Raw genomic sequence first — 72,089 nt, forward strand, 5'->3', positions numbered from 1 at the left:
CTCTTTTAATTGCTGGATGTCACACTGTTTACACTTGTTATTCTTAATAAATGACTTATCTTAGCTTTATATTTGTTGTCAGAGACACGTGATCTTTTGATATATCATTGATCGTGCGCTTTTTAAGAGTCATTATCTTTTGATATATAATTGATCTCATGTGTCTAGTTTCTGCCTTTTGGTGCTTTTTAAGAGTCATTCGTTGCCTTTAGCAACTCTCGTGTGATATTAGTTATGGGAAAATTCCTTCAAATTGTTCAGTCTTAATAGCAGTAATTTGATAGATACAACAAATATACGCTCATAACTATTTTTCTCCAGATTCTTAGTAGGGTATAATTTGGATAACTTAGGTTATACAGAATGTTTGGCTTGGAGCCAGTCTCCCCTTCATTGCATTTAATATTGCTTTGTCTCTTGAGATAAACTTTCCTACGTCCTCGTCCTTGCACGGAAAACATAATTTCCTGCAGAAATTTTCTCTGCGCAAAAGGTCTACGTAAGACATACTTTGTATTTTTGTACCTCTCTAATTCGATCGATTAATTTAACTTCGTATCATATGTTTGCCCGTTTTCAATTTGGTTGTGTAATACCGATGCCAAGAGGAAGTGTTCACGTAACATGCATTTAATTTTTATTTTTATGTGACCTCTCAAATCAACAAATTCCAGCTCTGTTCCAGTTCACTGTAGTAAGTTTAGCGTTTCTGCTCTGCCTTGGAGAAAGGGGCCAGAAATGTTCCTTCAGCTTTCGTGGCCCAATAGCGGGACGGACACGCTAAATGAAGCTGTTAGAGTGCCGAACGGCACATTCCAGTACGAATTAAGTGAATCGGTCGGCATGCACCGATGCATAAACGGAGGTACCCGCCAAATTTTTAGGAGAGACGATTTAGATGCCTCGGGTAGGCCTCTAGAAGCATCTAGTAGCTTGTTCTCGACACAAAGGCGCCAATTAATGTGTATTTCTAAGCACTCTTCTAGGAGTCTGATCGGTCTGTACCATTACGTAGGAAAGCATGACAGTGAATTGGTCTGTGAGAACGGAGAAAAAAGGCAGGCAAGGTGTGGTCTTCGTCGATGGAGTAAGGGCATGTAGCTTTGGAGACGCGAGATGAACAGTCGTGTTAGCTTTTGGGGCGCGAAGGGTAGAGTCGGGACGGCTTTGGGGTTGCTGAAGATGCAGTCAGTTATTCGTGTCATTGTATAAGTTAAATGAGATAGCGTTGGTAAGTTATAGAGAGTATGAAGAATAATCTCGATGCCAGGCGTGGTCAGGTAACAGATGGGAGCAACTGGGAGTAAATTTAAGGCTGAGGTTCCCAGATAAACTTCGATCGATGCCCAAGTCAAAGTCTCGTCAGGTGGAAGTGATGGATGAATGCAGTAGCTGCTCCCGTACAGAGCCGCTTCAGGCTGCACGCTGAAATGGTAAGAAACATGGAATTGTAAGCGAAGTTAGCGATGAGTTGTTGACCCCGGAGTTATTGATAGCTTCATCAGTATTACATCTTGCCTGTTTCGATGAAATGTGAAATACTGAAACAATTTAGAACCATTGTTTCAGTTGGCGTGAATTTCCGGTACAATCTTTCAGAAAGACTTGGTTCCGCAGTGGTAAATCCTGTTACAAAAAACTATCGTTGCTTTAATTAGTGGATCTCTAACTTGCCTCCCTCAGTTTGCGTCGTGCATGCTCTAGCATTCTTTGCTAAAGTGCCAGTGGTCGCTTCCGATTACCACAGTTCCTTCAATGGAGCCTCTCTCACGCTTGCATGACTGTCGTCCCCTCCAACACAGTATTCGTTTTATCAGTGCACGGAGCACGCCCCACTCTGGTCTTTCTCCCATTTAGTTTTCATTCAGTTGTCAATGCGAACCGGACAATTAGACGAAGTAAGTACGTTAGTAAATGTTGTAGTTTGCAATGCATCTTTAAATTTAGCAATTCCCCTCCCCCCTCCCCTTCCCCCCTCCGCCATACCCCTTCCCCCTCCTCCCCGGTGTAGCTATAATAGGTAGTAGAAATCAGGAAGGTACCAACTGAATGCAAAGATCTTGTAATCGTAATTCTAACACTGTACCCAACTAGAGTAGATCCTTCTTTTAAATTCAGGTTTTAATTATTCATTTTTGTGCGAACGGAACCCGGTACGGCCATTGCAGCAAACAATGCTATAAAAGTTCGATAAAATTTCGGGCGTGCAGCAGCATAAATTTCAATTCTTTTAATATTTCAGCTGTTTACCGAGGCGAGGCAACTGACGCTCGAGCACTTACTCCTTTAAACCCGCGGAACGCGCCACTGCGCACGAAGGCACAGATACCCAAGGCGCCAGAGACGTTGATCGGCGGCGAACAGGTACAACATATGCATGAAATTAGATGTATGGCTGCATGGTCGATCCACTCGGTGAAATCGATGTATCACTACGAGCTGAAACATGGCGACGTCTGAGAGCTGGGTTCTCAGTATGGGGCAGGATAAGATTACGATTGTGGACGGGGCCGTAATCAGTTGCTCCCGATTGCACAACAAATACGTAAACTTTATTTAAAGAAATTGAAATTTTAAAACAATCTCAAAAAAGAATCACAATCGACTGTATGACGGCTGAAAGCCTTATCGCAGGGAAGAAAAAAATTCCACAATTTTGAGGCCGAAGGCAACGAACAGTACCTTAAACAACAAACAGTTGAAACGCCTGAATTAGAAGTCAGAAGAACAATTGGAAATAGCACATATTAAGATAAATCGTTGTACAGCAAACTTGAACACTGCTGAAAGCCTCATTATAAAAGTGAAATTATTACTCGGCTGAAGGCCACAAACAATTTCAAATAACAAACAGCTGAAGGCCTGAATTAGAAGTCAGGAAAACAATTCCAACTGCACTTTTTAAAATAATACCTTCCCTTTAAAACAAGTTTGCTTAAAAAAACTTACTGTAACACGGCTGAAGTCCTTATCATGAATGAAGCGAAATTATTGCTCAGCTGAAGGCCACACCAACAATAATTAGAAAACTACAAATATCCGTAAAACATACATCACAATCTAAGAAATTCGGACAAGCGGTTCTCAGCAAATCTTCTAAGGATCGGCCTGGGAAGGTAACTCAAGCATAATGTGAGGTGAGACAGGCAGCCAGGAGTTGTACTCGCGTAACTGGATGGCGACTCATACTATTGGCCGCTTAAGCGCCGACCGACCTACTAACCAATGCGCCTAACGTCCTATCACCGGTACAACGATGGAATATTTTTAGGCAAGGGCGAAGAAACAGATAGCACTACGTCTTCAGAAAACACCAAGCCGAAAGAATCACTAGAACCAAGGTAGACCTCCCAATATATATGCACAGTACAATACAAGAGGCTGTCGAACTATATGCCGTGTCGGACAGCATCAACACGATAAGGAAAGGTACATGTTGGAAGAGTACGTTAACCTCCATGGCAGGTAACTTGGGCGTTAGTGGCCACAAGGCAGAAAATACCAAGGAAAGGTACATGTTGGAAGAGTACGCTAACCTCCATGGCAGGTAACTTGGGCGTTAGTGGCCACAAGGCAGAAAATACCGCTGGTTTGCACTTCACTAATGAGAATAATACTAAATTCAATGATGAATAACAGATAGAGAAACGGCTGCAATATTTCACCGCCGCGAAACACTTCACTCGTTGCTGCCAGGCTCAGCTGCCCTGGCAGCAACAACCCGCCGACAAAAGGCGAGATCTCAGAAGAGTCGAGGTTGCATTAGCAGTTAACTCTTCACCCAGCTTAAACGTCCAGGATTCTGTGTGCAATGAAGTCGCCCTCACAGATAGCTCTCTTCGATCCAGCAGTGGCAGCACTCCGCCAGTGGCCCCGGATTGCCCGCGTGCTGCCGCGCGGGATTAGCCGAGAGGTCTTAGGCGCTGCAGTCATGCACTGTGCGGATGGTCCCGGCGGAAGTTCGAGTCCTCCCTCGGTCATGGGTGTGCGTGTTTGTCCTTAGGGATTTAGGTTAAGTAGTGTGTAAGCTTAGGGACTGATGACCTTAACAGTTAAGTCCCATAAGATTTCACACACATTTGATTTTTTGCCCTCGTGCTGCACTGACCTGCTCGCTGCGGGGCCCCAAGTCCGTTAGCAACTCCCTGCTCCACACAACGAGACCCAGAAATAACAGCGGTCGCTCCAAAGATAGTACAACAGTAACGTATCGGTAAGCGCTGCTGCAGCCACTCACAGGCAGGCAAGCCACCAACTTCGTGACGCCAGTAAATCGAATAAGAAACGAGATGCTGTAACCGCAATGACAAGATGCCAAGCAGTAAACGGCATGAACACGAGCCGTGCATGGCTCAAAGTCTTTGTGATTTTGTTACAGAATGTGCCGGATTCCATGATTTCCAAACTAAAGCGGCTGACTCTGTTACTTAAATTCGTCGCCAACCCAATTTCAATTGCTTCTTTCACTACCGAGTCCCAGAAATATGAAGTCGAGGTTAAAATTCCGAAGTTATGACACACCATAGGGTGCCCAGTGTCAATATAGTGCTCTTCCACCGACGATTTATTAAGTTGTAAGAGCTGAGTGGACATGCCGTTCTCTATGCATGTCATGGACTATAGGTGTCGTCTGTCCGATATTAGACGAATAAGTGAAATGTATGCTGCTACACGCCCGAAATTTTGTGGAACAATCATTGCTCTGCTAAAATATGAGGATGCACAGTAATATAAAAGTTTGGGTTGTCTGATGAGCGAAGATGCTAATATATAGGCCAGGAGCGACCAGCTGTTAACTATTCACAAGTCCGGTCAATGAGAACACCCAAACATCTTCAACGACTTGTACTCCGTCTACAAGCCTTGGCTGGACCATCGTTACTGACCGATCGGCGTCTCGCCCTCTGTCAATGGCGTCATCGGATGCGGTACGGAGGGGTGTGGCGATAGCACACTCTTGTTCTGGCCGCTTCCGGCTTTCTGCTCGGTCGAGTAGCTCCTCAGTTTCCATATTGGAGCTGAGTGTGCCCCGTTCCAGTCCTCCCACCAACGAAATACGCTGGACAGCTCCAGGAACCGAACCCGGGTCCTTCACATGGCAGTAAACCACACTGGCCACTTAGCTTTCTTATCCTCTCCCTTACCCTGGAACCATCCTTTCACTCGATAAGATCAGCTTCTTTGCTGTGGTTTCTCCGTGATTGGTATGGAAAATGCTGGGTGCTTGTAATTAAATCACAGCTACTTACAGAGGTCCAGTGAGGGCTATATTTATCGGATCACAGCGCTACTTGGTAAAGATTCTAATGTGATAATGTGGAAGCGATTTACGCTGGAAAAATTAGTTCCAATTTTTGCCTCGAGGAGCAGATCTGACACTGTGAATGCAAGAAAGACGAATAGAAATATGTGTCCATATGCAATGTGTTAGGAATATCTGGGAAGAAAAGATCAGACAAGTGAGAGAGGTGTAATGTTGATTTCATTCTTAACTACCGTTTGTTCAGTATGAGCATCGGATACATCGACGAGATACTGCATGAGTAAAGCGACGTGACGAACAGTTGCTGGCAGAAGTACCGGCGGTAGCTGAGCAACGTGCTCCTGTATAGTGGCCTTCAGATCACGTAGAGACCGAAACTGATCCTAGTAAATGCCTTCTGTTAGATATCCCCAAAGCCAGAGATCTTGCAGGCTATACATCTGGAAAACCTCTAGAGGTGACACGTTCGTGTAAATTTACATTATGCAGATCTTTCACGGATTATGCAGTGTCGCCAAATTTTGCATGAAAACAGTGCTCCCCACACAGTTGCTCTCTTCCAAAGCTGGAATCACGTTCTGTACAAGGAGGAATCGCTGAAGCGCAGGCATCACGGTACACCTGACACTGCCTCTGTGTGTATTCTCTTCGAAGAATTACACACCAAGAATAAAAGTTCTTGTGAAACCACACATTCGGCGAATACAGTGGCTCTTCGTGCACAAACGCGGTAGCAACACTCCAGATTCGGCAGTTCTGTGTATTCATTGTGCACTGTAGTGTAAAATGTGATTAATCACATCATAGGATGCAAGGAGGGCCACAATTCATCATCTTCGATCAGTGCTAGAAAAAACAAGAAACTCAGAACGTCGCTGCGGATCATGTGCTTTCAGTCGCTGCACCATCTAGACCAATATGCCACTGTGCCAGGGTACCAGAGTAAAACGAACCGCAAAACTTTCCGTAATGTTGATCGTAGGTTAAATTCTCGAGACACTGCATGAGAACTAGCACTTCCCATCAACCTCGTCAGTAACGTGAACCGGATGGGACGCCTTCATATTCTAGGTGCCATACCAAGCTCAATTCTGTTTTCGAATTCATTATGATCTTCTTTAAACCATTTAATGACCTTGGACCTCTTTTCCGGCCTTTCAGTCACCTATACTCCATTGCTGCCAACCACATAAAACAGCGTAGGGTCTCTCTTCTCGAGAGTCGTACTGTTCACTCTCGTTACAACGTGTCAAATGACAGCTCGAAAGTCACACAGCTATATAAAGAGTGTATAGCGCCAGATTTCATCCTGGTGGCCAAAATTCGAACTAATTTTTTTCAGTATGAATCGGTTAAACTTTAACGCATAAGCGTATCTACCAAGTTTCACAGTCACACTAAAATTGTAGCCCACATTGGACCTCTACAAGTAGCTGCAGTTTAATTACGACCACCCAATTCTAGTCTTGTTATAAGCGTTGACAGTGAAACAAATGCTTATTTCTGCATAAAAATCCTTTGTCAAATAAAATCGTTCAACTTCTTATGAAGTCCCCTTCAGGACCAACTTAATGTTTAGATCTAAATTATAGAGAAACAGTATTTTTCTGCAACTTAAAAAAAAGGAAAACTTTGGCACTCACTGTTATTCAGGAAACTATAACAATTATCAGTTTTGTTGGAGACTGTCTTCCTGGAATAAAGAGAAAAACGAAAAAAAAAAGAAACCAATCACACTGGGAACAAAGTGTCTTGTCATCAAAGTGAATAAAATAAAGCACACTTTGTAAGTAAATAAATAAAAAAAACTTCCTAATTTTCCCAGCATGAGAAAGATTCTCCTGAGAATGAGATTTGTTGAAATGCTGCAATTGAGTCGTCTTTCATTCCATGCTGGCCTCAGACGATTTCATGAGTAAGATCCAGCACATATTTTGCCTTAGCTCCTCCACTCTTAATTTGGCATGTTATACTCCGAAGTAGATTGTGTGGTATGACATAGAACCACCTTGCCACACTAAAGTTAACAATACGAATCAATACCGCAATGATTACCGAGAGTTCAATGCAATCTACGGTGACATGTGGGAGGGGATGTTCCAAGACCACGCCACCCCTGTAAACTCTACAGCTCCCTCACACTGAGGTAAATATATTCTTGAGCACGTAATAGCTCAGCCCCAGTTTGTGACATCATCTAAAGGAGTCAGCATCATAGTACAAGATTAACGTGGTTGTTAAAGTTTTGAAGGACTTGTTTATTTAAATGTGGAACATTGTACTGCAGGAGAACAGTTTGTTAATCTGTCAATCAAGTGATTTTTTTTTTAATAACCAGTAACATGTGTAGCTTACCATGCAATGCACTGGAAAAGATCTGTGTCAAGGTAAGTAAATTTTTTATTCCGTTATGTAATAAAGTGAACTAATATTTCACTTATTCTGGTTTCATGTGCCACCACACCAAGCAGTCGAAGAACTCACAGTTGTTGCCTGACTGTGGTAGTTTCGTCGGGACACGTCAGATTGTGCGCTTCACGAAACTTTAATGACGGAGGTTTTTGCCGAGGCGATCCCGTATGCACTCTCTGCGTGTGGAATTTGATGTAGCTTCCAACATTCGGTGATTAAAAATTGCTTCTAGTTCAAGTAAGAGGGAGGTTTATTTTCTAGTATCTAAAGCACGAAGTGTCCTAGCAACCAGGCCACTGGCCATTGAGCGCTGGTATCAGTCCGGTTTGGTGATATTATCTGTTGTAATTATAGAGAGATTCGTTCCGATGATGCTGGATACCTTTTCTCTGATCCATTTTCATGATTAGAGTTGTTCCTTGCGTACAGATCTGTGGGATTCGGAGTCAATGATTTAGCATTCGTCGCATAAAGCTGTTTTCGAGTGGCCATGGAGGCTGACTGCGTATTGTAGCACAATATAAAAAGGTACAGGATGAGCCGGCCGGTGTGGCCGTGCGGTTCTAGACGCTTCAGTCTCGAACCGCGTGACCGCTACGGTCGCAGGTTCGAATCCTGCCTCGGGCATGGATGTGTGTGATGTCCTTAGGTTAGTTAGGTTTAATTAGTTCTAAGTTCTAGGTGACTGATGACCTCAGAAGTTAAGTCGCATAGTGCTCAGAGCCATTGAACCATTGGTACTGAGTGGTGCACGGAAAACGGGCCCCGAGTACTTCACTGCTCGTTGTTGCGCACCTATTGTCATCTACTGTTTCAAAGCAGTTGCGACTAAATTTGTATTGTCAACGCGAGAGCAGTTGCGACTGGGTTAAGGCGTTTGAAGAAAAATGTAATCTCTTCAACAATGAGTCTCAATAGCGGAGGCTTATGTGTCTACCGTTTCGTTTAAGGAAACTTGGGACATTTTTGCAAAGAAATTTCCTGGTGTTTCCATACCAAAAGAAAACAATACAATATACACGTTTTGGTGACAAAGTGGTGTTGGAGAACTACAGGGTCAGTTGGAAACGGCTCGAAAACGAAACGAAACCCGTCCATTCTTATACTTGCTGGACTCGAGGATATTCGAGCTCGAATGATTCAGAGACGTAGATTGTCACAACAAGTGAACGTTTCGTGCAGGTCTTGTCAACCTGTGTTACACCATACATGGATGAAACCGCTATATGAAAAGAGAGAAAGGGACAATGCAGACAATTTTAGACCTGTTTCTATGCGATCAGTGTATTATAAAGTTATTGAAAAGGCTCTGTGTGTAAGAGCAATTGATCATTTTATATCACATAATTTGCTATCAAGTGTACAGTTCGGCCTTGGAAGTGGTTTAAGTACTGAAAATGCTATATTCAATTTTCTCAGTGAGGTATGGATAGATTAAACAAAAGTTTTCGAACGCTAGGCATCGTTTTTATTTAACTATGGCGTTTGAATGTGTTAATCACAAAATATCCAGAAGTTGGATCATTATGTAATACGGGGAGTACTTCACAATTGCTTCTCCTCTTACTTTAACAACAGACAGCAAAAGGTCATTATTCACAGCGTTAACAATGGCTGTGAACGTGGGGCTGAGTGGGGCACAACAAATGGGTGGTACCCCAGGGGTCAGTGCTGGGGCCACTTCTGTTACTTATATATACAAATGATATGTCCTCTAGCATTATAGGTAATTCTAAAATATTTCTCTTTCCTGGTGACACTAGCTTGGTAGTAAAGGATGTTGTGCACAACACTGGCTCTGTTTCAAATAATGGTGTCCATGACATAAGCTCATGGCTTGTAGAAAATAAACTAACGCAAAATCACAGTAAGGCTCGTTTTTTACACTTTCTAACACACAATTAAACAATTCCACATAATAGACACACCATTAATGAAACTGAACAGTTCAAATTTATGGGTGTTCAGACAGACAGTAAACTGTCGTGGAAATCCCACGTTCAGGATCTTGTTCAAGGACTTAAGCTGCCATTTTTGCTGTTCGAACGGTATCTATTTCGCGTATTTTCATTCGCTTATGTCCTATGGTATTATAATTTGGGGTAACCCTTCCCATTCTCAAAGGAAATTTTTGGCTCAGAAATGGGGTACTGGGCAATAAGTGGTGTAATTTCGCGAACCTCTTGTCAACTGCTGTTTACTAGTCTGGGTATTCTGACAATGGTCTCTCAATATTATAATACCATAGGACATAAGCGAATGAAAATACGCGAAATAGATACCGTTCGAACAGCAAAAATATATTCTTTACTGTCGTTTCTTGTTAGAAATATGAGCTCATTCCCAAGAATTAGCAGCTTTCATTGAGTTAAAACTTGGCAGAACCCGCATTTGGATCGCACTTCTTTGACTCTTGTGCAGAAGGTGTGCAGTATACTGCTGCATCCATTTTCAGTAAGCTACCATAAGAACTCAAAAATCTTAACAGTAATCCATGTGCTTTCAAAACGAAGCTGAAGAGTTTCCTCATGGATCACTCCTTGTATTCTGTGGAAGGAGTTGGTTGAAAAATTAAGTTGATTCCTGTGTTATATTGTTGACTGCGTTTACTTAAACTTATAGCTGGTCTCTTTTTGGGTTCGTTAACATTTAATTATGTCTGTTGTTCCATTTATGCTGTAATTTCGTGTACTGACACGTTCCATGACCATGGAGATTTGCTCCTCGATTTGGTCCTACAGATCTAGACGTGTAAAATAAAAGAAAACATGACATGTGTGCAAGAACTCAAAAGGGGAAGATAATTCTAATAGTGTGAATTACTGTGTGTGGCTGTGTCAAACAGCTGAGAGTGGAATGTTGGATCCGCTCCCGTTTTTGATGAGTGATTAACTCGGAACACCCGAAGCAGGTCAACAAAAAATTCCTTTAGGATTAATGGGGAACCTCTTCGGGGTTGACCGAGCGAGGTGGCGCACTGGTTAGCGCAATTGACTCGCGTTCTGGAGGATGATTTCCTTCCCCGTCCTTGGCACGGAGTTACTACTGCGTCTCGAACAACTTATCTGCCAACGGGACGTTAAACACGATCTTCCTTTCTTCTTTCCTTCACGGTGAAAACATCACAGTGTGTTGTAGCGCGTCAGCATGTCGGATTTTGGGTCCAGTTATCTTTTAACACAACCGTAAATACTGCTATGTATATATGAATCTTTGATGAATTTTACCCGAACTTGACCATCCCCCCCCCCCGCCCCCCCGCCCCGCACCCTCAATAACGTACGTATGCTGTCCTGGTTGGGGCGACGTACTATACTTCCTGCGGGTCAGTCTCCCGAATTCATGAAAAATCATAGTCAGGAAAAGACTGTGGCCACCACGTTCGCGGGACCTATCACTTACGAGCTTTATGGGAGAGTGCGGATGGGGCGGAGAGTGGCACTCTAAAAGTAAAAGTGTACGCAGGTAACTCAATAATATTAGAAGACTCGAGGGGCAATATTCGCAACAAAATTTTGGCAGCGTTGCGCAAAGTATATATTGACATGTTTGGGAGCGTACAAAAGTGCATTGAAGCACAAAGGTATCATTTTTAGCAACAGGTGTAAAATAAAGGACGAGATATATTCAGTAAATATGGAATTTTTCATTGACTTACGTTGTATTTCTTTATTACCTAAATATTACATGTTTATCTATTTGTTGTGGTATCTGCTTGTGGCCGGCCACAATTCGTACTTAAATGGTTACTAACCAATACTCGAGTCGGGTTTCGTACACCCCCTGTATTGAAGTATTAGTTTCCTGAGAAGTTGGCTAGGACATGCACTGAAGAGCCAAAGAAACTGGTTCACCTGTGTAATATCGTGTAGGGTCCCCGCGAGCAAGCAGAAGTGAAGCAAAGCGACGTGGTGTGGACTCGACTAATGTCTGAAGTAGTGCTGAAGGGAACTGACACCCTGAATCCTTCAGGGTTGTCCATAAATCTGTAAAAGTACGAGGGGTGGAGATCTCTTCTGAACAGCACATTGCAAGACATCCCAGATATGTTCATGTGTGGGGAATTTGGTGTTTAAACTCCGAAGAATGTTTCTAGCGCCACTCTGTAGTAATTCTAGACATGTGGGGTGTCACATTATCCTGCTGAAATTGCCCCAAGTCCGTCGGACTGCACAATAGACGTGAATGGATGCAGGTGATGAGACACGACGCTTAGGTATGTGTCACCTGTCAGAGTCGTATCTAGATGTATCGCGGGTTCTATAGCATTCCAACTGCACACACCCCATCACCATTACCGACTCTCCCACCAGCTTTCGCAGTCCCCTTCTGACACGCAGGGTCCACGGATTCCATATGCATACACGTATAGCCGCTCGATACGATTTGGAACGAGACTCGTCCGTACAGGCAACATGTTTCCAGTCATCACAGTTCAATTTTGGTGTTGACTGGAACAGGCGAGGCGTAACGCTTTGTGTCGTGCAGTCATCAAAGGTACACGAGTGGGGCTATGGCTCCGAAAGCCCTAACAATGATGTTCCATTGAATGATTTGTGCGCTGACACTTGTTGATGGCCCAGCATTGTAATCTGCAGCAATTTGCGGAACCCTTCATTTCGGTCACGTTGAACGATTGTCTTCAGTCGTCGTTGCTCTGGGTTCTCATAGGAACTTTTTTTCTCGTAGGATCTTTTTCCGGCCGCGGTGATGTCGGAAATTTGATGTCTTACCGCATTCCTGATATTCACGGCAAACTCATGAAATGGCTGTACGGGAAAATTCCCACTTCATCGTTACTTCGTAGATCCTGTGTCCCATCACTCGTACGCCTACTGTAACACTACGTTCAAACTCACTTAAATCTTTATAACCTGCCATTGTAGCAGCAGTAACCAATGTAACAACCGCGCCAGACACTTGTTGTTCTACATAGGCGTTGCCGACACCAGCGCCGTATTCTGACTGTTTACTTGTGTCTATGTTTGATTTCGCATGCCTCGTTCTTATATCTGCCCGTGGCGGCAACAATTCGCGGTAAGTTCGCGAGCATCCTGTAATCGAGCCGCTTTTTCGTGTGCCCCTGCATTAGATGATACTGTGAAGAAAGAGTTTCTGAGCGATTGGCTAGGACATAATTTGAAAATATACAGGAAAATTAGTACACTAGTGGCCATAAAAATTGCTACACCACGAAGATGACGTGCTACAGACGCGAAATTTAACCGACAGGAAGAAGATGCTGTGATATGCAAATGATTAGCTTTTCAGAGCATTCAAACAAAGTTGTCGCCAGTGGCGACACCTACAACGTGCTGACATGAGGAAAGTTTCCAACCGATTTCTCAAACACAAACAGCAGTTGACCGACGTTGCCTGCAGAAACGTTGTTTTGATGCCTCGTGTGAGGAGGAGAAATGCGTACCATCACGTTTCCGACTTTGATAAATGTCGGATTGTAGCCTATCGCGACTGCGGTTTATCTTATCGCGACATTGCTGCTCGCGTTGGTCGAGATCCAATGACAGTTAGCAGAATATGAAATCGGTGGGTTCAGGAGGGTAATACGGAACGTCGTGCTGGATCCCAATGGCTTCGTATCACTAGCAGCCGACATGACAGGCATCTTATCCGCGTGGCTGTAACGGATCGTGCAGCCACGTCTTGATCCCTGAGTCAACAGATTGGTACGTTTGCAAGACAACAACCATCTGCACGAACAGTTCGACGACGTTTGCAGCAGCATGGACTCTCGGCTCGGAGATCATGGATGCAGTTACCCTTGACGCTGCATCACACACTCGAGCGCCTGCGGTTGTGTACTCAACGACGAACCTGGGTGCACGAATGGCAAAACGTCATTATTTCGGATGAATCCATGTTCTGTTAACAGCATCATGATGGTCGCATCCGTGTTTGGCGACATCGCGGTGAACGCACATTAGAAGCGTGTATTCGTCATCGCCATACTGGCGTATCACCCGGCGTGATGGTATGGGGTGCCACTGGTTACACGTCTCGGTTACCTCTTGTTCGCATTGGCGGCACTTTGAACAGTGGACGCTACATTTCAGATATGTTACGACCTGTGGCTCTACCCTTCATTCGATCCTCGCGAAACCCTACATTTCAACAGGATCATGCACGACCGCATGTTGCAGGTCCTGTACAGAAAATGTTGGACTGCTGCCCTAGCCCGCACATTCTCCAGATCTCTCACCAATTGAAAACGTCTGGTCAGTGGTGGCCGAGCAATTGCCTCCTCACAATACGCCAGTCACTACTCTTGATGAACTGTGGTATCGTGTTGAAGCTTCATGGGCAGCTGTACCTGTACACACCATCCTAGCTCTGTTTGACTCAATGTCAAGGCTGTTATTACGGTCAGAGGTGGTTGTTCTGGGTACTGATTTCTCAGGATCTAGGTACCCAAATTGTGTGAATATGTAATCACATGTCAGTTCTAGTATAATATATTTGTCCAATGACTACCCGATTATCATCTGCATTTCATCTTGGTGTAGCAATTTTAATGGCCAGTAGTGTAGTATTATTGTTGGAATGGTAAGTAACATGTTGAAGCAATATTATTTTATTGAAAGTATACAATAATTTTATGAGTAACTCTATTCTCTTGTACTGATGAATTGGCAGATATTAGCTCACTTTGATGAACCATCAGCGTCCTTCTCATGTTCCTGGAAATAAGAGCATTTATCTTGGGTGGAAATCAACTCAGACCTTGACAACCGCCTTGCCTAGATTCTCCCCTCTGAGCATGCCAATGAAAGCTTGCGGCGTGTTCTGGAAGCCGTCAGTGACGGTCTCCTTGTACTTGAGTTTCCTCTCCCTGATCCACTGCGCCATCTCCGTGAAAGCTTCGTCCCAACGGCCCCACCAGCGCCCCACCATGAAGCCCTCCATCTTGAGTTCCTTGCCGACCATGTGCATCTGCAAGACGGGCGCCATCGGTACTTTGGTGGCGTTGTAGGTGGAGATGCAGCCGCAGACGGAGATACGGCCGCGGTGCCTCATGTTGGCGATCACTTGGCCGCTCTGCTCCCCTCCCACGTTGTCGAAGTAGACGTCGACACCCTGAGGAGCCGCCTCCTTCAGCGCCTTGTCCACGTTCACCGTCTTGTAGTTGAAGGCGTAGTCGAACCCTAACTCTTCCTTCAGCCACTTAACCTGTGAACACACAGAGATGAATTGACTATAGATATAACTGATGATGGTCGAAGTTGCTGTCCATGCATCAGCACAGGTTTAGAAAGCATCGCTCCTGCGAAACGCAACTCGCCCTTTTTTCACATGATATCTTGCGAACCATGCATGAAGGGTATCAGACGGATGTCATATTCCTTGACTTCCGGAAAGCGTTTGACTCGGTGCCCTACTGCAGACTCCTAACTAAGGTACGAGCATATGGGGTTGGTTCCCAAATATGTGAGTGGCTCGAAGACTTCTTAAGAAATAGAACCCAGTACGTTGTCCTCGATGGTGAGTGTTCATCAGAGGTGAGGGTATCATCTGGAGTGCCCCAGCGAAGTGTGGTAGGTCCGCTGTTGTTTTCTATCTACATGAATGATCTTTTGGATAGGGTGGATAGCAATGTGCGGCTGTTTACTGATGATGCTGTGGTGTACGGAAAGGTGTCGTCGTTGAGTGACTGTAGTAGGATACAAGATGACTTGGGCAGGATTTGTGATTGGTGGAAAGAATGGCAGCTAGCTCTAAATACAGATAAATGTAAATTAATGCATATGAATACGAAAAAGAATCCCTTAATGTTTGAATACTCCATTAGTAGTGTAGCGCTTGACACAGTCACGTCGATTAAATATTTGGGCGTAACACTTCAGAGCCATATGCAGTGGGACAAGCATGTAATGGAAGTTGTGGGGAAGGCGGATAGTCGTCTTCGGTTCATTGGTAGAATTTTGGGAAGATGTGGTTCATCTGTAAAGGAGACCGCTTATAAAACACTAATACGACCTATTCCTGAGTACTGCTCGAGCGTTTGGGATCCCTATCAGGTCGGATTGAGGGAGGACATAGAAGAAATTCAGAGGCGGGCTGCTAGATTTGTTACTGGTAAATTTGATCATCACGCTAGTGTTACGGATATGCGTCAGGAACTCGGCTGGGTGTCTGTAGAGGAAAGGAGGCTTTCTTTTCGTGAATCGCTACTGAGGAAATTTGGAGAACCAGAATTTGAGGCTGACTGCACTACTGTTTTACTGCCGCCAACTTATATTTCGCGGAAAGACCACAAAGATAAGATAAGAGAGATTAGGGCTCGTACAGAGGCATATAGGCAGTCATTTTTCCCTCGTTCTGTTTAGTAGTGGAACAGGGAGAGAAGATGCTAGTTGTGGTACGAGGTACCCTCCGCAACGCACCGTATGGTGGATCGCGGAGTATGTATGTAGATGTAGAAGTAAGGAGGATATAAAATGTAAGCTGGCAAGGCCTGAAGAAGAGAAATGTGTTAACATCGAGTATAGATTTAAGTGTCAGGAAGTCCTTTCTGAAAGTATTTGTATGGAAGTGAAACATGGACGATAAAAACCTTAGACAAGAAGAGAGTAGGAGCTTTTGAGATGTGCTGTTACAAAAGAATGCTGAAGATTAGACGGGTAGATCACATAACTAATGAGGAGGTACTGAATAGAACTGGGGACAAGAGAAATTTGTCGTTGAGCCTGACTAGAAGAAGGGATCGGTTGGTAGGACACATTCCGAGGCATCAAGGGATCACCAGTTTAGTACTGGAGGGCAGCATGGAGAGTAAAAATCGTAGAGGGAGACTAAGAGATGAGTACAGTAAGCAGATTCAGAAGTGTGCAGGTTGCAGTAGTTACTCGAAGATGAAGAGTCTTGCACAAGATAGAGTAGCATGGAGAGCTGCATCAGACCAGTCTTTGGACTGAAGACCACAACAACATTCTCTGACACGTTCACCCACCAAATATTAAGAGCCTGAAATAATAAAAGATCACCAGTTGGTCTCTTTTGTGATCTTTCCAAGGCATTTGATTGTGTAGATCATGTTACGCTCTTGGGATAAAATAAAGTTTTATCTAATTGAAGGCTTTGCGAGAAAGTGGTTAGAGTCACACCTGACAAAAGAGATTGCAAAAATTTTTATGAATAAATCAGACAAAATTTGGAAGAAGTAGACAGATTTAAGATAAGTTTAGTGACTAAGTACAGATCACGAGTAGTGTTGTGTAGGGTTCAGTTTTGATTCCACTCTTGTTCCTTATACCTGAGGATGACCTTCCACTAAACATTCAAAAAACAGCATTGCACTGTCCTTCAGACGATACTACAGTATATCCCATTGCAAGAGGATGTTAACGACGTTTTACAAAGAATTATTAAGTGGTTCGCCGATAGTGGTCTATGTTTACATTATGATAAAACAAATTCTTTTGAATTCTCTTCAACAAATAGTGTCACACCAACAGCAGATGTAGCATGTGGGGAGGACTCAGTAAATAGGGTAGAATGTTGCAAATTTTTAAGTGTACATATTGATGAAAATTTGCACTGGTAAAATCATACTACTCAGTTCAGCTGCTTTTGCTCTTCGTATAACTGTTAGACTTGGAACGAAATTAATAAGCATTCTGAAATATTTAGCAAATTTCCACTCAATATTGTCTTATGAAGTAATTTTCTGTCGTTACTCATCACTTAGAAATCCATTGCATAAAAGCAAGCAGACATAGTAATAAGTGGTGATCAACCACGATCATCACATGGGTTCCTCTTCGAGACGTTAGGGTTTTTAGCTGCATAATCTTAATATATTTTCGCTAGTGAGCTTCGTCATAATTAAACCATCACAATTTGTGTGAACTGTAATGTCTGTACTAGCAACGCTAGAAGAAAAAGGACCTTTGTTACTCATTATTAAATCTGTCAGTCGCTCAAAAAGGTATTCAAAGTGCAATAACAGAAATTTTACATCATTTGGCCAATGACATGATATGTCAGACAAGCTGCAAAGGTATTTTTAAATCTAAACTAAAATCATTTCTCCTGGAAAACTGCAGCTATTCCTTGAACGAGTTTCTATTTAAATATTAATGTTGTTGTTATGGTCTTCAGTCCAGAGACTGGTTTGACGCAGCTCTCCATGGTGCTCTATCCTGTGCAAGCTTCTTCATCTCCCAGTACCTACTACAGCATACATCCTTCTGAATCTGCTTAGTGTATTCATCTCTTGGTCTCCCCTCTCGATTTTACCCTCCACCAATATTACCGATATTGATTGTTTGTTAAAAAGAGAAAAATGGAGGTTTCATTTTTAGTGGAAGTAGGATTAAAAAACACTGTCGTACCACATGATTTTGATACAAGTATCAATCAAATGATGTATGCAGTTTTGAACCAAGTAACTAATTAACCATCAATTAATCTATGTTGAACGCTGAGACCAGTGACAAGAGGGGAGAACCTGCTTATGAGCAGAACTGTCCACTGGTTGTCTGCAGTGTACTGTGATTCACATCGAGAAATGTGTGGTTCAGAAACCAATGTGGGATTTGGCGCAAAATAACAGTTCCAAACGAGGGAACACTTCAAAAAGGTGCAAGCAGATGGTACTCCTTATGGTTGTTAAAATAGTATCTAATATACCAAAACGAATTGTGTTTCTTTTATTCAAAAAACAAAATACGTTTGGTGAAATAAAATGCACATTTTCTTACACTTGCAGACACAGATTTAAAAGACTCAATATAATCTTATGACAGAATAATGTAGACAATGATAATGAACTGAACCATGCTGGCAACAGCTTACAGCCCTAACCATACTTTGCCCATACAGTTAGAAATTGAAAATATTGTTTAATGCAAATTCTTGTTACAGCGAATTGGAGAGGGAATCATGAGATTGTACACTAAGGAATTGCATTTCACATGATCTCTGTTAACGCCCCAACGTCAATGACATCGGAACATTGATCTGAAAAACAGAAACCTTTCTGAGCGGAGAAGCCAGACACAGAAACGGAAGCACAGAGAGTCAGACTAAGAAAAATGTGAATGCCCAAAGGATAGATGTACTGAATAAAAGAGTGCACTTTACGCGGAGGGACCATGATCTGCGGTGTTGAGATACTTTTCTCATGGTCGATTTAGAATTCAGAGACGCTGTGTGGGTTATCTACTGGGCTTTTTCAGTTTTAAAAACTTAATATATATTGGTGTAGTCCAACAATATTTACGTGGAGCAATATTTATTTGAAGGAGCAACTTAAACAGTAGCAAGAACGTAGGCCAAAATCATACTTCTGCTTTTCCAGTACTTCAGTGTTTCATTTCCTGGGTAGTTTGGCTATAGTTTGTACAAATTTTAAACCACTAAATCAACTTGGGACTGACTTGTCCTAGCTGGGACAGTACAAAATTTTAGTCAGTGGGAAGAAATCGCAATAGGAGTCCACAGGTTTAATTTGGAAATGGTACTAATATTATTATAAATCTCAGTACAGTGTAAACAACAATAGAGATAAAAGTCGTAGGAAGAACTGATGTAGTACAGGAACAGGAGTCAGTCATCAAATACTACTTAGCAATTTTAACGGTACAATCGCAATATGAAGTGAGCGGCCGAGTTTAAACGTGGCCGTGGAAGTGCCCAAGACGATCCATGTGAAGGACGTCGAGAAAGTACAAGCATGAGCGAAATTATCGTTAAAGTGCATGATATGATTTTGAAAGATCGATGTATACAGGTACGTGAAATTGCTAACACTCTAAGGCTATCAAAGGAACGCGTTTTTCACATCTTGGACCAGGAATTCAACATGAGAAAGCTTTGTGCAAGATGGGTGCCACACATGCTCACTGCGAACCTCAAACGCTTTCGCACGATACTTTCCGAAAAGTGCTTGATGCGTTTTAAGAAAAAAAAGAAAAAGAAGTGACTTCTTGCGTCGATATGTGACAGTTGATGAAACGTGGATTCCCAGCAACACACTCGAATCTAAAAAAACAGTCTACACAGAGGCTGTAAGTAAGCTGTTTAGGTTTTTATGTTGGTAACGCCACGTAGCGCTCTATATGAAAATCACTGACTGTGCTGTGTGAAGGCTGTGGTTGCTTTGCATTGTTGGAGTATATGCTATTGTAGTGTTGGGCAATTGGCTGTTAACAGCGCATAGCGTTGCGCAGTTGGAGGTGAGTCGCAAGCAGTTGTGGATGTGGGGAGAGAAACGGCGGAGTTTTGAGAGCGGATGATTTGGACGTTTGTCCATCAGAGACAGTAAATTTGTAAGACTGGATGTCATGAAATGCTATATATATACATATATTATGACTTTTGAACATTATAAATGTAAATACATTGTTTGTCCTGTATAAAAATCTTTCATTTGCTAACTATGCCTATCAGTAGTTAGTGCCTTCAGTAGTTTGAATCTTTTATTTAGCTGGCAGTAGTGGCGCTCGCTGTATTGCAGTAGTTCGAGTAATGAATATTTTTGTGAGGTAAGTGATTTGTGAAAGGTATAGGTTAATGTTAGTAGGGATTCTTGAAAGTCAGATTGCGTTGCGCTAAAAATATTGTGTGTCAGTTTAGTGTTGATCAGAACAGATAAAGAGCGAAATGTCTGAGTACGTTCAGTTTTGCTCAGCCGTTTGAAAATAAAATAATGTAAGAGGTTTATTAGCACAGTAATTCATTAATTTTTCTAAGGGGACGTTCCAAGGTGGGTTCCTCATCTCGAAAGTACGGTGCCATTGGCGAGAAAGATCGTGTCGTCGGTGCTTTGGGGGTGCGAATGTAATTTTGTTGACCGGCTACCTTGAAAAAGATACGCTGAAGAGTCAAATAAACTGATACGCCTGCCTAATATCGTGCAGGGTCCCAGCGAGCACGCAGAACTGCCGCAACACGACGCGGCATGGAACACGACGTGGCATGGGCTCGACTAACGTCTGAAGTAGGACTGGAGCGAATTGACACCATGAATCCTGCGGGTCTGACCATAAATCCGTACGAGGGGGTGGAGATCACTTCTGAACAGCACGTTGCAAGGCGTCCCAGACATGCTCAATAATGATCATGTCTGGGGACTGTGCTGGCCAGCGGAAGTGTTTAAGCTCAGAAGAGTGTCTCTGTAGCAATTGTGGACGTGTTGGGTGTCTCATTGTCCTGGTGAAATTGCCCAAATCCGTCGGAATGCACAATGGACATGAATGTATGCAGGGGATCAGACAGTATGCTTACATATGTATCACCTGTCAGAGTCGTATCATAACACTCCAATTACAGAGCCTCCACCAGCTTGAACAGTCCGCTGCCGACATGCATGGTCCATGGAAATATGACATTGCCTCCATACCCGTACATATCCAACCGCTCGATACAATCTGAAACGAGACTCGTCCGACCAGGCAACATGTTTCCAGTCATCATCAATAAAATGTCGGTGTTGTTGGGCCCACGCGAGGTATAAAGCTTCGTGTTGAATCATCAATGGTACACGAGTGGGCCTTCGGGTCCGAAAACTCCTATCGAGGATGTTTCATTAACTGGTTTGCGCGCTAACACTTGCTGATGGCCCAGCATTGAAATCTGCAGCAGTTTGCGGAAAAGTTGCGCTTACGTCACGTTGAACGATTCTCTTCAGCCGTCTTCGGTCCCCTTCTTGCAGGATTTTTTTTCCGGCCGCAGTGATGTCGGAGAGTTGATGTTTTACCGGGTTCTTGATATTCACATTAGACTCGTGAAATGGTCATGTGGGAAAATCCCCACTTCATAGCTACCACGGAGATGCTGTGACCCATCGCTCCTGCGCCGGCTACAACACCATGTTCAAACTCACTTAAATCTTGATAACCTGCCATTGTTGCCGCAGTAATCGATGTAACAACTGCGCCAGACACTTGTTGTCCTATGTAGGCGCTGCCGGCCCCAGCGTCGTATTCTACCTGTTTAGATATCTCTGCATGTGAAAACGCGTGCCTATGCAAGTTACTTTGGTGCATGAGTGTATAACAATAACTGGAGATTACTACTCTAATAAAACTGGACGAAAGTATTCGTGAATACAGACCAGGCTAAGAAAAGAAAAAAAATATAATTTTTCACAGGGACAAAGCATCTTCCCACAAAAAGTCTTGACAGTGAGGAGATTGAAGGCTTTTCACTACTAAGTGCTGGAACATCCCCCCTATTCCGCTGATTTCACTCCCATGGACTTCAACTTGTTCTCAAAACTGAAGAAATTCCTCGCTGGTCAGCACTTTTCATTCAAGCACGTAGCATTGCGGGTGTGGATGGGTATTTTGCAGCATAGTCGGAGGGACTCTGCAGAGTGGGGATAATGGCAATGGAACCGCGCTGGATGAAATGTACTGACGTTAAAGTACATTATGTTCAAAAATAAATCTTCTTTGAAAGCATAGATTGTTGGTTTCACTATCAGGCAGATAAGATTTAAGATCACCTTCGTACACCTAATCGCTAATGAAATTAGTGAAGAACAGTAATGTCTGTATCTACAACACTAAGGAATATATTACCTTTATTAATCCTTACTGAAGCTGTCAGTGGGTCACAAAGCATTTCAGTACGCAGCAATAACAATTTTTATCATTTACCCAAAATCCGAAATATCTAAATAGTAGCAAAGCAATTTTTAAATCTAACTTAATATTATTTCTCCTGGACATCTGCCTCTATTCCACAGAGGAATTTCTACTTTTTCCTAAAAGAATTCGAAAAAACGCTGATTTAAGTGTTGTTGCATGAGCAGGGGTAAAAATCATGTGTTCACTAATATTAACAGTGAAAATGTATACAGACGCTGTAGACTCGTTCATTCTCCATCATTTCAATATAAGAATCGTTAGATGTTCCACAGAACGTGTAACTAAGTAATTAGTGTCTCCCAGTTCTGCTGTTATTATTAAGATTGGTAAGTTATAGAAGTGCTTCTAATATATAATTCAGTTTTCCTCGAGACGTCTCATATTTATACACTGTAAGGATGAAAGCCAAGGAATTGAATTAAAGTTTTTGTGACAGACAGGACTCGAAACCAGGTCCCCTTATTTCCAAGGCAGAAATACTGACTATTACACCACTGCTGCACTGACTGCACAAGTGCACTTCCCTCCCCAACACAAAATTTAATTCATTTCGTCATTTTATTTTCCATATAATGACAATTTAATGGAAAGTAAGCTGAAGATATGAACTAAAGTTGAGGAGTCCATGCAGCAATGTTACAGTAGTGCTTAGTGGTTTAATGTTTAGCATTACTGACTAAGCAAGGAGACCTGGGTACCAATCCATGCCATGGCACAAATTTTAATTCATGTCTTCAGCTTTCATAATAACCTTAGATAAAGATGGCACTTACATGTCTCAGGTCTGCAAGATCACTTGACATGCAGGACTTCCCAATTACGTCCAATGCTGGGGTGTTATTACAACGCCAGAGAGCCTCAGCAACAGCGACAATTTTGAGGGGAAAATAAATGAAGAAATGAACTGAAGTTTATGTTTGGGAGGGTGTAACACTATTTGCTTATGGTTAGTCTAAACTTTTATAAGTTTTTGCTTTAAAATTTTCGCATATTGGTACTATATTTTCTGTGTACCTAAAGTAAAGTGTGATGTATTGGAGGTAGAAGTTCTTTGCATTGCGTGTGAATAATGTATGTAAAATGCTATGTAAATTGTTTATTACAATAAATAATTTTCTGACGACATTTTGTACTTAAAAATATTTGTATGTATAAACTGTTGATGTTGATATAAATTTGACAACTGTAAGAAATGGTCACTCTTATGAACAATGTAAGAAACAGGTGTTACGTAAAAGACAGTGTGCTTTTGTTTGAAACGAAAGTGGCTTTGGGGAGTCGAAAAAGGTGGCAAGGGCGAATTGGCGCGCTGCCTAGAGCAAGTGCAGGAAGTAAGTAAGTCACACAGTCTTTAGGCAGCAATGACTGAGGCAACACCTTTGTGGAGCAGTTGAAGATTTGCCTAAAAATTTGCACAAAATGACCTCAGATGAAGATTGCAAATGGCTTATGGCATAACTGTGATTTGTTGGGCTGCTGTACGCAAAACGAAATTGAGCCAATACAGCAAGATACTTGCAGGCCGTACTGTGGGCAGTGTAGCCGTCACAACTGTTCGCCACACCCAAGCCTACAGCCACCAGATAAGCTTTTTTTCTTTTTGTTTTTTTTTTTGGTATTGACGTTGTAATTCTGTCAGTGACAGCAAAGGACTTGGAAGAGCAGTTGAACGGAATGGACAGTGACTTGAAAGGAGGATATAAGATGAGCATCAACAGAAACAAAATGAGGATAATGGAATGTAGTCGAATTAAGTCGGGTGATGCTGAGGGAATTAGATTAGGAAATGAGACACTTAAAGTAGTAAAGGAGTTTTGAGATTTGGGGAGCAAAATAACTGATGATGGTCGAAGTAAAGAGGATATAAAATGTAGACTGGCAATGGCAAGGAAAGCGTTTCTGAAGAAGAGAAATTTGTTAACACCGAGTATTAATTTAAGTGTCAGGAAGTCGTTTCTGAAAGTATTTGTATGGAGTGTAGCCATGTATGGAAGTGAGGACGTTAAATAGTTTAGACAAGAAGAGAATAGAAGCATTCGAAATGTGGTGCTACAGAAGAATGCTCAAGATTAGATGGGTAGATCACATAACTAATGAAGAGGAGTTTGTGGCACAACTTGACTAGAAGAAGGGATCGGTTGGTAGGGCATATTCTGAGACACCAAGAGATCACCAGTTTACTATTGGAGGGAAGCGTGGAGGGTAAAATTCGTAGAGGGAGACCAAGAGATGAATACACTAAGCAGATTCAGAAGGATGTAGGCTGCAGTAGGTACTGGGAGATGAAGAGGCTTGCACGGGATCAGTCTGAGGACTGAAGACCACAACAACAAAAACAATACTCCTGTACAGCGTGAAACATTAATTTAAACTGTTTTTTTTTTTAGTGGATAACCAGTCTTAAACTTTAAAGAAACTGTTTCACTCTGATATTTCATCCTATAATCCTGGTGTTTGATTAATGTTAGTACCCAGTTTTACAGACTTATGAAGTGCCAAGCTAAAATAAAGAGGTACCATTTAAATTGTTCTTGTGTAAATAATGTGAAAGTTTTCTTAAGTATTGCAAAGTGTTACAGTAAAAGTTTGCTTACATAAAATTCAGTCAGAGTGAAGCAAAGCTACTCCAAACTGTTACATGAGTATACAAAATTAGTACAAAGAATAGTAGCTTTTGAAAGTAAATTCCAATTAGAAAGGTTTTCTTGAAGTCGAATGTTCAGTATAAAAAGTATGTGCTTGTAGTATTTAAGTATTTTAGTACTTAAGTTTATTGATTATGGAATGTGCTTTTCTAAAAGTCTCCCATGGCTAAGATCTTAGGAAAAGAATTGAATAGTCTGATTTACTTATCCATTAGATACAACACACGGTGAAATCCTGTAAATAGGGTAACTCTATTGATTAGTTTTTTCTATAAACAGGACTATCCTCCCAGAGTCGAAATTAAATTTAGTAAGAAGGTTATATGTGGCAACACAGCGACAGTGTTTTCTGTTATTTAGGTAAAAGCTTACTAAATTACAGCAGTAGTGGTAGGGCTATAAGGGCTATGGACTCATGTAGTCGATGCAGCACTTTTGACTATGGCACTGCAGCAGTGTAATCGACAGTATTTGTACCTAGTTGGCAAGGAGACCCAGTTTCGAATTCCATCTGTGGTACAAATTTTAATTCATTTCTTCAGTTTTCATACTTTTAATATCTCATGATAAATAAATAATTATTGCAATTTATGTCAATAAACGTTTGTGTCCATTTGGAACGACTAAGTCACTCATGTAAATATAATTACAGACAAGAGGGTTATTGACAACACCAAGATATTAGGAGGAGTGCTGGACTGATATGAAGTGTGTGGTAATTACCTTTAGGTCGGAGCCAGCTATGCCGATGACCTTGCAGCCCTTGATGCGGGCTATCTGCCCCACTATGGAGCCCACAGCACCTGCTGCGCCACTGACGACCACCGTCTCCCCAGGCTTGGGGTCGCAGATGTCGAGCAGTCCGAAGTAGGCAGTGGCCCCCGGCATTCCTAGTACCCCCAGCGACAGCGACAGCGGCAGGTCTCCAAGGTCAGGCACCAGCATCGGGGGCAGTACTTCCTCACCTTTAGGTGCAGGGTCGACCACTGTGCGGTCGCTCCAGCCCCAGTAGCCGACCACATGGCGCCCTACTGGGTAGTCCGGCGATCGGCTTTCCACAATACGCGCCACCTGGAATGTCATGCAACAGTGCCGCAAAACCTTTTCCCAGATACACCTCAAGAAGGATGTAAATGTATATTTAAGAACAGGATCGTAAAATTCGAGATGAGTCATAAACTGAACCATATACACGTATGATACAGGTTGGGATTCTAAAGGAGTAGTTGATCGAAGCCTTAGGTAATTAAAGACAGCTGAGGTCGAGGAGGATCTCTGTTTAACTTCTACCAGCTGTTGGCTGTGTTTGGTCACTGTTCAAATAAAACACTTTCACAATAAGAACAACTGTGTTCACATCCAACAGGATATTTGTTTTTGTGTGTTGTCTAACAATGGAAAATCGGTTGCACAATCAAGGGATTTTGGAATCTAAGCTACATCTGAGATTTTTATTTCCTCTTTATTATGAACATAATTCACGTGAATTGAAAGAGAGCTAAGTTCTCTAAAATCTCAACATAATTGTACAAAATGACGCTAACACAGTGGGAAGTGGCGAATTATATCTAAGACTGTATGGAGAATATGCAGCAATATTTCATAATCTGTGCTTCTTCTGAATTCGAAGGTAACTATATAAAAGGGTCCAAAAATTATAGTACTGTGATATAGGCAACTCAAGTAACATATCAACTGAATTGCTAGCTGCTCGGATTGCGGATAGCACTACCTCAATTGCGACATGTACATTTCCCTGAAACTCAGATAAAAAGCTTCAGTCAGCACCAGACTGTGGCTGAACACTGCTAGAACTTCCTTCTCTGCCCTCAACTCTGAACCTTCGACAAAGCTCCATATATGAGGGGATGACACTATGAGATTGCACTCTGACAAACCAGAATACCACTTAAAAAAAAAAAAAAAACAGTGGAACACAGCAGAAGCTTCCCGCTGTTGGAATACAAAACGCATATTTCCTAAAAAAAAACCTTCAACAGACTAGATCGAATAAAATATTTCATAACTTAAGACAATCCGTTTCGACAGATTTTGCTGTTATCTTCAGGCCTTAAATATTTTTTCTTCTCAAACATGTTAATTTTACTTTGAACTTAGAAACAAGAATATTTTGTAAACAGAATTTTGAAAGTGTACCGAAACAACTAGCTACAATTTCATTCGATTTACTTTATGTGAAATCAACTTTCGTATGTATACACTAACTGTTAGACAGTTGCGCGATTTCGTCAAAACGCATGGTATTGGGTTGGCTTCGATTGGTTTGATGGTTTTGATGAAACCACATGAGCTATGTGACGATGAAAGTGCAATTTCGAAATAAGTAAAATACCTCTTTTCAATACTGTCAGTACAGGAAACCAACATTCTGTGTATGTAGTACCATTAGGTCCCTAATATTTATTTGACACCACAGCATTTTGCAAATGATTCTAGGTACTGAAACGAATTTCCAGTGGTCTGCAAGCCAGTATATAACTTTCTATGGTGGTAAAACTTGCCTATTTGTTACCTACAGAGATGCTGCAACAAATACGACTTTTTCAGTGGACTTAATCCCTACTTCAAAAACTTTGGGAAAGAGTACAGTGATATACCTCCTCCTTGGGTTTGTGGTGAAAATTTCCCAATTTATATTCTTTTGCCAATCATCTGTAATCTAACTGGTTTAATGAGGCCCACCGCAAATTATTCTCTTGTGTCAACGATATGCGAGTAGCCCTTCACGCTGTGTTCTCTCTTACTTACTGGATGTTTTCCTATCTTCCCATACAGCTTTCACAGTCTACAGCTACCTCTGTTACAATCGAAGTAATTTGCTGATGTCCTAACAAATGTCCTATCATCCTGTCCCGTCTTCTTGTCCGTGTTTTCCATATTTTCCTTTTCCCACTGTTCCTGCGTAGAATCTCCTCATTCCTTATCTTGTCAGTCCACCTGAGTTTCAACATACTTCTGTAGTACTACAACTGAAACGCTTCGATTCTCCTCACTTCCGGTTTCCCCACAATCCATGGTTCACTACCAGGCAGTGCTGTGCTCTAACCATATATTCTGGGCAGTTTTTACCTAAACTGATACCGATGTTATATTCCAGTAGACTTCTTCCGGCAAGAAATGTCCTCTTCGATTGTGCCAGTCTGCTCTCTATGTCCCCCTTGTTTCATCCTGCATGCATTATTTTGTTTCCACGTAGCAGAAATCCTTCAATTTTTTGTTCCGTGGTCTTCAGATTTAATGATGAACTTCTTACTAATCTCTTTTCCGTTACTCCTAATTACGTTTATTTTTCTTCCGTTTACCCTCAGTCCATGTTCAATACACTGTTCATTACTTGCAATGTGTACTGTGACTCTTCCTCGTAACTTTTCCTCGTGTTCGCTGACGGCAGCAAAATCATCAACAAATCTTACTATTGGTAGCCTTACGTCCTCAAATGTAATACCGTCTATGAACCTCTCCTTCAGTTACATTATTGCTTCTACTATGTGGATACTAAAGCGTAGAGGAGAAAGACTGCATCCCTCCATTGCACCTTTATTAATACGAGCACCTCATTCTTTCTCTTCCATTCTCATTGCTCATTCCTTCCAAAAAAATGGGTAGGTAATAATGTAAATCAGAATACCAAACGGGAGGCGGAACACCTCACCTCAACGCTCATACGTAGCTGGTCACAGCAATACCAAATTTCCGTAACAGTTCGCACTAGAGATTGTGTCCTCCCTATTGGTTAAATGTTTGAGCGGAACAAAAATGAAGACTCCCTATAAATTGCACAACTAGTTCTTGTCCGAATTGTCGTAGCCACACGAGAAGTGGAAAATGGAGAAATGACATATCGAACTGAGTATCGTGATGCACAGCTTTGCGGAAAAAGGAAAAGGTTGCTAAGTTGCAAGTGATAAGGACAGTTAAGAAATAGTGGCTTGAGGAAAATGTTTGTCAGAATGTGCACAGACAAAGAAAAGCTGCTAAATGGACAAATGGGGTACCAAATTCACCAGCGCGAATTCTAGTTTCGCAGAAATATACAAGGAAAGTGGCAGGAAAGCCAAATAGGTTGTCAAAGTGTACGCTGGAAGCAACCTAATCGATAGCTCAAATCACAACAGACAATAGCTAGAACTTGTGAGCCTTGTAGCGACTTTCAGTTGGTAGTAATGAATCACTTGTAAAAGGATCCAGAGCCAAAATTGCAAACAAAAGTGACAGACAATCAATTAAACGATTGTCGATGACCACCATTTGTAATAAAAGCAAAATAATACTTGTAAAAAAACCTGTTTCAAAGAGTGAATTACCAGAACAAGCCTTGAATGAAACAAATACATGTGTGGAACGACGATATAATTTCTACTAGTACACGTCTTTAAACATTGTACGTCATTAAACAATATAGGTCTTCAAATAGCCTCAAAATGCTCGATAGGTATTGGGGCTGAAATCAACGAATCGATCATTCTTCGAGTGTTTCTCCAACATATGTTTCATTCTTTACCAATGTAAATATCATGCTTTACAAATAAGTTATCACCAGTCGTTGATAGATGTAATAGTCGATAGATGTTCTACATCTACGTCTACATCCATACTCCGCAAGCCACCTGACGGTGTGTGGCGGAGGGTACCTTGAGTACCTCTATCGGTTCTACCCTCTATTCCAGTCTCGTATTGTTCGTGGAAAGAAGGATTGTCGGTATACTTCAGTGAGGGCTCTAATCCTTCTGATTTTATCCTCATGGTCTCTTCGCGAGATATACGTAGGAGGGAGCAATATACTGGTTGACTCTTCGGTGAAGGTATGTTCTCGAAACTTCAACAAAAGCCCGTACCGAGCTACTAAGCGTCTCTCCTGCAGAGTCTTCCACTGGAATTTCAAGAAGAATTCCTTCAAGATGTTGTTTGCTGACGAAGCAGTATTCAGGAAACATTTACGCTCTGCTTTGTATTGGATTGTAGCGTCTTCGCTGATAGTGAGAAATGGAATTTCGATGATAGTGAAACATTTATGAGTGGCGTGAAATTCTTGATGACTGTATCATTGGAGAACGTCTTACTGAAAATATACTACCCGACCGCAGTTGCGCCATCTATATTTTTAAAAAAATTCGAGCATTTTTAGAACATGTAATACCATTCATGACATGAAAGGATGCGTTCTTTAAACCTGCCAGCACAATCAGACACAAACATTGAAATCGCTTTATTGCTCTCTGTCTACTCATTAACACGTGTGTATGTACGTTGATGTAATCAAATGTTGCAATTAATATGGTAATAAGTTGCCACGTTTAAAATATGTTTTGTTAATTCATTTAGGTTGTTGTTCACCTACATTTTTATTTTGCTGCTACTGTCTGTACCTTACAGTATCTCATTCCTGAAGTAAGTTCGAAATTAAAATATTGCACGACTTCTCTAAACGATAACTCTTAACATCGTGATTATACTTGCTGACGGAAAGTTGCCCATTACTTTGTTATGTTAACGTACATTTTCTGCTGTGAAGCTATTTGCAAATGTACGCCAAAGTACAGCCCATCATAATGGCATTACGTGTGCCAGCGACCAAGAATTTAGATACCCGTAGATAGAAACGCGCTGTAAGTGTTTTATATCTCGCGTCCACCTTCGACATTCTTGTACATACCTGAATGAAGAACAACGCATTCTAAAAACTGGCTCACAATACGTTTCACCTTAACCGAAGTTTATTGCGAAGAGCCAATCACAGCTTAAAAATAGGAGCAATAACTGTATTTATAAATATAACACTAGTAGTCTAGAGAAATGGTCTTGTTTCCTTAATTGAACCTTAGTCTGTCATAGAAGTGAGAAAAGTACTCAACCGCGGAAATATCTGATCGCCTCTGTTGTGAATTACACTGATGTTATGTGAAGAAAGAAAACTTTAAGAGGAATTGAAATCATTTCTTTCTGAGAGCTGCTACTCTGAAGCTGAAAATCTGAATACATTAAATTTTATTGAAAAATAAAATGAGTATAAATTTGATGCGGTTACTGGTCAGCATGTAGATATATTTTAATTGATTATATGTATATTTGTGAACTTTCTGACAGGCTCCAGAAAATAGCTTGTTTCACAATTTTTGGCAATGGGACATAGAAGCAACTAAGCTAAACAACAGTATAAACTAATGTGCGGAAAGTCTGATATCATTTACTCGGAGTTACGGTAGCCTCGAAAGAAATGTGTGTACACGAAGTATGCTTGTGAGTAAAATCGTTCTCGTAGTAGCTGCAAGCTCTCCTGTCGAGTTGCACTTTATTATGAGACCGTCTTATTGGATATTAAATGAGAGACGTTATCTGTGTCAGTTTATGAGTATCTTCATCCGGCTTATGAAACAGAGGCCTCCTCTAGATGTTTTTTTCTCGAATCCTGTTATCGACGGTTGATTTTTCGAGTTCTTTATCTGTTCACTTAACTGGTGACATATTTCTGCTGTGTCACGTTTCAAATCCCTCTAGCTTTCTGTATCAGATTTTACGCTCCGCTTTGGAGTACAGTGCTTTGCTCTGGGAATCCAACTGAGTTGGGTCCTTGTTGTTAATGTTGTAGATGAATGATACTTGCTGACAATATTAACAGTAACGTCAGACTAACACTTCCATGCCGATGTTTTCTTTGACCATTTATTATTGTATATATACTTGATTCTCTATGTAAATCTTTATCTTTATGTAAATTTATATATACACGATGTATGAATTAATTTGTTTATTTTGCTGTATAATCAATTATGTATATTATGTAAATATCGCTGAGTAATCGCTGAGGGAATCTTAGGGAAACGTTAGGTTTTTGTCAACGAATAAGTATCGTTGGAGTAGCGGCGTCTCTGAACGCGGCAGGATGTTACGTCAGAGCGCGCGCTACACAGAGAGAGAACTTGGTGAAGTGCGGACGCATGGATGGCGTGCACTGTACTGGAGGAGTGATTGTTTATCGGCACGTGGCAAGTGATGAGCGTGGGCGGTGGTAATATTGGATGCAGCAACATCAAGGACCCGACAAGCCAATATCATTGCCGATAATTCCCGTGTTCGATAATTATCATGGAAAGGAGCCAGCAGCAGTATCGTCAGGAACTTCGTCTCGGCGAGAATGGACTGAAGTAAGATTGCTGCATCACAGCTTATTGTCAACTAGTTTTGTAACGGCGTTACTCAGCTTTGTGGTGTTTTGCGAGTGAATAATTACCATAGTTTAATCAAAACTGTTTACCCGTAATTCTCCTAAAATAATTCACGAAGTAGGTTCCTGTCCTGTCCTATTGTTACAATAATCCGAGTACCGTTTATGAAAAATGAAAATTGTAGTGCCAGTTAATTTTGCCTGTGAACTAAATGATTCAGTTAGATTAAAGATTTGAACTTAAAGCATTCAGTGATTTCAGTCTCACTAACTTTAAATTTGAACTTAAATTGAGGCGATCTAATTATTGCAAATAGTAAATCAACTAATCAAATTAAAATGATTCCTGGCAATATAAACAAAAGCACTAACTAGAATTAATTAGTGAGTGCAAATATCAGTGATTATTGTAATTTGTTGTTAGTAAAGTTCTGGTTCACATTTTGAGTTGCAGTCGTGCTAAAGTATAATGATTACGTTTTGATACGGTAGTTATCAATTTCTAGTTCCGTGTTCAGAAGTCAGTAGAGTTTCTTTTAATTATTTCCTGCCATTTTCCAAAATTCATATGAAAATAGTAGACGTTATTGTGAGGTAGCGCCATTGTCACTTACAACAGTAAGTAACCATTAATCTAAGTGTTATCTTGTATGTTTTCAAAATTTCAGCTCTATTAGTTAATGATATTTCGAGTGCTAACTATTTTCTTTCTCGGTTTATTACGTAAATGTTTCAATTGTTTTTGCTAACGTGCGTGCAGCTGTCTGCGGCCGCGCGTGTTCGAGTAATTCTTGACATTGCCTGTTCGGCTCATTAATTCACCTACAGAGCAGAAATTTTGCCCAATTGGGCTGGCGACCGTATTTCTTTTAGCCGTAATTATTTCAGTAACTCTTATTATTCTGTTCCGATCTACGTGGTACCCCTTCTCGTTGGCACAGTAAGTGAATGATAGCACAAACCTTTCGAAGAACCATACTAAATTTTAGAGTGATTAAGTAGGCGGATTAAGTTGTCCTAGAAGGCATCTTGTTGTTAACCTCCCCCTTATTTATCGACTTTATATTGAATCTTCGGAACGATAGGCTTTTCAAAAATTTATTCCAATTGTTTAGGCACATGCTTACACGGTCATATATTTCTAACATTGTCGATAGAAGGGAAGGCGGACGTTACAAGACCTTTCGCAGATGTTAGAGTTATCAAAGGGTAGTATTCTCTGAAAACAGGTTCACATACACAATGGGAGTTCAATACGTAATCCTACACCTTTTTTTTTCTCGGCCAACGTCGGCTGAAAAAAAGGCAGAATTTGTTTAGAGACGTTATGGAATGTTCCCGCTTCATCCTCTATAGTTACATGAAGTTCTGCTAGTTGGTGGCGCTATACGTAATCTTCATAATGGCGTCTGTAACAGATGTGCGTTCCAAGAGAACAGCTGTCACAGAGCAGAATTTGGCGGAATACCGGAGCATCGCGAAAATTCATAGGCACTTGCAGAATGTTTATGGAGACCTGGCAGTGAACAAAAACACGGTGAGTCGTTCGGCGAGAAGTCTGTCATCATCTCAACAAGAGTCGCGTAAACTGGTCCGACCTCCCGCGTACCGGCCGGGTGAACACAACTTGCAATGTTTGAACGTGCGGACACTCTCATGGGACATGACTGACGTATCAAAATCAAAAACCTTGCAGCACAATTGTACTTCTCTCATAGCAGTACTGACACATTCGTCCATCAGTTGGGTTACCTCTCTGGATTACTTACCACGTGACAGAAGACCACAAAGAGCAACGAAGGACCATTTGTGCGGAATTACTTGCGCTTTAGTAGACTGATCATGACTATTTTTTATCGGAAATCGTCACAGGTGATGAAACATGGATTAGGAACTTCGAACCAGAAACATATCGACAATCCATGGAGTGACGTCACCCTACTTCTCTTGCGAAGGAAAGTTCAAAGCCCCCCCTCTGTCGGTAAAGCCATGGCGAAGTTTTTCTGGGATTCTGAAGGGGTTTTTCTGTTCGATGACCTCTCTCATGGTGCAACGATTAACTATGAAGTCTATTGTGCTGTCCTCAGAGAAATGAGGAAACGACTTCAGCGTGTTCGTCGCTACACAAATGTGCAATGAAGGATGCAATCTACGGGATCAGTAAATGGATTACTGGGTATTGAGCCAGCGTGACGTGGGTTGTAACGTCAACCAGTAGTGGGGTGGTACAATGCAGACATACTGGCCCTTCCAGTAAGGTGGAGTAAGGCAGTCGTATTGTACGGAGATCATATCGAAAACAGGATTTTGTAGCCAAAATGGTGGAGAATGATATGGTGCATTGGAATCCTGAATAAAACAAACCTGCTTTCAGAAAATAAGGTTTTGTATTTTTTAGTGAACGACCCTCGTATTTACTCGGATCTTGTTAAGATTTCAAAGTGGTGAAAGGAAATGTAATGCTGTGTACATCATAAAACGATAAAGAAACGTAGTGTTCTTTGATTATAACATCAATAAGCCACTGTTGGAATCGGTCAACTCGTGGAGTTACCTGGGTATGACAGTTTGTAGGGATGTGAAATGGAGCGATCACATAGGCTCAGTCGGAAGTATAACAAATGCTGGTCTTCGGTTTGCCTGTAGAATACTAAGCAAATGCATTTAATCTACGAATGAGATGGCTGCAAAAATATTATTGCGACCCAGCGTAGAATATTGTTCAATTATAGGTGACTTGTACCAAGTAGGACCAACAGTAACATCATCTACGGAGGAGGACAGCCCGAATGTGTTAGTTGTTTCGAATACAGAGAATGTCATGGAGATGCTGAAGAAATTGAAATGGGAAACGGTTCACGTTAGAAGTGAAAGCCTATTTCAGTAAGTTGCTTTAATTGATGGATCTTGGAATGTAGGACAAACCCCATCCTATCACTCCCGTAAGGATAACGATAACAAGATTGAGGTAATGGCATTACGCGCGGAGGTGTTGAAAAGCTCATCATTCTCGGGGTACACACGTGAATGAAACAGGAAGAAACCCTAATAACTTGCAAAATGGGATTACCCTCTGCTAAGGACTTCTCATAGTTTTTCAGGGTATAGATGTAAATTTAAACGTAGATTTAAATTAGTTACGTTCACGGCAGGGGATTTCGTTTATTGAGAAGAGCCTGTTCCTACCCTCTCGCAATGGGCATAATTTCATAAAAGTTCTTTCTATGTTACTTAATTTTTGGGCCAGAAATTTCTCTCACGTCCATTTTCTGGTATTTTCGGACAAGTAAATTTAGCACATTTCGTTTCCATCCTTCTGTACCACAGCCATAGCTCTCTCGCTTTAGACAGTTACGTTGGAATACCGAATTAACCAGTCATTATAGACTGGAGGATGGTGTGCATTTTGTGTAACACCAATTTATGGAAGCGATATTTTTCAACAAACCATAACTTCTGATTGATGTGTGAACAATACTGTTACTTCGTGCCGGTCATTGGAAGATCAGTCATTGGTAATGCGTCTCGTCGGTGTTACGACGTGGTTTAGAACTCGGAAGTCTCTTCTTCAGCGAGTTCACCCACGGTGATAAGCAAAATCATTCTTCATTATAAATAGCATTTCAGGATCATCATCTCAATGTACAAAATGGCGAAACGATTTTTTCAAATTTCGTTCTAGGGCGGTCTTACGTGAGCCAGTTTTTCTCGGCAGAAACCAGTATATCACCCGTCTTAATGAACGAGCGACAAGGTGGAGAGTGTATACCCATCAGAGCCCGCCTAGTGGTGGGCACAGATTTCTTCGACAGACCAATAGCGTTCTTATCGGTTATTCCGTTCGTATATACTTAACAATTGATTCTGTCAAACTATCTGTTTCACTGCTTCACATTCTTCGTCAGAGGGTACTATGACCATTCGTTAGTTTTTTTTTTTTCGCTCGTTTCCTCATCAGCTAGAGGTGTGGCTTGGTAATCGTGTGCAGTTAGGTTTACTACTGAAATATTTTTATTTCCTGGAAGAAGGCTATTGTGTGTTGTTTAGCAATAAATCTCTGAGTGTTACATTCGTTTCCTACTTATATGTATGTCTGAAACGGATGGCTAGTAGTTGTGCGCATTTAAAATAATGCAGTATGTGTTTTCAGGAGTTGATATGAACTTCCTTAGGCGTTTTGTAACGGAAAGGACTTTCGCAGATCCTGAAGAATACGTAGATGCGTACATTCCCGGAGCACCATTGTGTTCGAAATGGTCCGTGGTATTAATGCTGATGACGTAAAAATGGTGAATTATTGCGGGAAGCTGGCGTTTTGCCATTGTAATGACGGCCTGAAAACTGAAAAACGCAAATATCAAAATACCTTTTGTTGGACGCCACCCTGTTGAATACCAGAGCACATTTCGAAATTCGCAGATGGTCTTATCTCAGCACCGCAGTGATTAGTGTTCGTGCATTCAACAAATATCGACTGTGAGGTACAGTTGACAAGGCATGTAGCGAGCGATCTGTTAAAATCTCTTAACCGTGGAACAGCATTATTGAATACATTCATACGGATCTCGCGGTATCCATGAGTAACCTCAGACGCATGTCAAGAAGGTTTATTCGAACAACGTCACAGTCAGATGTCATCCTCGTTCTTACGAATCTGTCCTTAATGATTTCGTCGCTGATCGGACGGCGTTGTTATTTAGGATATTTGTGGTAAGATCTTATGGAACCAAACTGCTGAGGTCATCGGTCCCTAAGAATACACACTACTTAATCTAACTTAAACCATCTTACGCTATGAACAACACACACACCTATGCCCGAGGGAGGACTCGAGCCTTCGACATGGGGAGCCGCACGGACCGTGACAAGGCGCCTGAGACCAAGCTGCTAATAGTGTTCTTAGCTCTCATTTCCCATTAACGAACTTTTTCTGAACATTCAGTTAAGGAAAGGAGGAGTCGGTAGGAAGTACCTCTTCAGCAAATACTGAAAGTGCTGAAACTCACATCCATTTTTTACATACGAAAGCACGGTGAAGACTGCGTCAGAGTATCCTGTATCCGTCTCATCATTACCAGGCAATGAAAATTGACACTGGGACTTAAGTTGATGCCCAAGTTATCGTCACTGATTGCATACTGATAAAGCTGGTTTATCGTGTCTGTAAGAATGGAAGAAGACAAATTTCTACAGAGATAAGGCAATCACAATAGACGAAGCGGTCGTTGCCACTGTAAACAATACTACTATCCTAAAGGTATTAGAATACGTTTCCAGAGATACAAGACAACGCTATAAAATCCGTAGTCGAAGTTATGGGACTATTTGAATTTTAGTGAAACTGTTGAGTTGACTTGTTTGGCTGCCCAGACCCACACAGTATTTTAGGGCGTTTATTTTATACATCATATGTAACGAATACAACTGGAGACAGGCAGATATGGGAATACGTGTTTAGCGGATATTTTAATACGCCAGTAACCACACTACACGTTTGTGACCATCTATTGACAATTTTCCTTCAATAAATGGTGTCCCAAGTAACGTAATCTCCGGCAATATTTCATAAAGAGGTTAAGATACCAAAATATCGTGTTAAAAATTTCATACTATGCAGCAAGTCAGTGCCGTTACCTCACGTCTAATAAGTTCAACAACGTAACACAATGTTTCATTACTAGGTGTATTTTATTGCGTATGTACTACTGGTAATGTCAAGACAAATGAAATACCGACTATAAATGTCAGTCCTAGGACGTAGTTTTTTGTGTGTTTACAAGTACCGTAATAAAGCTTTAACTAACACTAACAAAAAAAAAGTTGCGTAATTGGTTTTACGTTTACAAGTTTATTTCTGGAATTCTAGTAATCACTGAAACACCGACGAGAAAGTGCTGTAGATAGCTATAAAAATGGCGTAGCAAAATGATAAACAGGAGTCTAATGTGGTAACTGAATTTCTACATTTGAAGAAGAACGAAGTTACAAAATCCAGGCTAAACTGGTGGAGTATATGGCAACAATACACGATTAAATCTATGATGGAGAAAATGAAAATCAATTATGAGTTAATTGTCAACACTCTGTGCAACTTACTGAACCACGACTGTTGAATCCCATTCAAAAAGCTAACCGATCAAGCAGTAGAAACGTTGGAGGTATGTCAGGCCAATCCATGAGACCACTTTTGGCACCTAACACCCCTAGACGGGACTGAGTCTGTTACTATGACGCCGAGGCAAGAGAGAAACGAAGTAGTGGTAAGATGTGGATACAGCACCGCCGAGAATAACGAAGACACAATCGTCATCGGGGAAGGTAATGATGCGTGTGTTTCTTGGAACCTCCATGGTGTTACGGTAACAGGTTAGTCTTGTAAGGAATAAACCATCGAAGGAACATACCACCGAAATCTCTCGACGAGGTTATATGGAAGACTGTCAAAACAAGTCGAAGGAGACGGCCGGTGTGGCCGAGCGGTTCTAGGCGCTTCAGTCTGGAACCGCGAGACCGCTACGGTCACAGGTTCGAATCCTGCCTCGGGCATGGATGTGTGTGACGTCCTTAGGTTAATTCTAGGGGACTGATGATCTCAGATGTTAAGTCACATAGTGCACAGAGCCATTTGAACCAAGTCGAAGGAAGCTGTCCAAGAGAGCATATATGTTCCATGACAACGTCCCAGCTCATTCAATACAGTCAGGACCCAGCCATACATGCCACATCTTTTGGCTGTCAAATTTTGACTCTCGATATGTATTTTACTTGCCTGGCAAGCAGTTAATGATTCCTCTGTCATCTAGGATGGAGAAACCCTGGCGTGGGGTACATTTACACGAAGGCATGGGGGTAATTTACAAGGTGAAATAGTTCTAAGGCAGATTTCTACAACCAAGGACTGCGCCAAACCATGCATCATTCAGAAATGTATGTCACATTGAAATGGGTAATATGTAAAGGACTAAAACCATCATTATTTATCAGTGTCGTATCTTGATTTTCTTAGAGTTGATACAACTTTTTAGTACACCTTGTACGTCATGAACATGTAGATATGAAAACACCGGCAGGGGAGACTGGCGAAAGTTGAAGAAATTAGCGGTTAGCTCCTATTAATAAATTCATTTTAAAGATAACTTTTTTCGCTTTGCACCTATTAAAATGCGTTGTATCTAGTTGCATTAATTTTTATTTTAATCAACTATCAATTTCTTAACCGATTTTACACATTAATGCGAAATCGTCATCTTAACGCAGAATTAAACCAAGATCAAAATACTTACAAAAGTACTGTTAAAAATCGAATGGATATGTTTTTATTCCTAGAACGTATGAGACAATATTACTTCTGCATTGTTGTTAGTTTCTTACTGACCAATTTTCAGTGAAAGTATTTAATATATCACTAAAAGAGTTTTTCATCAACAACGATCAACCACAAATTATCGTATTTAAATTATGTCATCATCTCAGCAGGTGCAGCGTTTGCAACACATTGTCGAGGCTTCAGATGGGGGATCAGCATAGAACGCATTTCACATACAAGACATTGCACTATACTTTCATCAGAATGTTATCTTTATCGTTTTGACCTGTTTTACTCCTCATTGTTTGCTTCCTTAACAATAAACACTATTTTATAGGTAATCTTATTAAAACAAATGGCGACGGCCTTGCCGCAGTGGATACACCGGTTCCCGTCAGATCACCGAAGTTATGCTCTTTCCGACGTGGCCGGCACTTGGATGGGTGACCATCCGGGCCGCCATCCCCCATGCACTGTTGCCATTTGCCGGGGGGCACTCAGCCTCCTGATGCCAACTTAGGAGCTACTCGACCGCATAGTAGCGCCTCCGGTCAAAGAAAACCATCATAACGACCGGGAGATCGGTGCGCTGACCACACGCTCCTCCTACTCGCACCCCCAACTGAGGATGACACGGCGGTCGGATGGTCCCGATGGGCCACTTGTGCCTGAAGACGGAGTGCTTCTGTTAAAATAATTGCGCTTCCCAGTATGCATTTTTCTTTTTACTCATGCATGGCCTTCCTCTAGTCAATGGTTTAAAATCGAAAATAATATGGCAACGTTTCGGCTTTATAGAAACAGCAGTTTTCGAAGGTTCTGGTTCTTTATTATGGCCTACTTGATGTTCACCGGACGTGTCTACAAGTTGGCACATACGTGCTGCAGCCTGATTAGCAGTATTTTATTTTCAGTTTCAGCGTGTATAATGCGTTCTAACAATTCGATAGTAAAATTCTACTAACATCTCAGGAAATCCTAAGAAGTTTCCGTCTTCTGTTAAAACAGCGGACGGGTTGAGGCCATCTGTTCTGACACTGAAACGGAGGATGAACCAGAAACTCCGCAATACTGAACGTCTTTTCCGAAAATAGTTTCACAAAGAAAACTCAAACTATAGTTCCTCCTTAAAATATTCGCGCGAACGACAATATGGCAGTTAGTGGTCAGGAGACAGAAGAGTAAGTCAAATAGTGCCTCAGAGGGAAGGCCTCTGGATCCGACGAGATAGCAATACGATTCCACAGAAAATATACGAAATAAGTCGCACTTCTTGTAACGACAGTGTACGGTAGGTCTCTGAAGGAGGGAAGCGTTCATAAAGATTGGAAAAAAGAACAGATCATTTTCGTTTTCAAGAACGACCGTCGAATGGTTCAAAATGGCTCTGAGCACTATGGGACTTAACATCTCAGGTCATCAGTCCCCTAGAACTTACAAGGGAACCTCCCCATCGCACGCCCCTCAGATTTAGTTATGAGTTGGCACAGTGGATAGGCCTTGAAAAACTGAACACAGATCAATCGAGAAAACAGGAAGAAGTTGTGTGGAACTATGAAAAAATAAGCAAAATATACAAACTGAGTAGTCCATGCGTAAGATAGACAACATCAAGCTTAATTAAGCTCAGGTGCGCCGTGGTCCCATGGTTAGCGTGAGCAGCTGTAGAACGAGAGGTCTTTGGTTCACGTCTTCCCTCAACTGAAAACTTTAATTTTTTTATTTTCGCAAAGTTATGATCTGTCCGTTCGTTCATTGACGTCTCTGTTCACGGTAATAAGTTTAGTGTCTGTGTTTTGCGACCGCACCCCAAAAAAGTGTGATTAGTAGACGAAAGGACGTGCCTCTCCAATGGGAACCGAAAACATTTGATCGCAAGGTCATAGGTCAACCGATTCCTCCACAGGAAAACACGTCTGCTATATTCTGTACGACGCTGGAGACGGCACGTGCGTCACATGACAGGAATATGTTGTCGACCCACCTAACTCGTACACTTAGCGAATGGGTAAAAAGATTCTTCTACCTTGCCCGATTTAGGTTTTATTGTGGATGTGATAATCACTCCCAAAAAAGTGATGAAAACATAAGAGTTTGTCACATAAACTGAAAATGAAAGATTGAACTTTTCACCCGAGGAAAGACTTGAACCTAGGACCTCTTGCTCCGTAGCTGCTCTCGCTAACCACGGGACCTCGGCGCTCCTCGTCTCGCATCGTCCTTAATGTTGCATATCTTCGCATGGACTACTCAGTTTGTATATTTTAGTAATTTTTTTCACAGTTCCACGCAACTTCTTCCTGTTTTATCGACTGATCTGTGTTCAGTTTTTCAAGGCCTATCCACCGTGCCAACTTATAACTAAATCTGTGGGGGGGTGCGATGGGAAGGTTCCCTTGTTAGAACTACTTAAACCTAACTAACCTAAGGACATCACACACATCCATGCCCGAGGCAGGATTCGAACCTGCGACCGTAGCGGTCACGCGGTTCCAGACTGAAGCACCTAGAACCGCTCGGCCACCAGCGGCCGGCACCGTCGAATGGACACACAAAACTATGAACAAGTGTGTCTGATGTTGATTTGTTGTAGGATTCTGAAACGTGTTTTGTGCTCCTGTATTATGAAATTTGTGGACGCCAGAAATATCATCTGTAGGAATCAACATAGCCCAGAAAACAATGCTTGTTTTACACCCAGATTGCTCTGTTCCTGCACGAATCGCAAAAAACAGAAGATGCATTCGCCGAGGTAGCTCGGGTGTTTCTTGACTACCGGTAGGCTTTCGATACATTTGCGCACTGCCACCTAGTGAATCAAATAAGACCTTAATACTACGCGAAACTGTGTAGTTACACGACTGCAGAATAATCACTTGATGAAGTTAATTCCATAAAATATCTAGGAGTGCGAATACTGAACGATTTAAAGGGCAGTGTCCACACAAAATTATTCGCGGGTAACGCTGATGCCAGACTGAGATTCAAGGGAAGAAGTGTCAGGAAATTTAGTCCGTCGACAAAGGAGGTAGCTTATAGAATCATGTTTTGACAAATGGTTGAATATTGTTTGGCGGCCTTGTATCTCTGCCGGATATGCTTGGCATATCAAACAGAGGTGATCCAAAAAAGATCCCCACGTTTCGTCATAGGTTCATTTAGTTCCCTCGGAGGTGCTCAGCCAAATACCAAGGAAGACGCTGCAAAAGAGGCGAACGCATCACAGGTGTGGTCTGCCGTTTAAGTTCCTAGAGCGTACGTTCCTAGACGAGTCAATCTATGCATTGCTTCCTCCCATATAGATCTCGCGAAAAGCGCATGACGATAAAACGGGAGAGACTGAAGCCCACAGAGAAACTAACCAGCAATCATTCTTCCCGCGAGCCACTCGTCACTGGAACAGACGCTTGTACTCAAAATACCCTCCGCCACGCACCATAAGAGGGCTTGTAGAGTATAGATGTACACTATGTCATCAAAAGCATCCGGACACGCCCAAAAACATACGTTTTTCATATTAGGTGTATTGTGCTGCCACCTAGTGCCAGGTACTCTATATCAACGACCCCGTCAGTTCAAAAATGGCTCTGAGCACTATGGGACTCAACTGCTGAGGTCATTAGTCCCCTAGAACTTAGAACTAGTTAAACCTAACTAACCTAAGGACATCACAAACATCCATGCCCGAGGCAGGATTCGAACCTGCGACCGTAGCGGTCTTGCGATTCCAGACTGACCCCGTCAGTGATTACACATAGTAAGAGAGCGGAATGGGGCGCTCCGTGGAACCCACGGACTTGGAACGTGGTCAGGTGATTGGATGTCACTTGTCATACGTCTGTACGTGAGATTTCCACACTCCTAAACGTCCCTAGGTCCACTGTTTCAGAGGCGATAGTGAAGTGGAAATGTTAAGGGACACATACAGCAGAAAATCGAACAGGCCGATCTCGTCTGTTGAATGACAGAGACCGTCGGCAGTTGCAGAGAGTCGTAACGTGTAATAGGCAGACATCTATCCAGACCATTACATAGGAATTCCAAACGGCATCAGGATATACTGCAAGTACTATGACAGTTAGGTGCCGGCCAGTGTGGCCGAGTGGTTCTAGGCGCTTCAGTCTGGAACCGCGCGACTACTACGGTCGCAGGTTCGAATCTTGCCTTGGGCATAGATGTGTGTGATGTCCTTACGTTAGTTAGGTTTAAGAAGTTCTAAGTTCTAGGGGACTGATGACCTCAGATGTTAAGTCCCATGGTGCTCAGAGCCATTTGAACCATTTGAACAGTTAGGTGGGTGGAGAGAAAACTTGGATTTCAAGGTCGAGTGGCTGCTCATAAACCAAACATCGAGCCGGTAAATGCCAAACGACGCTTCGCTTGGGGTAAAGAGCGTAAACATTGGACCATTGAACAGTGAAAAAACGTTGTGTGGAGTGACGAATCACAGTACATAATGTGGCGATCCGATGGCACGGTGTGTCAATTGCAAATGCCCGGTAAACGTCATCTGCCAGGGTGTGTATTGCCAACACTAAAATTCGGAGGCGGTGGTGTTATGGTGTGGTCCTGTTTTTCATGGAGGGGATTTTGCACCATATATTGTTTTGCGTGGCAATATTACAGCACAGGCCTACACTGATGTTTTAAGCGCCTTCTTGCTTTCCACTGATGAAAAGTAATTCGGGGATGGCGATTGCATCTTTCAACATGATCGAGCACCTGTTCATAACGGACCTCCTGTGGGGGAGTGGTTACACGACAATAACGTCCCTGTAATGGACTGGCCTGCACAGAATCCTGACCTGAGTCCTATAGAACACCTTTGGGATGTTTTGGAACGCCGACTGGTGCCAGGCCTCACCGACCGACATCGATGCCTCTACTTAGTGAAGCACTCCGTGAAGAATGGGCTGCCATTGCCCGATAAACCTTCAAGCACCTGACTGAACGCATCCCTGCGACAGTGGAAGCTGTCATCATGGCTAATGGTGGGCCAAAACAATATTGAATTCCAGCATTACTGATGGAGGGTGCCATGAACTTGTAAGTCGTTTTCAGCCAGGTGTCCGGACACTTCTGATCACATAGTGTAGATGCAGATGTAGATTTCCGTTACAAGAACACGACGTGTGGTTTTTTCAGCAGCAAAGTCATTTTAATTAAATATTCTTTGAACGAAGTAACGGCTTCATTAACTATAACTTCACTAAAATAAGCAGTGCTCAGTTTCTGAAGAAGGCATCTTTTCCTATACAACTTACCCACTCGTCTATGTTAAAAATGCATGTTTCTTCATTTAAGGATGACAAGAATAAACCATGCGTACATAGTGTCCGTGAAACGGATACTGCTTGCTTAGTGACACATAACAGACAATAACAAACTATGTTGCTAGATACTCCACAAGTGCTTAAGTTGAATGTCTTGAAAATCATAAAACGCGAAGCAGTGACACGACATTTACATTGCTCACACCGGACTGGTGACAGCGAATTCACTGTGTTCCACGTTGATATGTATTGGCAGTATTCGTTCTGTGTTGCTCCCTAAAAGTCTGAACTTAAACTACGTGTTTTGTCTTCTTAACTCTCTCGTTAACTTGTCATGGTTCCAATGAAACTCAGATTCCTACATTTCGACAGGTCTGATAAAGTCTCATGTGTATTTCTGCTATGACCGGTGCATTTAAGACCTTCAGAAGAAATGACTTTTTCATAAGTGAAAATATTTTACTCCTCTAAATAAATCTGACGGAAACATTAGTCTTTCAAATAACCAGCAACTGTTCTGTGCTTCTTGCCTGCTGTAACAATATTTGAAGATTACAGAGAAAGAAGGGGGAAGTACACAAGTACGATAAGAATTGGAAGCCTAATGCTTCTAGTCAGGACAATAAGAATGGACATCATTTAGTTTCATCTTCTTGATGAAGCATACCTGTGATCCGATCATGGTGGCGCCGACCTTGTGCCTCTGTGAGTACGCCCTCTGGTACGGGTCCACGCTGATGTATTCTGCTTCGCACAGTATTTGGCCATCCTGTAGCGCCGGCAGTTCTTCGGTCTCGATTTTGAAGTCGGTGACTTTGGGCTCTCCCTTGAAGAGACTCGCGATGACGATTTTTCGTCCCTTCGGCATCACTGGTGGCTTCTGACCTGCGCGGTAGGAAAGACGACGAAGCTAAGCAGTTGTCAACCGACTAGCGGTACGGTGTCGTGTTAAGATGACGCACTGGTTCGCTACCAGCGGCCGAGTTACTTTGCGTGAGGTTTTATGCCGGCGTTTAGTGAGATAAGGAGATAACGTAGAGCGCCCCATATTAGATAAGTCGATAGTCACGCATTCACCGGCTGCCCATATCAGCCCACTTCTCTGTAACAATAGCACGACAGGCAGAAGCGTGCGCGACATCCGTAAATGTATGCTCCAGATTGCTTGATGATCCTGTCGAGCGAATGAATGTCGCGGCTTTCATTTACGTAATTCTTGAGATCCACCTATTTGCCCCTCGAATAAATTAAAATTGACAAAAAAATGGCAAATTTCTAACTAAAATATCATACATTTCAAAATTTACTAGTAACATATAAAATTTTGAACAACGGTTTGGCACCACATGATTTATAAGGTAGGTTACCTTCTATTATAGAAGGGCTACAGCGAGCACGCAGAAGTACCGCAACACGACGTATCCTTGACTCGACTATTGTCTGAAGTAGTGCTGGAGAGAACTGACTCCATGAATCCAGCAGGGCTGTCTATAAATCCGTAACAGTACAATGGGGTAGAGGTCTCGTCTGAACAGCTCGTTGTAAGGCATCTCAGATATGCTCAATAATATTTATGATTGGTGGTTTGGTGCCCAGTGGAAGTGTTTAAATTCAGAAGCGTGTTCCTGGAGTCACTCTGTAGCAGTTCTGGACGTGTAGGGTGTCGCATTGTCCTGCTGGAACTTCCCAAGTCCGCCGCAATGCACAATGCGCATGAATGGATGCAGGTGATTAGACAGAATGCTCACGTACGTGTCACCTATCAGAGTCGTATCTAACAGTATGGGGGGTCTCATATTACTCCAACTGCACACACACCACACCATTACAGAGCCTCCACCAGCTTGAACAGTCCCTTGCTGACATGCAGCCTCCATCAATCCGTGAAGTTGTCTCCATACCCGAACACGTCCATCCGCTCTATACAATTTGAAACACGACTCGTCCGACAAGGCAACATGTTTCGAGTCATCAACAGTCCAATGTCGGTGTTGACGGACTGAGGAGACGAGTAAAACTTTGTGTCGTGCATTCACCAATGGAACTCGAGTGGGCCTTCAGTTCCGAAAGCCCATTTCGATGATGTTTCGTTGAATGGTTCGCATGCTGACAATTGTTGATGGCCCAGAATTGAAATCTGCAGCAACTGACTCAAGCGTTGCACTTCTGTCACGTTGAACGATTCTCTTCAGTCGTTGGCCCCGATATTGCAGGGTCTTTTTCCGGCCGCAGCAATGTCTGAGATTTGATGTTATACGGAATTTACTGATATTTATGGTAAACACGTGGAATGGTCGTACGGGAGAATCCCCACTTCATTGCTACCTCGGAGATGCTGTGTGCCATCGCTCGTGCACCGACTGTAACACCACGTTCAGACTCGCTTAAATCTTGATAACCTGCCAGTGTAGCAGCAGGAACCGAACTAACAACCGCGCCAGACATTTGTTGTCTTACGTAGGCATTGCCGACTAAAGCGCCGTATTTTACCTGTGTAAATATCTCTGTATCCGAATACGTACGCCTATGCGAGTTTCTTTGGTGCTTCAATGTATAATCAGCTTGTGATGCAATGAAGGAAAGTACATCCACTCCACCACGTGAATACTAGCTGGTTTTAACATTGAGGTAGGTGAAACTGAACTATTACAATTTTAATTCACGAAGTTATACGCAGTAACACAGCAAATTCGTGGTATATTAACCTTGTTTGCAATGGGGACTGAACCGGAAGTTTCGTTTTATCTGATTCATGTTGAATTGAAACATAGTTATCACAGCAATAACGAGTCCTTCATGTATTACAAGCCTGCCTCATTTTACCAGTGGCTTTCCGAAGAGATCAGAGGAACCGACAGAATTTCCGGGCGCCATCTTTCTCGTAGGTTGGAAAACTGCCCCTAATGGTGGAAGCATTATCGTTGATCCACAACATGAGGATAGAGATGTCAATGGAAATCACGCCATTTAACACATGTAATACGCATTCACGGCGAACGTGGATTTTTATTGAAACAGATCCGATAATATTGTCTCTATCGGCAAAAAATTTAAGGGGACTGGTCGAGGAGAGGTGACCACGACTTTGAACTTAAGTAATTACAGGCTGCATCAAACCAAATCATGAAACGTGTTACATGGCAAGTAATGCATAGCTTTCTGGTTGGTTACGAATGTTGTATCCTATTTGGGGACAACTATGTATCAGAAATCATTTCAGGTTATTCACATTTAATTGTAGTATCTCGTTAGACGAGTAGTTTTACATGAACATTGTACATGCACATACTTAAACAGCAAATTAACGTTGGTCTTACGAGCAAAAAATGAAAATATTAATAATTGTTTCGCAATCTGAAATCTCCCTCACTCTATGCTCAAAAACAAGCTAAATATTGAAAACTATTCAAAAGCTAAGATTCCACAAAAAGTTTTATTCAAGACAACCGGTTTCAACAGTCTTAGCTGTCATCCTCAAGTCTTAAAAATATTTTTGTAGTAAGACATGTTCATTTTACGCTGAACGTCATGCACAATATGTCAAGTGGATAAAACTCAGCACTTCATAAGCGTTTGCCATTACTAAAAAGTTTATAATGTGCTGAAATTTATCCACTTGTCATCATGTGCATGAAGTTCAGCGTAAAATAAAAAAATGCTTAAAATCTGAGCATGAGAGCTAAGACTGCTGCAACCAGTTGTCTTGAATAAATGCGATCGTGGCTTTTGAGTGATTTTAAACAATTAGAAAAATCGCACTTAAATACTCTTATAATGAGAAAAGTCGAGTTAAATATTGGCAGGTTAATGTTTTAATCATAAGGCAAAAGATAAATCAACTTAAGGATTAGGCCGAAAAGGCGTTAATCTTCCAGGAATGTTATTACAACCTCCACTCGATGAGTGAAATAGCTAGCCAGCAAGATAGGAGGATTGTACTGAATAGATGTTTAGCTAAACTTCAGTTTCTGATTATATTAAGAGTTTGAATACGACTGAATGTAGAATTCGATACGTTCATGCGCTTGAAGGTTTGATGTCTTCTAGAAATTATAACAGCTACTATTGGCTACTGAAACCGTATAGTCGATTCAATCTGAAATCTGGCTACCAGCGTAATCACTAATAACTGCAGCAAAAGAGAAATGGGGGACAGGTTACGCATAGTGGTGCAAGAGGTTCGCCCATTCAGGCGTGAAAAGCTCTCAAGACGAACTGGAATATTCCGAGGATCAAGTTCCAAAAACTCCTCTTCAGTCACGTTCTGATATTTCTGTTACACTTGTTTCAATGCAGGGCTTTCTGAGCGACGTGTCTGAATGGGCTCTCTCCTTATCGCTAGAAGGCATTACCGCGCTGTTGACATTTCTGTCGCACGACATTCATGAGACCTACTCGTATATAAGTAGGAATCTGTGGAGCCACAACAGAGAGAAGACGCCGGTTTCTCACTCACAGTCGCAATGTTGCAGCAGACGAGGAAAATCTATTTCAATGAATCTTCACCAACATTCCGCCAGCTATCTTAGGGTGTGTAGCAGAGAATACTTTTGGTACCACTCGCATTTTCCATTTTTCTACACAATTTACGAATGGTGGGGTGTGCTCTAATTTTTCAGATTTCTTCGACGTGCTCATTTCGCGAGACGTAAGTGTGACGAATTAATTTGTTGCCAGACTCGAAGTTTCAGCAGTAACCTTTTCCGCCATACACAGTGCCCCTTTTGTTGGGGCAGGAATAGAATGTTGTTGGGCATCTTCGTAACGATACCACGCTTACTGACGCGACAATGACAAAATATGTTGCTCTTCATAGTGCTTTTCTATGTCTTCTGTTAATACGTCATACTAGGTACCAGACTGATAAACAGTGCTTAAGAATCTCTTGAAAATTATTTTGTGAGCCATATCTTTCGTGGATGTAGTAAGTTTTCTTAAGATCCCTCCAATCAATTTCTGTCTGGAATTTTCTTATTGTGGGGTTTATTTCATTTTATTCAGCCTTACAGAGATTTTCCGCCAATAGCGTATTCCTACAGTAATGGATCTTCTCCCAAGTTTACGTGCAATACGTTACGTTTATTTACGTTTAGGGTCTACTGCCGGTCCGTCTACCTACCGTCAAATCTCCACAGATCTTCCTGCACTTCACTGCAACCCTCTAGTGTTGGAACCCTTCCTGTAGGGAACTTCCGTCTTCAATAAGCCTCAAACAGCTTCCCAACTTATGCATACGAGATCATTTATAGACTGATTACCCAGAACGTTATGACCACCTACCATAGCTGATATGTCGACCTTTGGAACGGATAACAGCGGCGACCGTCGTTGCGTGGAAGCAATGGGGCCATCGTAGGTCGCTGGAGGGAGTTGGCACCACACCTGCACACACAAGTCAACTAAATACCATAAAATTCGTTGAGAGTGGGGGTGGGGGGGGGGAGAGATGAGCTCTGACGTCATGTTCAATCACATTCCAGATATGCTGGATCGGGATCAGATTTGGTGAGTTCCATGGTCAGCGCACGAATTAAAACTTGCCAGTGTGTTGCTAGAACCACTCCACCATACACCTGCACATGTGACGTTTCGAACTATCTTGCTTAAAACTGACACTGCCTTTGGAAACACCAGCTCATGAAGTGATGTACACGGTCTTCCACCAGCGTACGATACTGCCTGGCCGCCAATGTGCCTTGTATCAACTTCGCTGGACTTATGGACTTCCGCAGAGCATAAAGGAGCCGCCGACAACTCATGTTCGTGTCGCAGTACAAGTGGCAAGGAGCTGTTCCCCTGGTAAAAGACCGATTCCCCCCTCCCATCGGCATGATTAAGAAGATTTTGGCGTCCATCAGACGATGCAACGCTCTGCAACTTCATCAACTTCAAGTACCGATGGTTACGTGCCCATTTCAGCCGTACTAACCGATGTCGTGCATTTAACATTGGCACATGCATAGACCTTCGGCTGCGGAGGCCCATCATTAGGAGTGTTCGGTGCACTTTGGATACAGACACACTTGTACTCTGCCCAGAATTAATGTATGACGTTAGTTCAACAACAGGTCACCATCTGTCCTGTTTCAGAAGTCTGCTCAGCCTACGACGTCAGAAGTCTGTAATGAGCGGTGGCCGTCCAACCCCACGAAGTATGGACGTGGTTTCACCTTTGTTTCGCCACGTGTTCAATACACTCAAAACAGCATCCGTCGAACACTCGACAGGCCGTGCAGTTTCTGAAATGCTTGTGCCGAACCTCCAGGCCATCACCATCCGATCTCAGCCAGATTCAGATTTATCTCTCGCTTTCACCACACTACACATAGACAACACGCTCACTGATATTAAGTGCACCTTGCGTTTGCCTGACTAGCAGTCATTCCTCGCCTGGTGACACTGCTATCGGCTGGACGGGATTACATCGAATGTGGGTCAGTGTTCATAATGTTCTGGCTAATCAATGAATCAATGGAGTAGCAATAATCAAGTCCTAATGTGGACTCAGGGTCGATTGATATGTCAATGTGAAGTAACGCAGATGGATGAAACTGGGATAATGCATTTGAAGAATTGCTAAGATTTAGTGCATAAAATAACTGAAAGAAATGTCCAATCAGACGATCAGATATGACATGTTAATAACAAACAATAATTTCACTGAAGTCATTGTGATTTATATTGGTTTCTCGAAATAACGAAAGGTGTAGTATAGGGTGTGTGATTATTATCGCAATGCATATTCTGTAAAGTGCTTCCACACTGACCACAAGGTAGGTAAAGCGTTCTTTTGGTTCTTGTTGTTGTGGTATTCAGTCTAGAGACTGGTGTGATGCAGCTCTCCATGCAGTTCTATCCTGTGCAAGCTTCTTCATCTCCAAGTACCTACTGCAACCTACATCCTTCTGAATCTGCTTAGTGTATCCGTCTCTAGGTCTCCCTCTACGATTTTTACCCTCTTCGCTGCCCTCCAAAACTAGATTGGTGGTCTCTTGATGCCTCAGAACATGACCTACCAACCGATCCCTTCTTCTAGTCAAGTTGTGCCACAAACTTCTCTTCTCCCCAATTCTATTCAATACTTCCTCATTAGTTATGTGATCTACCCATCTAATCTCCAGCATTCTTCTGTAGCACCACATTTCGAAAGCCTCTATTCCCTTCTTGTCCAGACTATTTATCGTCCATGTTTCGCTTCCATACATGGCTACACTCCATACAAATACTTCCAGAAACGACTTCCTGACACTTAAATCTATGCTCGATGTTAACGAATTTCTCTTTTTCAGAAACGCTTTCCTTGTATTGCCAGTCTACATTTTATATCCTCTCTGCAACGACCATCATCAGTCATTTTGCTCCCCAAATAGCAAAACTCCTTTACTACTTTAGGTGTCTCATTTACTAATATAATTCCCTCAGCATCACCTGACTTGATTCGACTACATTCCATTATCCTCGTTTTACTTTGGTTGACGTTCATCTTACATCCTTCTTTCAAAACAGTGTCTATTTCGTTCAACCGCTCTTCCTAGTCCTTTGCTGTCTCAGACAGAATTACAATCTCATCGGCGATCCTCAAAGTTTTTATTTCTTCTCCATGGATTTTAATATCTGCTCCGAATTTTTCTTTTCTTTGCTTTACTGCTTGCTCAATATACAGATTTAACAACATTGGGGAGAGGCTACAACCCTGTCTTACCCCTTCCCAACCACTGTTGCCCTTTCGTGCCCCTCAACTCTTATAACTGCCATCTGGTTTCCGTACAAATTGTATATAGGATTTCGCTCCCTGTATTTTACCTCTGCCACCTTCAGAATTTGAAGGAGAGTATTCCAGTCAACATTATCAAAAGCTTTCTCTTAGTTTACAAATGCTAGAAACGTAGGTTTGCCTTTCCTTAATCTTTCTTCTAAGAGAAGTCGTAGGGTCAGTATTGCCTCACGTGTTCCAATATTTCTACGGAATCCAAACTGATCTTTCCAGAGGACGGCTTCTACCAGTTTTTCCATTCGTCTGTAAAGAATTTGTTTTAGTATTTTGCAGCTGTGACTTATTAAACTGATATTTCGGTAAATTTCACACCTGTCAACACCTGCTTCTTTTGGAATCGGAATTATTATATTCTTCCTGAAGTCTGAGGGTATTTCGCCGGTCTCATACATCTTGCTCACCAGATGGTAGAGTTTTGTTATGGCTGACACTCCCAATGGAATGTTGTCTACTCCCGGGGTCTGGTTTCGACTAAGGGTCTTTCAGTGCTCTGTGAAACACTTCACGCAGTATCATATCTCCCATTTCATCTTCATCTACTTCCTCTTCCATTTGTTTAATAATGCCCACAAGTATATCGCCCTTCTTCTACTGTATTTCTTTCCTCCGTTCTTCTCAATCGTTCCCTAATGCTCTCTCTGAAACTGTCTACAGCCTCTGGTTCTTTCAGTTTATCCAGGTCCGATCTCCTTAAATTCCCACCTTTTTGCTGTTTCTTCAGTTTTAATCTACAGTTTATAACCAATAGATTGTGGTTAGAGTCCACATCTGCCCCTGGACACGTCTTACAATTTAAAACCCGGTTCCCAAATCTCTGTCGTACCGTTATATAATCTATCTGAAACCTTCCAGTATGCCCAGGCCTCTTCATGCATACAACCTTTTTTCATGATTCTTAAAGCAAGTGTTAGCTATGATTAAGTTATGCTCTGTGCAGAATCTGCCAGGCGGCTTCCTCTTTTATTCATTACCCCCATTTCATATTCACCTACTACTTTTCCTTCTCTTCCTTCCTGTACTATCGAATTCCAGTCCCCCAGACAACTAACTTTTCGTCTCCCTTCACTATTTGAATAATTTCTTTTGTCCCATCATACATTTCTTCAATTTCTTCGTCATCTGTGGAGCTAGCTGGCATATAAACTTGTACAACTGTGGTAGGCACGGGCTTCGTGTCTGTCTTGGCTACAATAATGTGGTCACTATGCTGTTCATAGTGTCGTAGCTTACCCGCACTCCCATTTTTTGTATTCAATATTCGATCCACACCTGCACTACCCCTATTTGATTTTGTCTTTATAACCCTGTATTCATCTGACCAGAAGTCTTGTTCCTCCTACCACCGAACTTCACTAATTCCCACTATATCTAACTTTAATCTATCTATTTCCCTTTTAATTTTTTCTAACCTACCTGCTCAATTAAGGGAGCTGATATACCACGCTCCGTTTCGTAGAACGCCAGTTTCCTTTCTCTTGATAACGTCATCCTCGTCAGTAGTCCGCGCCTGGAGATCCGAATGGGGGACTATTTTACCTCCGGAATATTTTACTCAAGTGGACGCCATCATCATTTAACCATACAGTAAAGCTGCATGCCCTCGGGAAAAATTACGGCTGTAACTTCCCCTTGCTTTCAGCCGTTCGCAGTACCAGCACAGCAAGGCTGTTTTGGCTACTGTTACGAGGCCAGATCAGTGAATCATCCAGACTGTTGGCCATGCAACTGCTGAAAACACTGCTGCCCCTCTTCAGAAATCATACCCCTTCGTTGTGACTGCTGCTACGGTATGGCTGAGGCACGCAAGCCTCCCCACTAACGGCAAGTCTATGGATGATAGGGGTGGGGGTCTTCTGGTATGGCGTTGTATTCCCCTATCAACACGGTTGACAGGTGATGGACGGTCGTTGGTGAGTATGGACGGGTCACAATACGTCTCCCCATCGCATCTCTCAAGTGGTCGATATGATTTAAGTAGAAGGTACGGGCAGACCAGTAAATTCGCCGAATATTGTCTTATTCTAAGACGTCCTGCGCTTGTCCAGTACGATGCGGTCGCGCATTGTCATCCATAAAAGTGAAGTCAGAGCCGAATGCCACCATGAAGAGACGCACATGGGGAAGGAATTCAGCGTCACAGTAACGTTGATCGGTGGGTGTGCTGTGTTCAAAGACTTGGAAATCCTTATTGCCATGGAACGTTACACTTCCCCACACCGTAACGCCTGGGTCACCACAATCATGTTCAGCAAAGCTGAACGTACCCTCATACGGACAGGAGTAATTCACTCAGAAACATTGTCAAAGATGGTATGGTGGTCTAGGTGTTACGGTATTGGCGTGGGAGTACTAATCTCAAAATTTCTGAACATGGTACTTCCACCAGAAAACGTCAGATACTGTGCTAACACCAACATTAAGACAGAACAGAAAATTTGCTTCCTGAGCGGAAGGTGCTATTGTTTGTACAGACTTCGACTATTCAGAATGAGCTAACTTTACAAGCACAAAAAAATTCGAAAAGTTTGTATAAATGGCAAATACAACGACGCTGTCCGCTACTACACACTCACCGTACAGTGCTGCTCCCTCTCCTGGAAAAACCGCATGCCGTTGATTCAACGGTTATCAGTGGAGGCGACCAGAAGGTCGTGGATCAAGATCCCGTCATTGGTCCTCTGTACCGCAGGAATGGGGGATCATCACTTTCTGGTCATGTTTTAAAATCCTCTTCGGTATGATGAGTTTCTAAGATAGCCTTGACTCCGAGGTCTAGCGATCATCTAAGACTTTACTGGGACGTCATACAGAGGACATGGACGACGTCACTGCCCTTTTCTCTTCTTCATGATCATAATCCTTCATTTCGTATGTGACGTCCGACATCGAAGAAGGATAAGATACGGCGTTTTAGTAACATTTTATATAGATCCATTTTCTTCGGTTCAGTGATAAGGTGTTTCAAGTAGTCATCCTGAGTATCGTCCGGTTGAAACGGGAACAATGTTTGCTTTGGCATTTCGGCATCACGACTGTTGTGCAGGAATAATGGTGTAAGGTCAGTTGTGTCTTGCATCGTTGAGTTGTATTGTTGTTTACGAATGTCACGATGAATAGTGTTGCATCGCAGTCCCGCTACTTGACATCACCATACAGCGAAATATATCCTCCAGGTCCTGTTAAAGCGTTCTGTGAGGCTTGTAGACCGGAAGAGAGATCATCACTTCCTGCTTCAACATTAACTATTCTAGAAGGAATTTCGTAGAGCTTCAGCAATCGGCACGGTTGTGGCTGCAGGGTGGAAGGTGAAGTAGTCAGTACAATTATACATCGATTCCCATTTGTCGACTCTGGGAACTTCCCGAAGAGGTTGATTGTAATTCGGTGGATGACACTCCTGCAGGCGGGAATGTTACCAGATGTTCTGGATGTAATTGCAGCACATGCTTCCACCGCTGGCATTCGTTGCAGCTTCTCACATAGTTTTTAAGGGAATGGTACAACCTGGCCAGTGATATCTACGTCTCATTCTGTTTGGAATCTGCAAAAATTCCAGCTGAATAATCGTTGAAGCACCTCGGAGATACTGCAGGACAGCTGTCCGTAGATGAGCTGGGATGACGAGCAACTACTTCCTCTCCATTGGCTCATAATCCTTCTTATACAATACTCGGTTTATTAAGTGGATTACCAAGAACGAAGTGCTCGGATTAAAAATGGTGTAAGACAGGGATATAGTCTTTCACCGCTACTGTTCAGTATGTACTTCGAAGGAGCAATGATGGAAATTATAGAAAGGTTCAGGAGTGGAATTAATATTCGAGGTGGAAGGAAATGTGATACGAGTCACTGATGAATTTGCTATTCTGAGTGAAAGTGTAGAAGAATCACATGATCCGCTAAATGGAATGAACAGTGTGATGAATATAGAATACGGATTGAGAGTAAATCGAGGAAAGACGAAAGTAATTAGAAATAGCAGAAATGAGAACAGCGAGAAACATAAAATCAGAATTGATGATCACGAAGTAGACGAAGTTAGGGAATTCTCCTACCTAGGCAGTAAAATAACCAATGACGTAAGAAGCAAGAAGGACACCAAAAGTAGAGTAGCACTCGCAAAAAGGGCGTTCCTGGCCAATAAAGGTCTACTAGTATCAAACAAAGGCCTTAATTTGAGAAAGAAATTTCTGAGAATGTACGTTTGGAGCACAGAAACTATGGTAAAACCGGTTCAAAAATGGCTCCGAGCTCTATGGGACTTAACATCTGAGGTCATCAGCCCCCTAGAACTTAGAACTACTTAAACCTAACTAACCTAAGGACATCACACACATCCATGTCCGAGGCACAATTCGAACCTGCGACCGTAGCAGTCGCGCGGTTCCGGACTGAAGCGCCTAGAACCGCTCGGCCACAGCGGCCAGCGGTAAAACCGGGAAACACTGACAAGGAGAAGGGACAGGATGATAGGACATCTCTTAAGACCTCAGGGAACGACTTCCACGGTACTAGAGGGAGTTGGAATGGGTAAAGAGTGTAGAGGAAGACAGAGATTGGAATATGTCCAGCAAATAATTGAGGACATAGGTTGCAAGAGCAATGAAAAGGTTGGCACAGGAGAGAAATTCGTGGCGCGCCGCATTAAACCAGTCAGAAGGCTAGTGACTGAAAAGAAAGAGAGAGAGAGAGAGAGAGAGAGAGAGAGAGAGAGAGAGAGAGAGAGAGAGAGAAGTGTAGAACTCTCCATTGGTCCTTTCTCCCTTCTTCGAGGCTTCTATGGGTTTCAGCAGCGCTGGATCTACCACTTATTCAGCAGAAATATCATTTAATGCAGCAGTTGTTTGAAATTTCACCCACACTGTTGAGTTCCGCAACATATTTCTCTGATATGAAGTCGATGTCCTTATGCTTGCGTCAACTTCGTGCTCCACTGTGACGTAGTACTCACGAAGCCTCAGTGTTCATCTCGCCAGTCGAACACATGGATCCATCAGGCTAGTTAGCCAACCTAGGAAATGGTGATCCGTCATAACTGTGGATGATTCACTAAAAAAAAAACAGCAGGAAATTGTTAATGGGCCAAACAACTGCACGGACTTAGGAAGTACTTTGAAAACGTAAGTTATCACCTTTCCACTATCTCTCTGGATATTCACTAGAGTTACACCTACCCCATAACTGCTTCTGTTATTGTGCAATTCAGTCTTGGCATTCTCGTTGTATACATGTTAGCTCCTCCTTAAGGACAGGAAAAGATATTTCATTCACACAACTCGTTCGAGGAAACATGGCATCTTCCTGCAGAATTTCCTGCAAAAATCTTACTTGGTACAGAAGGATTTTATGAATCGCCAGTAGTACAAGCACATTCCCAGAAAACTTGTCTCACGAATATGGCGAGGAGTGGGAAACTTTGTAACCACTTTTATCTTTTCTATTTGGGGACGGAATCCAACGGCATGAACTAGGTTGAAACGGGACCAGTTATTCAGTCTCATTACATGACGAGGGCTTAACAATTTTATGGCCTCAAAGGCGTAAATAGTTACTCTCTTTTATTTCATATTATTCTGTGAACCTCTGGTGAAGGAATGCACATCACTGTATATCCTTATCATAAATCACAGTGTACACATCCTACACTTTTCCCTCTATATTGTTATGTATAATTAAATGTTGATTTGTCTTGTGTCGTCTGCTGGGTGATAGAGTATCAAAGATGAGTAGTGATGTGACTTCAGTCTAAGAGGCACCTATCTCTTTCTAGACTTCAGGGGTTGGTAGCAGCTCTCCTTCCTCTTCAGGCAAATCAGAGCGACCGCTGGGGATGGTAGCCATCTTTTGGTCACTTTTGCGGCAAATGATGAACATGGATCCAGTGATGGTATCCGCAGTACAAAGTTTCGTGGTCAAGAGGGATGAGGTGTTATACCATTTCTGTGTCTAATCCATTCTTTACTGGAGACTGACGTTTAAATTTTGTTACGACCAGCGTATGTAGTATTTTTTAGTGTTAATGTCAGCTATTAGGATTTTCGGTTTCAGGTGCAAGTCAGTCTTTTGATGCCTTAAGCACAATTGATCTTAGTACTTAATGTTCGCAGTTTTGATAAAGATCTGAGTTTTTGTTAGTAAATTTAGCGTCACCCGTTGTCTGAACTAACCATGTAGTCGTAATATCAATTCCTTAGATGATTCGCGGCATGTGTGCAACTATTTAGGGAAACAGTGTTATCTATGTGAAATATTTAAGAAATAACAGCGTTTGAATGAAGTTGCTACTTATTGGGCTTTTCTACAATTGGTCATTGTCTCCTATCTGTCAACGTGGGCAACCACAGAAGGAGATTTGACCGCCAGCATCATATTTTTAGTAAGAATAGGTAAATCTTGTGAAATCTTGCATTTAATTTAGGCCAAGAAAGATAAGTGCGGGTGAGTAAAGCATGGAACATGCGGATCGTTCTTGAGGAATTTCAGATGAGTTAAATGCGAGGGACGATTTGTAATAGTCCAAGAGCGTGTCGTTTCATCAAAATATAAGAGGTATTACTGATAAAGTTAGAGGACTGCTTATAGATGTTGACTCTGAAATTATTGGTATATCGGAGCACCACTTAAATAATTTGACAATACGGAGGCTTCCTTTACCAGGATACAGATAAGCTGTCTGTTTTTCAATGGTTCAAATGGCTCTGAGCACTATGGGACTCAGCTGCTGAGGTCATTAGTCCCCGATAACTTAGAACTAGTTAAACCTAACTAACCTAAGGACATCACAAACATCCATGCCCAAGGCAGGATTCGAACCTGCGACCGTAGCGGTCTTCCGGTTCCAGACTGTAGCGCCTTTAACCGCTCGGCCACTTCGGCCGGCTGCCTGTTTTTCAAGGAGTCCCTTGCGGGGTGGGGGAGTGGCCATATGCGTAAGAAATAGTGTTCCGTTTGAGGTCATAGACATATCACGGCACTGCACTGAACAGATATTCGAATGTTGTGAAGGCAGTTGAATTTAGTGAAACTTCTGACTATTGTTGTTTATAGGTCCCCTAACTCTGACTTCAGAGCATTTATGCTAAAGGTAGAGAGGGTTCTTGATTCACTTTACAGGAAGTACCGGAGTTTAGTTGTATGTGGTGACTTCAATATAAATTTTGTATATGATGGTGCAAGAATAAGGATGTTGGTAGATCTCCTAAATTCATATGATCTGATACATGCTGTGTTTTTTCCAACTAGGGTGCAGGGGGACAGTAGCACAGCCATAGACAATATGTTCATTCATTTATTCATTCTCCATTACTAGATGAGCAACCGGCCGGAGTGGCCGAGCGGTTCTAGGCGCTACAGTCTGGAACTCCGCGACCGCTACGGTCGTTGGTTCGAATCCTGCCTCGGCCATGGATTTGTATGATGACCTTAGGTTAGTTAGGTTTAAGTAGTTCTTAGTTCTAGGGGACTGATGATCTCAGAAGTTAAGTCCCATAGTGCTCAGAGCCATTTGAACCATTTAGATGAGCATTCTGTTAGTAAAAGGGTGAATGGCCTTTCAGACCATGATGCACAAATTATAAGACTAAAAGGATTTTGTACTCAACCTAATGTCACATATAATTACAAACTTTGTAGGAAAGTTAATCCAATGGCAACAGAGAGTTTTTAAACCTCGTCAAGGAACAAGAGCGGTAGGAAGTTTACAGTGACGATAACATAGATTTTGAGAGTTGCTTTCCATTAGGGCTTTCTGAGCGGGGTACTAGCGGTAAAAGGCAGCCTGGTTAGTTGAATAGTGGGATAAGGATATCGTGTAGAACAAAGCAGGAATTATATCAAAATGTTAGAAGTAGTCACATTCAAGCTACAGTAGCCCGTTACAAACAGTACTGTAAGGTGCTTAAAAATGTTGTTACGGATGCAATGAGTATGTGGTATGCAAATAGAATAGCTAATTCACGGGATAAGATTAAAACCATATGGTCAGTTGCGAAGGAAGTGTCTCGTCAGCAGCACAAGTTCGACGATGTAAAGTCACTTTGTAGTAAATATATTTCTATTACTGATAAATCTGATATATGTACAGTATTTAACAATCATTTTCTGAGCATTGCCGGTGAATTAAATAAAAATTTAGTTTCTAAAGAGAATCCTATAACTCTCTTGGCAAATGCCTTTCCGAGAGTGATGTCTGAAATACTCCTCTGTGATACCGACAGTGGAGAGATTGAGTCAATAATTAAATCACTGAAGACTAAGATATCTTATGCATGTGATGGAGTGCCTATTAGGATGTTAAAGTACTGTGCTGCACATGTTAGCCCTGTATTTAGCCATATTCGTAATTTTTCCTTTAGGAATGGTCAGTTTCGTGAACGATTAAAGAACTCAGTAGTATAACCGCTGCATAAGAAGGGAAAAAGGAACAATGTAGACAATTTTAGAGCTATTTCTGTGCTATCAGTTTTAGCTAAAGTTATTGAAAAGGCTGTTTATATAAGGATAATTGATCCCTTTATATCAAACGATTTGCTATAAGATGCACAGTTTGGTTCGAAAAGTCGTTTAACAACTGAAAATGCTACATTCCCTGTTCTCTGTGGCGTAATAGATGGGTTGAACAAAAGGTTTCGAACACTACACATGTTTTTTTGATTTACCTACGGCATTTGATTGTGTTGATCACAAAATATTGCTCCAGTAGTTGGACCACTGCAGAATACAGGGAGTAGCTCTCAATTGGTTCACCTCTTACTTCAGCAATACACAGCAAAAGGTCATTATTCACAGTGTTTAGAATGGCTATGATGTAGGTCTGAGTGGGGTAAGGTACAGAGAGGGGTGGCCCAGGGTTCAGTATTGGGACCACTACTGTTCCTTATTTATATAAATGATATGCCCTCTAGTATTACGGGTAACTCTAAAATATTTCTCTTTGCTGATGACATTGGCTTGGTACTAACGGATTTTGTGCGTAAAGTTGGCTCGGTTTCCAATAGTGCGGTTAATGACTTAAGTTCATAGCTTGTAGAAAATAAACTAACGCTAAATCACAGTAAGTCTCAGTTTTTGTAATTTCTAACACACATTTCAACAAAACTTCTCGTTTATGTTTCACAGAATGGGCATATGATTAGTGAAACTTAACAGTTAAAATTTCTAGGTGTTTAGATAGACAGTAAATTATCGTGGAAAGTCCACGTTCAGGATCTTGATCAAAGTCTTAATGCTGCCATTGTTATTATTCTGACGGTATCTGAAGTGAGTGATGGTTCGATACGAAAATTAGTCTACTTTGCTTACTTTCATTCGCTTAAATCATATGGGATTACATTTTGGGGTAACTCTTCCCATTCTAAAACAATATTTTTGGCTCAAAAACGGGCGGTTCGGACAATAAGTGGTGTAAGTTCACGAACCTCTTGTCAACCCTTGTTCACGAGTCTGGGTATTTTAACACTGGCCTCTCGTTGCATATATTCCTTACCGTCATTTCTTGTTAACAATATTAGCTCATTCCCAAGAATAAGGAGCTTTCACTCAATTAATACTCGGCAGAAATCAAACCTGCATTTGGGTAGGACTTACTAAACTCTTGTGCGGAAAGATATGCAGTGTACTGCTGCATCCATTTTCAATAAGCTACCACTACGTTTCAAAATTGTTAACAGTAATCCACGCGCGTTAGAATGGACAATGAAGAGTTTCCTCATGGGTCACTCCTTGTATTCTGTCGAGGAGTTCCTTTGAAAATTAAGCTGATTCTTGTTGTATTGTTGATTGCGTTTACTTAAAATTATGACCTGACTTTTTTGAGGTTCATAAACATTTTATTTTTATCTGTCAAAACTTTTATGTTGTTATTTCATGTACTGACACGTTCGATGACTTTGGAGATTAGCTCCTTATTTTGGTCCTACGGAACTTGACATATAAATAAGACAAATAAAATAAAAAGGCACGTGATGTTGATTAAAATTATTGCCATTTATTAAAGTGGCGATGGCCGCACGTAAGTGCAAGTCGTTACACGGTCTTGTTGAAATTCAGACTAGAAATGAACGTGTGCGCGTGTGAAGCAGTCAATAGGATATATCACCGTGTAACGTGTCTGTGCTACTGTTAACGTAAACTTCGCGTTTACGCGAACAGAAGATTGTTTCCCCACCACAATAAATTTCATTCTCAATATCATGACATGGCCATTCTCGTGAGCTGACGGGGGATTAGATATTCGTGCTTGAATTTCACACCGCAATCCCAGTAAAGCAACATAGATACCACCGATATCCAAGTGCATATCGTATTTAAGAGACCATAAGATTAGGACGTTTGCGCCATTAGCGCACCATGGATATTGTTGACGCTTACATTTCCTTACTTCGCGGGTTTGATACTGCCCGACACGAATTCCTTTCATCTCAGAGTAGCACTTGCGACCTACGACCTCAACTATTTGCTGGACGTATTTCAACCTCTGTCTTCCTCTACACTCTTTACCCTATACAGCTCCCTCTAGTATCATGGAAGTCATTCCCTGATGTCTTAACAAATATCCTATCATCGCGTTCCTTCTCCTTGTCAGTGTTTCCCACTTATTCCTTTCCTCTCCGACTCTGCGCAGAACCTCCTCATTCCTTCCCGTATCAATCCACTTAATTTTCGACATTCGTCTGTAACACGGCATCTCAAATGCTTCACTACCATATATTCTCAGAAATTTCTTCCTCAAATTACGGCCTATGTTTGAAAATGGTAGATTTATCTTAACCGGAATTCTCCTTTTCCTAGTGCTAGCCTGCATTTGATGTCCACCTTGCTCGATCCGTCATTATTTATTTTGCTGCCTATGTAGTAGAATTCCTTAACTTCATCTACTTCGTGAGCATCAATCCCGAGGTTAAGTTTCTCGCTGTTGTCATATCTACTACTTCTCATTACTTTCATTTTTCTTCAGTTTACACTCAATCCATATTCTGTTGTCATTAGACTGTTCATTCCATTCAGCATGTATGTAGTTCCTGTTCACTTTCATGTCTACGGAATTTGTAATAAAAATTTTGCTCTAACAGGGAAACCTGTGGTTTAAAACGCTAGATTCCTCCTTTCCGTTATGGGTTGTACTAATATAAATTTTATCTGATAAATAATTAATTGTTTCGCGCTATCCAATTATTTTATTTTTCCCGTCGCAGAATCGACGAAGGTAGCGATGAAAGAGCAGGGATCTTACTACAACCTGTCCATGATCTGCAAGGAAGTTAAGTTACGCAAACCAAGCTTACCTGATTTAACAGAAAGGCAAAATTAGAAGAAAGTAAGATTTTTAATTCTTCTGTAAGGTGCAGGCACTTCTTCAGATTTCAGAAGAGGATTGCAGTCTGAACAAGATATAGACGGTTTTCAGGCAGGTTAGTTCTTCCAACGTCCTTAAAAAGCCATTTGATCCACACAGCATCCATTTAAGGTGCAGAAACAGGTAGGAAGGTAGTCCTACACACACAGTGTACCAGACCGCGAGTGCAGTGAGCACTACACAGGGGTGAGTAATCCGTTCTTGTAGTTTTCAGAATGGCATTCAGCTCTCCATCCTGGGGCTTGTGAATTCAGTAGCTTGGCGAGGGCTACGGGAGCCTGTCAGAGTCGATGGTGGCTGCACCGAGACAGATGGGGTGCATGAGAAATTTTCATTGTTCTAATAAGCTACATCAGTACCAACGGCTCGCCTTTATGTGACGTTGCCCCACGGCGTCCATGTACCACAGTTATGGTCAGGCATCTCTCTCTGGCACACATGACGTCCGCTGACCTGGAGGGCCTTGTCCAGGCGGCAGCGTGGCGGCACGACAGTCTGAGATGGCAGCCGGCGGTCTAGGCCCTCGCGTCCCAGATAGTACTGGTAAGTGAAGCGTGCAGCACAGGGCGGCTGCAGCCAGTGCGTTATATCTCCCCAAACTCAGGACCTCAGCCTACAATAAGTTAAGAGGGTTGAAGACAACAACGGCTATCCAACGGATGGTGGAGCGTCTGCTGGTTACGGTAGATGATTTCATTCCCCTGAAGTGGCTCGAAAGGCGGGTATAAACGACGGCCAAGTGACTGTTTGGCTGACTGGTTACGAAGGGTGGACCACTGGTTGGCGTAATGCTGCGTTGATGGGTCATTTTGAGAATCTCGCCACACGTAGACATAGCATGTGCAGCATTCTGCAAGTCGTCAGCTCTATGCCTTCAGAAAGTTAATTGAACCACTTCGTTCTAAATTTCGCTGCCGTCACAGTGACACACAACAGTTAAAAGGGGGGCAGAACGTTACTGTACGGCATTGTCCCCTTACCTAATCTGCAGTTATCGTGAATCTCTTGCCCGGCAAAACTCCCAACCCGCAGGAAAAAAAAAGTGGCAGTATATACGAAGGGTAAAAGGATGGATCAGCAAAATTAGAGACCAATATCCCTAACTTGGGTTTGCTGCAGAATCCTTGAATATATTCTCAGTTCTAATATAACTTTTCCGCCCTATTCTGCTGCTGTGCGGTGTGAGATCCGCATCAAGTGGGACTGACCGATGACATCGAAAAAGTTCAAAGAAGGGCGGCTCGTTTTGTTTTATTGCGAAATAGGGGAGATAGTGCCACAGACATGATACGTGAATTGCAGTGGCAATCATTAAAACAAACGCGTTTTTCGTTGCGATGTGACCTCTTCATTAAATTTCAAATCTTCAGTTTTCTCCTCCGATTGCGAAAACATACTGTTGGCACCCACCTACATAGGGTGAAATGATCATCACGATAAAATAAGAGAAATCAGGGCCCTCACAGAAAAATTTAAGTGCTCGTTCGAGAGTGGAACGCTAGAGAGACAGCTCGAGGGTGGTACATTGAATCCTCTGCCAGGAACTTAATTGTGAATAACAGAGTAATCAGGTAGATGTACAATAAACTTCCTTGACACTGAGAAGCTTATGTCCTCGATTCAACATGGTTTTAGAAACCATCGCTCTTGTGAAACTCAGCTTGCCCTTTTCTCACGTGACATACTGAGAACTATGGATGAAGGGCAACAGGCAGATTCCATATTTCTAGATTTCCAGAAAGCATTAGACACAGTGCCACATTACAGTCTGTATCGAAGGTACGAACATATGGAATAAGTTAGCAGTTCTGTGAGTGGTTCGAAGATTCCTTGAATAATAGAGCCTAGCAAGCTGTCCTCGACGGCAAGTGTTCATCAGAGACAGGGGTACATCCAGGAGCGTCACAGGGAAGTGTGATAAAACCGATGTTGTTCTCTACATACAAAAAGATTTGGCAGACAGATTGGGTAGCAATCTGCGGGTTTTTGCTGACGATGCTGTGGTGTACGGTAAGATGTCGAATTTGGGCGACTGCAGGAAGATACAAGACGACTTAGACAAAGTTTCCAGTTGGTGTGATGAATGGATGTATGTAAGATGAGGATGAGTAGGAAGAACAAACCTGTAATGTTCAGATACAGTATTACTAGTGTCCATTTGGGCACATTCAAGTCGTTTAAATATCTGAACGCAACGTTGCAAAGCTATATGAAATGGAACAACCATTCGAGGATTGTGGTGAGAAATGCGAATGGTTGACATCTGTTTACTGGGAGAATTTTAGGAAAAACTGGTTTACCTGTAAAGGTGACGTCATATAGGACGCTGGTGCGACTTATTCTTGACTGCTACTCGAGTGGTTGGGATCCGCACCAGGTCGGATCGAACTGAAGAAAGACATCGAAGCGATTCAGATCAGAGCAAAAAAAAAAAAAAAAAAAAAAAAAAAAAAAAAAAAAAAAAAAAAAAAAAAAATGAAATGTGTGCGAATTCCTAAGGGACCAAAATGCTTAGGTCATCGGCCCCTACACACATACACGCACACACACATGCCCGAAGGAGGATTCGAACCTTTAGCGGGAGGTGCCGCGCAGTCCGTGACATGACGCCTCAAACCTCGGGGCCACTCCGCGCGACCATATGCGAGCTCCTAGATTTATTACTAGAAGGTTAGAGCAGCACAGCACGTAAGGTATGCCCAGGTGCTTCGGCAACTCAAACGGGAATCCCTCGAGGGAAGGTGAAATTCTTTTCGAGAAACACCATTGAGGAAATGTGAAGAGAATCTGGATTTGAAGCTCTCTGCCAAACAATTCTACTGCCGCCGACTTACATTTCACGTAAGGATCAGGAAGATTAGATACGAGAAATTGGGCTCATACGGAGGCCTACAACATCGTTTTTCCCTCACTGTATCTGCGAGTGGAACAGGGAAGGAAAGGACTAGTAGTGGTAAAGGGAATCCTTCGCCACGCACCATACGTTTGCTTGCGGAGTATCGATGTAGATGTAGATGTAGATGCACGTTGTCCTAGAAGCATGACCTATGAACTTACACGAGCCATCAGTTTATGTGAAAGCTATCTTTTTCCAGACGATGTTGTCCTTGAGAAATGATTTGCTTCTTTATGTGTCGTGCAGCAGGAATTATTGCAACTACTTTTCTAGCATTGATACTTCTTAGCTTGTGCTCTCTGGTTTCTTCTGCCAGAACGAGCTTTCGGTTTTGTAGGTTGTGGTGTCCGTGAAGGAATGGATATTTAAGAAATAGCATACGTAGTACAGTGGATGGTCTCCTGGACGAGGAAGTGCGAACGCGGAGTGCGCACCCAGGCTGTCCGTGCATTGTTGATATCGGCAGTGAGTCCATGGTTGTGCTGGAAGGGGTGATGCGTGTTGTCTCGTGCCAGACCTGCCCTGTGGTCTCTGTTCTGTAATATGGTGCTGGGCAGAGCTTCATAAGAAAGCCCATACTGGAACGACTACACGCAGAATACTGGACTGTAATATTGTGCCATACATCTTGTATTGGCTTGAAGTTTTGTGGTCGTTGTCCATTAAATGGTGATTACTGCCCCCCCCTCCCCCCTGTAGTTCTGTCTCTCTCTCGACTTACGTTCTGTACTGTACTGTCGATAAGCGACAGTATTATTATTGGCAGAATACCTGCAAGCATAGTAAGTCTCACTTATATGCAGCCGCAGATCTGCGAGAGCAATTTGCGTATTGGTATTTTGGTTCACCTGTGTTATTCGTTGAAGGAATGGTTTTTTAAATTATTTCTCGTGTCCTATGCAAGTTACTATAAGACTACGTATTTCAGGCACAGCTGGTTTTGTAAGTGGATTGCTCTCTGCTTAATGGAGCATATCGAGTCGTTGCTGGCGAATTATACTAATGTATTGACCCAACAAATGTGGCTTGCATTAGCTCGTAATAAAGTCATACTACAATTTTTGCACAATTCATTGTGGGTCTCGGCATTGCTGTCGCATCTCAAATGTAAGGAAATACAATATGCTTGCTTTAGTGTAAAGGAAACTCACTAGTTAAACTATTGTGCCATTTAAACTGTTTACCGTTTGGGGAGGGGGGGGGGGGGGACAGGAAAGGGAAGGAACTATCATCATCTGCATCGGGACTTTATGCGGAATCAGCGGTGATGAGTAAAAATGTGTTCCCGGCTTCGAGTACCCGCCCCGCCCTCCACCTTGAATTTACATAATCAAAATTTCTTCTCCGGTCATAAATTTCGAGTTCCATTTATCATGTATTTTCATTACTGTTGAAAGCCTCACATTGTCAATTGATCATGTACATTGTTTTGTGTGAAAGTTAAGCTACATTAGAATGTAAGACTGCATCTTTAATAGTTTTAATGAGTTATATTTAATGTCATGTGTGATTACACACTAATTTACATAAGAATGCTTTCTTGTCACGTCATACATTTTATTTTCATTTATTGAGCATTTTCAGAGCTGCTTGAAACCTCAATTTGCTCAGTTGATCATGTATGTTGTTTAGTGTGTCAGTTAAATTGCCTTATAATATAAGATTGCTTTTTAAAATGTATCAGTATGGTATACTTGATGTCATGTGTGGTTACGTACTAACTTGGCCTGTGGATATGGCTAGAAATTATTGTTTCCAAAAGATAGTTAGTTTTTACTGGGTTCTGCTGAAAACTGTTTTCCAACTCGCTCCCTGCCATTTCAGTGGTAGCAAAGTGTGGTGATGTTAAGTTGGCAGTGTGCTCTCGTTCAGTGTCGTAACACATGATTTCAATGTGTGTACTGCATATTTTTTCAAAGTTTCAGGTAAGCTAATGCTCCTTGTGCCACGGGACAGGAGGGCGCAGTGGCCTTTTCGTGTTTAACGAAGGGACAATTACAACACGAGCTTTCCGTACATCGGGTGAAGCCGAGAGCAGCGTCTCTGAATTGAATCACTGTTTTGCAGGGAGCACATTGTGCTCATGTGGGAGCGATCTAGTTTCTTGTAAAACAATAAACTGGTACCCTAGATCGCAGGAATTCTTTTTATTCCATGACTAACGGTTTCGGAGAAACTAAAGCCACCATCATCGGATCTTAGGACACATACAGGTTACGACATCAAGGCAAACAATGGTGATATTAATAGTTGCCTACAACACGCAGTTTTTACAAAATTGTCGTCCAATTGAGATGACATTATAAATGTTAAGTTTCTCCATCACCTACAAGCGCAAGCTAGCAAGTTGAAGAGTTGAGTAACAAAGTTATTCGTTCGCCGCTAGACAGTAATATGCTAAATTTGCAAGAAGGCTCGGAAGGGGGTGATGGTTCAATGATTGCTCAGGGTAAGCGTGAACAAGAATCTGAAGTCATGGGGAAGAGGTTGCATAGGGTCATCGACGTTGCTTAAGAAGTCGTCGAATCCACTGTTGTCCATAGCGCTGAATGTGTCAAGTCTGGAATGAAAAGTAAAACAACTGGTGCCGCGTCTTTCGCATTTGATTTATATACACAAGTTTCGGTATTCCATTACACCATCTTCAGGGTCATTGATCAAAGTACATCCGAGGGATCGAATCCTGTTTGCAGTCGCAAACTGGTGTCCATAGCTCTCTGGTTTGTATGACACTATCCTTCCGTTCATCAGCCGACGAACAGCGTGTTGATGATCGAAGCCACAGTGCCACGTGAACGAGAGGTTCACTAGACTACTTTAGATTATGTTACGCTGGGACATATAATGTTTGTTCTTTCTACTGTATTACAGTAGGAAAATGAGAAACAAAGGCTGAGAATCAAAATATCCACGGGTGTAATGCCGGTCTATAGTGTCCAACGGGCACAATATTTCGGCGATCATACATGTCGCCATCATCAGGTGAACTGACGGACTGAGCTCCGGTGAACGTGCCAGTACGGAGATCCGTACGCTATGGCTGCTCAGGGGGAACTGGGTTCGGTCGCGGCGGCGGCCGATTTAAATACCCTCCGCCCGCGGCGCACTCCCTCTGCCGTCCGCGCCCCGCGCCACGGTCGCGCGGTGGAACAGATTGCGACGGCGTCTGAGATGATGTCGGTGTGATGGCTCTGTCCGCCGTGGTCGTCACAACTATACGTTTGCTCGATTTACTCTTGATTAACCCAATCGCTGGTTCCCAAGCCTTGCTAAGATTATAGCCACAGTCACGATTTATGAGGTCGTCATTGGTGCGAATTTCGATGGCCTCTCTAACTACGCTGTCCCAGTACCTCGACGTCTGTACCAGAATCCTCGTGCGTTCATACTCCATAGCGTGATTTTCCGACAAACAATGTTCAGCGACCGCCGACTTGCTCGGATACATCAGTCGAGTGTGCCTCTGGCGTTCACGGCATCGATCCTCGACGGTACGCATCGTCTGACCAATATACGACTTGCCACATTGACACGGAATCTGGTACACGGCGGCCTTCCTCAAACCGAGGTCATCTTTGGCGCTCCCCACCAGCGCACGAGTTTTATTCGGAGGACAAAACACAGTTCCGACCCGGTGTTTCAACAAAATGCGGGCGATTTTCCCCGAGAGTACGCCTGTACGTGGAATAAACGCAGTGCCTACCTCCTCCCTCGTGATTTCATCCAACTCCACAGGTTGTGCTGTAGTGGTTGTGCGGAGAGCACGTTGAATCTGCCACTCTGAGTACCCATTTTTTCGAAATACAGTTCTCAGATGTTCCAATTCCTGGAGTAGACTCTCTGCGTCAGAGATAGTGCGCGCCCTATGTACTAGAGTTTTAAGTACCTCATTCCTCTGTGAAGGGTGGTTGCAGCTGTCTGCGTGCAAATACAGATCAGTGTGCGTTGTCTTCCGATACACCCCATGACCTAGAGTGCCGTCAGCCCTTCTCTTGACCAAGACGTGAAGGAAAGGTAATTTACCTTCCGTTTCGGTCTCCATAGTGAATTTGATGTTGAGGTGTATGGAGCTTAGATGTGTAAGAAAGTCAAGAAGTTTATCCATACCATGTGGCCAGATGACGAACGTGTCGTCCACGTATCGGGAAAAGCAAGTAGGTTTCCATTTGGATGACGACAGGGCTTCCTCCTCGAAGTTCTCCATGTACAAATTCGCTACCACCGGTGAGAGTGGGCTATCCATGGCGACTCCCTCCGTTTGTTCGTAGTATTCTCCATTAAAAAGACATCACTAAAAAGTTAAGTGGTCTTCTCGTCAAACTTCTGACTAATCAATTCTAGTGACTCTAGTGACATCTCAGACGCCGTCGCAATCTGTTCCGCCGCGCGACCGAGGCGTGGGGGGCGGACGGCGGAGGGAGTGCGCCGCGGGCGAAGGGTATTTAAATCTGCCGCCGCCGCGACCGAACCCAGTTCCCCCTGAGCAGCCATAGCGTACGGATCTCCGTACCGGCACGTTCACAGGAGCTCAGTCCGTCAGTTCACCTGATGATGGCGACATGTATGATCGCCGAAATATTGTGCCCGTTGGACACTGTAGACCGGCAGTACACCCGTAGATATTTTGATTATCAAATACGCCGGTAGAAACTCAAGAATCACATCAAAGGCTGAGAATATTTCTAAAATCATACCTGCTTGTCAAGCATTTCCACCACATACTTAAAATACATAAAAGAAGAACATTCAGCTCAAGAGTGGAAATTGCGGAAAAGGTCGATATCGTGTTGATGTATGGCTATTGTGATCAAAATGCCCAACGGGCGTGTGCTATGTATGCTGCTCGGTATCCTGGACGACATCATCCAAATGTCCGGACCGTTACACAGCAGCACGATCATGATGCAGACCAATGCCGGACAACGGGACGGAGTCTGGGTCGGGCCAGCCGCCACGTGCACTATATGTCTCCTTGCAGGGCCTGGTGCCAAAGCGCCGCTGATCTTCGATCTGGTCCTGCCACAGATCAACGGTTCATCTCCCACGCATGACAGTCTGCACCGGTATGTGCAGTCGATGTGTGCAGGGCCTGACTTACTGTCTGCGGCCGTTCCGCAGCAGAACAGAGTCGCAGAAGAAGAGGGAACGTGTCGCTAATGTCAGGGCCATGGCCTGTTGACAGGCCAACGACCGCTTCCTGACCTGACGCCAGTAGCACAGAACCCCAATGCGTGCACGACTCTGGCCGCCTGCAAGCACCCATCCGTGGACCGACGCAGTCAGGATCGCCAAAGTGGGGATTGTTGACCTTGCAGTATTAATGTTGTAATGTACATCTGTAGTTCAATAAAACATGTCTCTCTGTCAAC

At 42.5% G+C, this 72,089-nt stretch overlaps 1 protein-coding gene across 1 annotated transcript; it reads right to left on the minus strand.

The window, feature by feature from the left end:
• Positions 1-14,410: 14,410 nt before the first annotated feature.
• LOC124714030 (prostaglandin reductase 1-like) lies at positions 14,411-45,565 on the minus strand. The gene is made up of 3 exons (XM_047242989.1): positions 45,365-45,565; positions 25,659-26,006; positions 14,411-14,863 (listed from the first exon to the last, which is right to left on the minus strand). The coding sequence occupies exons 1-3, from the start codon at positions 45,563-45,565 to the stop codon at positions 14,411-14,413; spliced, it is 1,002 nt and encodes a 333-aa protein (XP_047098945.1).
• Positions 45,566-72,089: the final 26,524 nt, after the last annotated feature.

This window comes from Schistocerca piceifrons, chromosome 1 (genome assembly GCF_021461385.2).
Source record: "Schistocerca piceifrons isolate TAMUIC-IGC-003096 chromosome 1, iqSchPice1.1, whole genome shotgun sequence".
Classification (NCBI taxonomy): domain Eukaryota; kingdom Metazoa; phylum Arthropoda; class Insecta; order Orthoptera; family Acrididae; genus Schistocerca; species Schistocerca piceifrons.

Excerpts from the sequence above, each read along its gene's own strand:
- LOC124714030 (XM_047242989.1), bottom strand. The coding sequence starts at position 45,565 with ATGCCGAAGGGACGAAAAATCGTCATCGCGAGTCTCTTCAAGGGAGAG. Across the intron at positions 26,007-45,364 it reads CCACCATGATCGGATCACAG|GTGGCGCGTATTGTGGAAAG; the intron begins GTATGCTTCATC and ends ATGACATTCCAG. Across the intron at positions 14,864-25,658 it reads TAGCTGGCTCCGACCTAAAG|GTTAAGTGGCTGAAGGAAGA; the intron begins GTAATTACCACA and ends GTGTGTTCACAG.